Source organism: Hypanus sabinus, chromosome 30 (assembly GCF_030144855.1).
Source record: "Hypanus sabinus isolate sHypSab1 chromosome 30, sHypSab1.hap1, whole genome shotgun sequence".
Lineage (NCBI taxonomy): Eukaryota > Metazoa > Chordata > Chondrichthyes > Myliobatiformes > Dasyatidae > Hypanus > Hypanus sabinus.
In genome coordinates this window covers 692082-764170 of record NC_082735.1, presented here as the reverse complement: position 1 = coordinate 764170, position 72089 = coordinate 692082, and positions in this window count along the sequence as shown.

Sequence of the window (72089 nt, the reverse complement as noted above, 5' to 3'; positions counted from 1 at the left end):
GATGGCCTGGACTGACTGTGTTGTAAATGTCTCTGTGGGACTGGATGGGCTGGACTGACTGAGTTGTAAATGTTTGTGGGAATGGATGGGCTGGATTGACTGAGTTGTAAATGTCTCTGTGGGACTGGATGGGCTGGACTGACTGAGTTGTAAATGTCTCTGTGGGACTGGATGGGCTGGACTGACTGAGTTGTAAATGTCTCTGTGGGACTGGATGGGCTGGACTGACTGAGTTGTAAATGTCTCTGTGGGACTGGATGGGCTGGACTGACTGAGTTGTAAATGTCTCTGTGGGACTGGATGGGCTGGACTGACTGAGTTGTAAATGTCTCTGTGGGACTGGATGGGCTGGATTGACTGAGTTGTAAATGTCTCTGTGGGACTGGATGGGCTGGACTGACTGAGTTGTAAATGTCCGTGCGACTGGCTGGGCCTGGACTGACTGAGTTGTAAATGTCTCTGTGGGACTGGATGGGCTGAACTGACTGAGTTGTAAATGTCTCTGTGGGATGGATGGGCTGGACTGACTGAGTTGTAAATGTCTCTGTGGGACTGGATGGGCTGGACTGACTGAGTTGTAACTATCTCTGTGGGACTGGATGGGCTGGACTGACTGAGTTGTAAATGTCTCTGTGGGACTGGATGGGCTGGACTGACTGAGTTGTAAATGTCTCTGTGGGACTGGATGGGCTGGACTGACTGAGTTGTAAATGTCCGTGAGACTGGATGGGCTGGACTGACTGAGTTGTAAATGTCTCTGTGGGACTGGATAGGCTGGACTGACTGAGTTGTAAATGTTTGTGGGACTGGATGGGCTGGACTGACTGAGTTGTAAATGTCTCTGTGAATGGATGGGCCTGGACTGACTGAGTTGTAAATGTCTCTGTGGTACTGGATGGCCTGGACTGACTGAGTTGTAAATGTCTCTGTGGGACTGGATGGGCTGGATTGACTGTGTTGTAAATGTCCGTGAGACTGGATGGGCTGGACTGACTGAGTTGTAAATGTCTCTGTGGGACTGGGTGGGCTGGACTGACTGAGTTGTAAATGTCTCTGTAGGACTGGATGGGCTGGATTGACTGAGTTGTAAATCTCTCTGTGGGACTGGATGGGCTGGACTGACTGAGTTGTAAATGTCTCTGTGGTTCTGGATGGGCTGGATTGACTGAGTTGTAAATGTCTCTGTGGGACTGGATGGCCTGGACTGACTGTGTTGTAAATGTCTCTGTGGGACTGGATGGGCTGGACTGACTGAGTTGTAAATGTTTGTGGGACTGGATGGGCTGGACTGACTGAGTTGTAAATGTCTCTGTGGGACTGGATGGGCCTGGACTGACTGAGTTGTAAATGTCTCTGTGAGACTGGATGGCCTGGACTGACTGAGTTGTAAATGTCTCTGTGGGACTGGATTGGCTGGATTGACTGTGTTGTAAATGTCTCTGTGGGACTGGATGGGCTGGACTGACTGAGTTGTAAATGTCTCTGTGGGACTGGATGGGCTGGACTGACTGAGTTGTAAATGTCTCCGTGGGGACTGGATGGGCTGGTCTGACTGAGTTGTAAATGTCTCTGTGGGACTGGATGGGCTGGATTGACTGTGTTGTAAATGTCCGTGAGACTGGATGGGCTGGACTGACTGAGTTGTAATTGTCTCTGTGGGACTGGATGGGCTGGACTGACTGAGTTGTAAATGTCTCTGTGGGACTGGATGGGCTGGACTGACTGAGTTGTAAATGTTTGTGGGAATGGATGGGCTGGATTGACTGAGTTGTAAATGTCTCTGTGGGAATGGATGGGCTGGACTGACTGAGTTGTAAATGTCCGTGAGACTGGATGGGCCTGGACTGACTGAGTTGTAAATGTTTGTGGGAATGGATGGGCTGGACTGACTGAGTTGTAAATGTCTCTGTGGGACTGGATGGGCTGGACTGACTGAGTTGTAAATGTCTCTGTGGGACTGGATGGGCTGGATTGACTGTGTTGTAAATGTCCGTGAGACTGGATGGGCTGGACTGACTGAGTTGTAAATGTCTCTGTGGGACTGGGTGGGCTGGACTGACTGAGTTGTAAATGTCTCTGTAGGACTGGATGGGCTGGATTGACTGAGTTGTAAATCTCTCTGTGGGACTGGATGGGCTGGACTGACTGAGTTGTAAATGTCTCTGTGGTTCTGGATGGGCTGGATTGACTGAGTTGTAAATGTCTCTGTGGGACTGGATGGCCTGGACTGACTGTGTTGTAAATGTCTCTGTGGGACTGGATGGGCTGGACTGACTGAGTTGTAAATGTTTGTGGGACTGGATGGGCTGGACTGACTGAGTTGTAAATGTCTCTGTGGGACTGGATGGGCCTGGACTGACTGAGTTGTAAATGTCTCTGTGAGACTGGATGGCCTGGACTGACTGAGTTGTAAATGTCTCTGTGGGACTGGATTGGCTGGATTGACTGTGTTGTAAATGTCTCTGTGGGACTGGATGGGCTGGACTGACTGAGTTGTAAATGTCTCTGTGGGACTGGATGGGCTGGACTGACTGAGTTGTAAATGTCTCCGTGGGGACTGGATGGGCTGGTCTGACTGAGTTGTAAATGTCTCTGTGGGACTGGATGGGCTGGATTGACTGTGTTGTAAATGTCCGTGAGACTGGATGGGCTGGACTGACTGAGTTGTAATTGTCTCTGTGGGACTGGATGGGCTGGACTGACTGAGTTGTAAATGTCTCTGTGGGACTGGATGGGCTGGACTGACTGAGTTGTAAATGTTTGTGGGAATGGATGGGCTGGATTGACTGAGTTGTAAATGTCTCTGTGGGAATGGATGGGCTGGACTGACTGAGTTGTAAATGTCCGTGAGACTGGATGGGCCTGGACTGACTGAGTTGTAAATGTTTGTGGGAATGGATGGGCTGGACTGACTGAGTTGTAAATGTCTCTGTGGGACTGGATGGGCTGGACTGACTGAGTTGTAAATGTCCGTAAGACTGGCTGGGCCTGGACTGACTGAGTTGTAAATGTCTCTGTGGGACTGGATGGGCTGGACTGACTGAGTTGTAAATGTCTCCGTGGGGACTGGATGGGCTGGACTGACTGAGCTGTAAATGTCTCTGTGAATGGATGGGCCTGGACTGACTGAGTTGTAAATGTCTCTGTGAAACTGGATGTGCTGGACTGACTGAGTTGTAAATGTCTCTGTGGGTACTGGATGGGCTGGACTGACTGAGCTGTAAATGTCTCTGTGGGACTGGATGGGCTGGACTGACTGAGTTGTAAATGTCTCTGTGGGATTGGATGGGCTGGACTGACTGAGTTGTAAATGTCTCTGTGAAACTGGATGTGCTGGACTGACTGAGTTGTAAATGTCTCCGTGGGGACTGGATGGGCTGGACTGACTGAGTTGTAAATGTCTCTGTGGGACTGGATGGGCTGGACTGACTGAGTTGTAAATGTCTCTGTGGGACTGGATGGGCTGGACTGACTGAGTTGTAAATGTCTCTGTGGGACTGGATGGGCTGGACTGACTGAGTTGTAAATGTCTCTGTGGGACTGGATGAGCTGGACTGACTGAGTTGTAAATGTCCGTGAGACTGGATGGGCCTGGACTGACTGTGTTGTAAATGTCTTTGTGGGACTGGATGGGCTGGACTGACTGAGTTGTAAATGTTTGTGGGAATGGATGGGCTGGACTGACTGAGTTGTAAATGTCTCTGTGGGACTGGATGGGCCTGGACTGACTGAGTTGTAAATGTCTCTGTGAGACTGGATGGCCTGGACTGACTGAGTTGTAAATGTCTCTGTGGGACTGGATGGGCTGGACTGACTGAGTTGTAAATGTCTCCGTGGGGACTGGATGGGCTGGACTGACTGAGCTGTAAATGTCTCTGTGAATGGATGGGCCTGGACTGACTGAGTTGTAAATGTCTCTGTGAAACTGGATGTGCTGGACTGACTGAGTTGTAAATGTCTCTGTGGGTACTGGATGGGCTGGACTGACTGAGCTGTAAATGTCTCTGTGGGACTGGATGGGCTGGACTGACTGAGTTGTAAATGTCTCTGTGGGATTGGATGGGCTGGACTGACTGAGTTGTAAATGTCTCTGTGAAACTGGATGTGCTGGACTGACTGAGTTGTAAATGTCTCCGTGGGGACTGGATGGGCTGGACTGACTGAGTTGTAAATGTCTCTGTGGGACTGGATGGGCTGGACTGACTGAGTTGTAAATGTCTCTGTGGGACTGGATGGGCTGGACTGACTGAGTTGTAAATGTCTCTGTGGGACTGGATAGGCTGGACTGACTGAGTTGTAAATGTCTCTGTGGGACTGGATGAGCTGGACTGACTGAGTTGTAAATGTCCGTGAGACTGGATGGGCCTGGATTGACTGAGTTGTAAATGTTTGTGGGAATGGATGGGCTGGACTGACTGAGTTGTAAATGTTTGTGGGACTGGATGGGCTGGACTGACTGAGTTGTAAATGTCTCTGTGGGACTGGATGGGCCTGGACTGACTGAGTTGTAAATGTCTCTGTGAGACTGGATGGCCTGGACTGACTGAGTTGTAAATGTCTCTGTGGGACTGGATTGGCTGGATTGACTGTGTTGTAAATGTCTCTGTGGGACTGGATGGGCTGGACTGACTGAGTTGTAAATGTCTCTGTGGGACTGGATGGGCTGGACTGACTGAGTTGTAAATGTCTCCGTGGGGACTGGATGGGCTGGTCTGACTGAGTTGTAAATGTCTCTGTGGGACTGGATGGGCTGGATTGACTGTGTTGTAAATGTCCGTGAGACTGGATGGGCTGGACTGACTGAGTTGTAATTGTCTCTGTGGGACTGGATGGGCTGGACTGACTGAGTTGTAAATGTCTCTGTGGGACTGGATGGGCTGGACTGACAAAGTTGTAAATGTTTGTGGGAATGGATGGGCTGGATTGACTGAGTTGTAAATGTCTCTGTGGGAATGGATGGGCTGGACTGACTGAGTTGTAAATGTCCGTGAGACTGGATGGGCCTGGACTGACTGAGTTGTAAATGTTTGTGGGAATGGATGGGCTGGACTGACTGAGTTGTAAATGTCTCTGTGGGACTGGATGGGCTGGACTGACTGAGTTGTAAATGTCCGTAAGACTGGCTGGGCCTGGACTGACTGAGTTGTAAATGTCTCTGTGGGACTGGATGGGCTGGACTGACTGAGTTGTAAATGTCTCCGTGGGGACTGGATGGGCTGGACTGACTGAGCTGGAAATGTCTCTGTGAATGGATGGGCCTGGACTGACTGAGTTGTAAATGTCTCTGTGAAACTGGATGTGCTGGACTGACTGAGTTGTAAATGTCTCTGTGGGTACTGGATGGGCTGGACTGACTGAGCTGTAAATGTCTCTGTGGGACTGGATGGGCTGGACTGACTGAGTTGTAAATGTCTCTGTGGGATTGGATGGGCTGGACTGACTGAGTTGTAAATGTCTCTGTGAAACTGGATGTGCTGGACTGACTGAGTTGTAAATGTCTCCGTGGGGACTGGATGGGCTGGACTGACTGAGTTGTAAATGTCTCTGTGGGACTGGATGGGCTGGACTGACTGAGTTGTAAATGTCTCTGTGGGACTGGATGGGCTGGACTGACTGAGTTGTAAATGTCTCTGTGGGACTGGATGGGCTGGACTGACTGAGTTGTAAATGTCTCTGTGGGACTGGATGAGCTGGACTGACTGAGTTGTAAATGTCCGTGAGACTGGATGGGCCTGGATTGACTGAGTTGTAAATGTTTGTGGGAATGGATGGGCTGGACTGACTGAGTTGTAAATGTCTCTGTGGGACTGGATGGGCTGGACTGACTGAGTTGTAAATGTCTCTGTGAGACTGGATTGGCTGGACTGACTGAGTTGTAAATGTCTCTGTGGGACTGGATGGGCTGGACAGACTGAGTTGTAAATGTCTCTGTGGGAATGGATGGGCTGGACTGACTGAGTTGTAAATGTCTCTGTGAGATGGATAGGCTGGACTGACTGAGTTGTAAATGTCTCTGTGGGAGTGGATGGGCTGGACTGACTGAGTTGTAAATATCTCTGTGGGACTGGATGGGCTGGATTGACTGAGTTGTAAATGTCTCTGTGGGACTGGATGGGCTGCACTGACTGAGTTGTAAATGTCTCTGTGGGACTGGATGGGCTGGACTGACTGAGTTGTAAATGTCCGTGAGACTGGATGGGCTGGACTGACTGAGTTGTAAATGTCTCTGTGGGACTGGATAGGCTGGACTGACTGAGTTGTAAATGTTTGTGGGACTGGATGGGCCTGGAGTGACTGAGTTGTAAATGTCTCTGTGGGAATGGATGGGCTGGACTGACTAAGTTGTAAATGTCTCTGTTGGACTGGATGGACTGACTGAGTTGTAAATGTCTCTGTGGGACTGGATGGGCTGGACTGACTGAGTTGTAAATGTCTCTGTGAATGGATGGGCCTGGACTGACTGAGTTGTAAATGTCTCTGTGGGACTGGATGGCCTGGACTGACTGAGTTGTAAATGTCTCTGTGGGACTGGATGGGCTGGATTGACTGTGTTGTAAATGTCCGTGAGACTGGATGGGCTGGACTGACTGAGTTGTAAATGTCTCTGTGGGACCGGATGGGCTGGTCTGACTGAGTTGTAAATGTCTCTGTGGGACTGGATGGGCTGGATTGACTGAGTTGTAAATGTCTCTCTGGGACTGGATGGACTGGACTGACTGAGTTGTAAATGTCTCTGTGGTTCTGGATGGGCTGGATTGACTGAGTTGTAAATGTCTCTGTGGGACTGGATGGCCTGGACTGACGGTGTTGTAAATGTCTCTGTGGGACTGGATGGGCTGGACTGACTGAGTTGTAAATGTTTGTGGGAATGGATGGGCTGGACTGACTGAGTTGTAAATGTCTCTGTGGTTCTGGATGGGCTGGATTGACTGAGTTGTAAATGTGTCTGTGGGACTGGATGGCCTGGACTGACTGTGTTGTAAATGTCTTTGTGGGACTGGATGGGCTGGACTGACTGAGTTGTAAATGTTTGTGGGAATGGATGGGCTGGACTGACTGAGTTGTAAATGTCTCTGTGGGACTGGATGGGCCTGGACTGACTGAGTTGTAAATGTCTCTGTGAGACTGGATGGCCTGGACTGACTGAGTTGTAAATGTCTCTGTGGGACTGGATGGGCTGGACTGACTGAGTTGTAAATGTTTGTGGGAATGGATGGGCTGGATTGACTGAGTTGTAAATGTCTCGGTGGGACTGGATGGGCTGGACTGACTGAGTTGTAAATGTCTCTGTGGGACTGGATGGGCTGGACTGACTGAGTTGTAAATGTCCGTGAGACTGGCTGGGCCTGGACTGACTGAGTTGTAAATGTCTCTGTGGGACTGGATGGGCTAGACTGACTGAGTTGTAAATGTCTCCGTGGGGACTGGATGGGCTGGACTGACTGAGTTGTAAATGTCTGTGGGACTGGATGGGCAGGACTGACTGAGTTGTAAATGTCTCTGTGGGACTGGATGGGCTGAACTGACTGAGTTGTAAATGTCTCTGTGAAACTGGATGGGCTGGACTGACTGAGTTGTAAATGTCTCTGTGGGACTGGATGGGCTGGACTGACTGAGTTGTAAATGTCTCCGTGGGGACTGGATGGGCTGGACTGACTGTGTTGTAAATGTCCGTGAGACTGGATGGGCCTGGATTGACTGAGTTGTAAATGTTTGTGGGAATGGATGGGCTGGACTGACTGAGTTGAAAATGTCTCCGTGGGATGGATGGGCTGGACTGACTGAGTTGTAAATGTCTCTGTGGGACTGGATGGGCTGGACTGACAGAGTTGTAAATGTCTCTGTGGGACTGGATGGGCTGGATTGACTGAGTTGTAAATGTCTCTGTGGGACTGGATGGGCCTGGACTGACTGAGTTGTAAATGTCTCTGTGAGACTGGATGGCCTGGACTGACTGAGTTGTAAATGTCTCTGTGGGACTGGATGGGCTGGACTGACTGAGTTGTAAATGTCTCCGTGGGGACTGGATGGGCTGGACTGACAGTTGTAAATGTCCCTGTGGGACTGGATGGGCTGGACTGACTGAGTTGTAAATGTCTCCGTGGGGACTGGATGGGCTGGACTGACTGAGTTGTAAATGTCTCTGTGGGACTGGATGGGCTGGACTGACTGAGTTGTAAATGTCTCTGTGAGACTGGATGGGCTGGACTGACTGAGTTGTAAATGTCTCTGTGGGACTGGATGGGCTGGATTGACTGAGTTGTAAATGTCTCTGTTGGACTGGATAGGCCTGGACTGACTGAGTTGTAAATGTCTCTGTGGGTCTGGATAGGCCTGGACTGACTGAGTTGTAAATGTCTCTGTGGGACTGGATGGGCTGGACTGACTGAGTTGTAAATGTTTGTGGGAATGGATGGGCTGGATTGACTGAGTTGTAAATGTCTCGGTGGGACTGGATGGGCTGAACTGACTGAGTTGTAAATGTCCGTGAGACTGGATGGGCCTGGACTGACTGAGTTGTAAATGTTTGTGGGAATGGATGGGCTGGACTGACTGAGTTGTAAATGTCTCTGTGGGACTGGATGGGCTGGACTGACTGAGTTGTAAATGTCTCTGTGGGACTGGATGGGCTGGACTGACTGAGTTGTAAATGTCTCTGTGGGACTGGATGGGCTGGACTGACTGAGTTGTAAATGTTTGTGGGAATGGATGGGCTGGATTGACTGAGTTGTAAATGTCTCTGTGGGACTGGATGGGCTGGACTGACTGAGTTGTAAATGTCTCTGTGGGACTGGATGGGCTGGACTGACTGAGTTGTAAATGTCCGTGAGACTGGCTGGGCCTAGACTGACTGAGTTGGAAATGTCTCTGTGGGACTGGATGGGCTGGACTGACTGAGTTGTAAATGTTTGTGGGAATGGATGGGCTGGACTGACTGAGTTGTAAATGTCTCTGAGGGACTGGATGGGCTGGACTGACTGAGTTGTAAATGTCTCTGTGGGAATGGATGGGCTGGACTGACTGAGTTGTAAATGTCTCTGTGAATGGATGGGCCTGGACTGACTGAGTTGTAAATGTCTCTGTGGGACTGGATGGGCTGGACTGACTGAGTTGTAAATGTCTCCGTGGGGACTGGATGGGCTGGACTGACTGAGTTGTAAATGTCTCTGTGGGACTGAATGGGCTGGACTGACTGAGTTGTAAATGTCTCTGTGGGACTGGATGGGCTGGACTGACTGAGTTGTAAATGTCTCCGTGAAACTGGATGGGCTGGACTGACTGAGTTGTAAATGTCTCTGTGGGACTGGATGGGCTGGACTGACTGAGTTGTAAATGTCTCCGTGGGGACTGGATGGGCTGGACTGACTGAGTTGTAAATGTCCGTGAGACTGGATGGGCCTGGACTGACTGAGTTGTAAATGTCTCTGTGGGACTGGATGGGCTGGACTGACTGAGTTGTAAATGTCTCTGTGAATGGATGGGCCTGGACTGACTGAGTTGTAAATGTCTCTGTGGGACTGGATGGTCTGGACTGACTGAGTTGTAAATGTCTCCGTGGGGACTGGATGGGCTGGACTGACTGAGTTGTAAATGTCTCTGTGAGACTGGATCGGCTGGACTGACTGAGTTGTAAATGTCTCTCTGGGACCGGATGGGCTGGATAGACTGAGTTGTAAATGACCGTGGGACTGGATGGGCTAGACTGACTGAGTTGTAAATGTCTCTGTGGGACTGGATGGGCTGGACTGACTGAGTTGTAAATGTTTGTGGGACCGGATGGGCTGGATTGACTGAGTTGTAAATAACCGTGAGACTGGATGGGCTGGACTGACTGAGTTGTAAATGTCTCTGTGGGACTGGATGGGCTGGACTGACTGAGTTGTAAATGTCCGTGAGACTGGATGGGCCTGGACTGACTGAGTTGTAAATGTTTGTGGGAATGGATGGGCTGGACTGACTGAGTTGTAAATGTCTCTGTGGGACTGGATGGGCTGGACTGACTGAGTTGTAAATGTCTCTGTGAAACTGTATGGGCTGGACTGACTGAGTTGTAAATGTCTCTGTGAGACTGGATGGGCTGGACTGACTGAGTTGTAAATGTCTCCGTGGGGACTGGATGGGCTGGACTGACTGAGTTGTAAATGTCCGTGAGACTGGATTGGCCTGGATTGACTGACTTGTAAATGTTTGTGGGAATGGATGGGCTGGATTGACTGAGTTGTAAATGTCTCTGTGGGACTGGATGGGCTGGACTGACTGAGTTGTAAATGTCCGTGAGACTGGATGGGCTGGACTGACTGAGTTGTAAATGTCTCTGTGGGACTGGATGGGCTGGACTGACTGAGTTGTAAATGTCCGTGAGACTGGATGGGCCTGGATTGACTGAGTTGTAAATGTTTGTGGGAATGGATGGGCTGGACTGACTGAGTTGTAAATGTCTCTGTGGGACTGGATGGGCTGGACTGACTGAGTTGTAAATGTTTGTGGGCCTGGATGGGCTGGACTGACTGAGTTGTAAATGTCTCTGTGGGACTGGATGGGCCTGGACTGACTGAGTTGTAAATGTCTCTGTGAGACTGGATGGGCTGGACTGACTGAGTTGTAAATGTCTCTGTGGGACTGGATGGGCTGGACTGACTGAGTTGTAAATGTCTCTGTGGGCCTGGATGGGCTGGACTGACTGAGTTGTAAATGTCTCCGTGGGGACTGGATGGGCTGGACTGACTGAGTTGTAAATGTCTCTGTGAGACTGGATGGGCTGGATTGACTGAGTTGTAAATGTCTCTGTGGGACTGGATGGGCTGGACTGACTGAGTTGTAAATGTCTCTGTGGGACTGGATGGGCTGGACTGACTGAGTTGTAAATGTCTCCGTGGGGACTGGATGGGCTGGACTGACTGAGTTGTAAATGTCTCTGTGGGACTGGATGGCCTGGACTGACTGTGTTGTAAATGTCTCTGTGGGACTGGATGGGCTGGACTGACTGAGTTGTAAATGTTTGTGGGAATGGATGGGCTGGACTGACTGAGTTGTAAATGTCTCTGTGGTTCTGGATGGGCTGGATTGACTGAGTTGTAAATGTGTCTGTGGGACTGGATGGCCTGGACTGACTGTGTTGTAAATGTCTTTGTGGGACTGGATGGGCTGGACTGACTGAGTTGTAAATGTTTGTGGGAATGGATGGGCTGGACTGACTGAGTTGTAAATGTCTCTGTGGGACTGGATGGGCCTGGACTGACTGAGTTGTAAATGTCTCTGTGAGACTGGATGGCCTGGACTGACTGAGTTGTAAATGTCTCTGTGGGACTGGATGCGCTGGACTGACTGAGTTGTAAATGTCTCCGTGGGGACTGGATGGGCTGGACTGACTGAGCTGTAAATGTCTCTGTGAATGGATGGGCCTGGACTGACTGAGTTGTAAATGTCTCTGTGAAACTGGATGTGCTGGACTGACTGAGTTGTAAATGTCTCTGTGGGTACTGGATGGGCTGGACTGACTGAGCTGTAAATGTCTCTGTGGGACTGGATGGGCTGGACTGACTGAGTTGTAAATGTCTCTGTGGGATTGGATGGGCTGGACTGACTGAGTTGTAAATGTCTCTGTGAAACTGGATGTGCTGGACTGACTGAGTTGTAAATGTCTCCGTGGGGACTGGATGGGCTGGACTGACTGAGTTGTAAATGTCTCTGTGGGACTGGATGGGCTGGACTGACTGAGTTGTAAATGTCTCTGTGGGACTGGATGGGCTGGACTGACTGAGTTGTAAATGTCTCTGTGGGACTGGATGGGCTGGACTGACTGAGTTGTAAATGTCTCTGTGGGACTGGATGAGCTGGACTGACTGAGTTGTAAATGTCCGTGAGACTGGATGGGCCTGGATTGACTGAGTTGTAAATGTTTGTGGGAATGGATGGGCTGGACTGACTGAGTTGTAAATGTCTCTGTGGGACTGGATGGGCTGGACTGACTGAGTTGTAAATGTCTCTGTGAGACTGGATTGGCTGGACTGACTGAGTTGTAAATGTCTCTGTGGGACTGGATGGGCTGGACAGACTGAGTTGTAAATGTCTCTGTGGGAATGGATGGGCTGGACTGACTGAGTTGTAAATGTCTCTGTGAGATGGATAGGCTGGACTGACTGAGTTGTAAATGTCTCTGTGGGAGTGGATGGGCTGGACTGACTGAGTTGTAAATATCTCTGTGGGACTGGATGGGCTGGATTGACTGAGTTGTAAATGTCTCTGTGGGACTGGATGGGCTGCACTGACTGAGTTGTAAATGTCTCTGTGGGACTGGATGGGCTGGACTGACTGAGTTGTAAATGTCCGTGAGACTGGATGGGCTGGACTGACTGAGTTGTAAATGTCTCTGTGGGACTGGATAGGCTGGACTGACTGAGTTGTAAATGTTTGTGGGACTGGATGGGCCTGGAGTGACTGAGTTGTAAATGTCTCTGTGGGAATGGATGGGCTGGACTGACTAAGTTGTAAATGTCTCTGTTGGACTGGATGGACTGACTGAGTTGTAAATGTCTCTGTGGGACTGGATGGGCTGGACTGACTGAGTTGTAAATGTCTCTGTGAATGGATGGGCCTGGACTGACTGAGTTGTAAATGTCTCTGTGGGACTGGATGGCCTGGACTGACTGAGTTGTAAATGTCTCTGTGGGACTGGATGGGCTGGATTGACTGTGTTGTAAATGTCCGTGAGACTGGATGGGCTGGACTGACTGAGTTGTAAATGTCTCTGTGGGACCGGATGGGCTGGTCTGACTGAGTTGTAAATGTCTCTGTGGGACTGGATGGGCTGGATTGACTGAGTTGTAAATGTCTCTCTGGGACTGGATGGACTGGACTGACTGAGTTGTAAATGTCTCTGTGGTTCTGGATGGGCTGGATTGACTGAGTTGTAAATGTCTCTGTGGGACTGGATGGCCTGGACTGACGGTGTTGTAAATGTCTCTGTGGGACTGGATGGGCTGGACTGACTGAGTTGTAAATGTTTGTGGGAATGGATGGGCTGGACTGACTGAGTTGTAAATGTCTCTGTGGTTCTGGATGGGCTGGATTGACTGAGTTGTAAATGTGTCTGTGGGACTGGATGGCCTGGACTGACTGTGTTGTAAATGTCTTTGTGGGACTGGATGGGCTGGACTGACTGAGTTGTAAATGTTTGTGGGAATGGATGGGCTGGACTGACTGAGTTGTAAATGTCTCTGTGGGACTGGATGGGCCTGGACTGACTGAGTTGTAAATGTCTCTGTGAGACTGGATGGCCTGGACTGACTGAGTTGTAAATGTCTCTGTGGGACTGGATGGGCTGGACTGACTGAGTTGTAAATGTTTGTGGGAATGGATGGGCTGGATTGACTGAGTTGTAAATGTCTCGGTGGGACTGGATGGGCTGGACTGACTGAGTTGTAAATGTCTCTGTGGGACTGGATGGGCTGGACTGACTGAGTTGTAAATGTCCGTGAGACTGGCTGGGCCTGGACTGACTGAGTTGTAAATGTCTCTGTGGGACTGGATGGGCTAGACTGACTGAGTTGTAAATGTCTCCGTGGGGACTGGATGGGCTGGACTGACTGAGTTGTAAATGTCTGTGGGACTGGATGGGCTGGACTGACTGAGTTGTAAATGTCTCTGTGGGACTGGATGGGCTGAACTGACTGAGTTGTAAATGTCTCTGTGAAACTGGATGGGCTGGACTGACTGAGTTGTAAATGTCTCTGTGGGACTGGATGGGCTGGACTGACTGAGTTGTAAATGTCTCCGTGGGGACTGGATGGGCTGGACTGACTGTGTTGTAAATGTCCGTGAGACTGGATGGGCCTGGATTGACTGAGTTGTAAATGTTTGTGGGAATGGATGGGCTGGACTGACTGAGTTGAAAATGTCTCCGTGGGATGGATGGGCTGGACTGACTGAGTTGTAAATGTCTCTGTGGGACTGGATGGGCTGGACTGACAGAGTTGTAAATGTCTCTGTGGGACTGGATGGGCTGGATTGACTGAGTTGTAAATGTCTCTGTGGGACTGGATGGGCCTGGACTGACTGAGTTGTAAATGTCTCTGTGAGACTGGATGGCCTGGACTGACTGAGTTGTAAATGTCTCTGTGGGACTGGATGGGCTGGACTGACTGAGTTGTAAATGTCTCCGTGGGGACTGGATGGGCTGGACTGACTGAGTTGTAAATGTCTCTGTGGGACTGGATGGGCTGGACTGACTGAGTTGTAAATGTCTCTGTGAGACTGGATGGGCTGGACTGACTGAGTTGTAAATGTCTCTGTGGGACTGGATGGGCTGGATTGACTGAGTTGTAAATGTCTCTGTTGGACTGGATAGGCCTGGACTGACTGAGTTGTAAATGTCTCTGTGGGTCTGGATAGGCCTGGACTGACTGAGTTGTAAATGTCTCTGTGGGACTGGATGGGCTGGACTGACTGAGTTGTAAATGTTTGTGGGAATGGATGGGCTGGATTGACTGAGTTGTAAATGTCTCGGTGGGACTGGATGGGCTGAACTGACTGAGTTGTAAATGTCCGTGAGACTGGATGGGCCTGGACTGACTGAGTTGTAAATGTTTGTGGGAATGGATGGGCTGGACTGACTGAGTTGTAAATGTCTCTGTGGGACTGGATGGGCTGGACTGACTGAGTTGTAAATGTCTCTGTGGGACTGGATGGGCTGGACTGACTGAGTTGTAAATGTCTCTGTGGGACTGGATGGGCTGGACTGACTGAGTTGTAAATGTTTGTGGGAATGGATGGGCTGGATTGACTGAGTTGTAAATGTCTCTGTGGGACTGGATGGGCTGGACTGACTGAGTTGTAAATGTCTCTGTGGGACTGGATGGGCTGGACTGACTGAGTTGTAAATGTCCGTGAGACTGGCTGGGCCTAGACTGACTGAGTTGGAAATGTCTCTGTGGGACTGGATGGGCTGGACTGACTGAGTTGTAAATGTTTGTGGGAATGGATGGGCTGGACTGACTGAGTTGTAAATGTCTCTGAGGGACTGGATGGGCTGGACTGACTGAGTTGTAAATGTCTCTGTGGGAATGGATGGGCTGGACTGACTGAGTTGTAAATGTCTCTGTGAATGGATGGGCCTGGACTGACTGAGTTGTAAATGTCTCTGTGGGACTGGATGGGCTGGACTGACTGAGTTGTAAATGTCTCCGTGGGGACTGGATGGGCTGGACTGACTGAGTTGTAAATGTCTCTGTGGGACTGAATGGGCTGGACTGACTGAGTTGTAAATGTCTCTGTGGGACTGGATGGGCTGGACTGACTGAGTTGTAAATGTCTCCGTGAAACTGGATGGGCTGGACTGACTGAGTTGTAAATGTCTCTGTGGGACTGGATGGGCTGGACTGACTGAGTTGTAAATGTCTCCGTGGGGACTGGATGGGCTGGACTGACTGAGTTGTAAATGTCCGTGAGACTGGATGGGCCTGGACTGACTGAGTTGTAAATGTCTCTGTGGGACTGGATGGGCTGGACTGACTGAGTTGTAAATGTCTCTGTGAATGGATGGGCCTGGACTGACTGAGTTGTAAATGTCTCTGTGGGACTGGATGGTCTGGACTGACTGAGTTGTAAATGTCTCCGTGGGGACTGGATGGGCTGGACTGACTGAGTTGTAAATGTCTCTGTGAGACTGGATCGGCTGGACTGACTGAGTTGTAAATGTCTCTCTGGGACCGGATGGGCTGGATAGACTGGGTTGTAAATGACCGTGGGACTGGATGGGCTGGACTGACTGAGTTGTAAATGTCTCTGTGGGACTGGATGGGCTGGACTGACTGAGTTGTAAATGTCTCTGTGGGCCTGGATGGGCTGGACTGACTGAGTTGTAAATGTCTCCGTGGGGACTGGATGGGCTGGACTGACTGAGTTGTAAATGTCTCTGTGAGACTGGATGGGCTGGACTGACTGAGTTGTAAATGTCTCTGTGGGACTGGATGGGCTGGACTGACTGAGTTGTAAATGTCTCTGTGGGACTGGATGGGCTGGACTGACTGAGTTGTAAATGTCTCCGTGGGGACTGGATGGGCTGGACTGACTGAGTTGTAAATGTCTCTGTGGGACTGGATGGCCTGGACTGACTGTGTTGTAAATGTCTCTGTGGGACTGGATGGGCTGGACTGACTGAGTTGTAAATGTTTGTGGGAATGGATGGGCTGGACTGACTGAGTTGTAAATGTCTCTGTGGTTCTGGATGGGCTGGATTGACTGAGTTGTAAATGTGTCTGTGGGACTGGATGGCCTGGACTGACTGTGTTGTAAATGTCTTTGTGGGACTGGATGGGCTGGACTGACTGAGTTGTAAATGTTTGTGGGAATGGATGGGCTGGACTGACTGAGTTGTAAATGTCTCTGTGGGACTGGATGGGCTGGACTGACTGAGTTGTAAATGTCTCCGTGGGGACTGGATGGGCTGGACTGACTGAGTTGTAAATGTCTCTGTGGGACTGGATGGGCTGGACTGACTGAGTTGTAAATGTCTCTGTGGGACTGGATGGGCTGGACTGACTGAGTTGTAAATGTCTCCGTGAAACTGGATGGGCTGGACTGACTGAGTTGTAAATGTCTCTGTGGGACTGGATGGGCTGGACTGACTGAGTTGTAAATGTCTCCGTGGGGACTGGATGGGCTGGACTGACTGAGTTGTAAATGTCCGTGAGACTGGATGGGCCTGGACTGACTGAGTTGTAAATGTCTCTGTGGGACTGGATGGGCTGGACTGACTGAGTTGTAAATGTCTCTGTGAATGGATGGGCCTGGACTGACTGAGTTGTAAATGTCTCTGTGGGACTGGATGGTCTGGACTGACTGAGTTGTAAATGTCTCCGTGGGGACTGGATGGGCTGGACTGACTGAGTTGTAAATGTCTCTGTGAGACTGGATGGGCTGGACTGACTGAGTTGTAAATGTCTCTCTGGGACCGGATGGGCTGGATAGACTGAGTTGTAAATGACCGTGAGACTGGATGGGCTGGACTGACTGAGTTGTAAATGTCTCTGTGGGACTGGATGGGCTGGACTGACTGAGTTGTAAATGTTTGTGGGACCGGATGGGCTGGATTGACTGAGTTGTAAATGACCGTGAGACTGGATGGGCTGGACTGACTGAGTTGTAAATGTCTCTGTGGGACTGGATGGGCTGGACTGACTGAGTTGTAAATGTTTGTGGGAATGGATGGGCTGGATTGACTGAGTTGTAAATGTCTCTGTGGGACTGGATGGGCTGGACTGACTGAGTTGTAAATGTCCGTGAGACTGGATGGGCCTGGACTGACTGAGTTGTAAATGTTTGTGGGAATGGATGGGCTGGACTGACTGAGTTGTAAATGTCTCTGTGGGATTGGATGGGCTGGACTGACTGAGTTGTAAATGTCTCTGTGAAACTGTATGGGCTGGACTGACTGAGTTGTAAATGTCTCTGTGAGACTGGATGGGCTGGACTGACTGAGTTGTAAATGTCTCCGTGGGGACTGGATGGGCTGGACTGACTGAGTTGTAAATGTCCGTGAGACTGGATTGGCCTGGATTGACTGACTTGTAAATGTTTGTGGGAATGGATGGGCTGGATTGACTGAGTTGTAAATGTCTCTGTGGGACTGGATGGGCTGGACTGACTGAGTTGTAAATGTCTCTGTGGGATGGATAGGCTGGACTGACTGAGTTGTAAATGTCCGTGAGACTGGATGGGCTGGACTGACTGAGTTGTAAATGTCTCTGTGGGACTGGATGGCCTGGACTGACTGAGTTGTAAATGTCCGTGAGACTGGATGGGCCTGGATTGACTGAGTTGTAAATGTTTGTGGGAATGGATGGGCTGGACTGACTGAGTTGTAAATGTCTCTGTGGGACTGGATGGGCTGGACTGACTGAGTTGTAAATGTTTGTGGGCCTGGATGGGCTGGACTAACTGAGTTGTAAATGTCTCTGTGGGACTGGATGGGCCTGGACTGACTGAGTTGTAAATGTCTCTGTGAGACTGGATGGGCTGGACTGACTGAGTTGTAAATGTCTCTGTGGGACTGGATGGGCTGGACTGACTGAGTTGTAAATGTCTCTGTGGGACTGGATGGGCTGGACTGACTGAGTTGTAAATGTCTCCGTCGGGACTGGATGGGCTGGACTGACTGAGTTGTAAATGTCTCTGTGAGACTGGATGGGCTGGACTGACTGAGTTGTAAATGTCTCTGTGGGACTGGATGGGCTGGACTGACTGAGTTGTAAATGTCTCTGTGGGACTGGATGGGCTGGACTGACTGAGTTGTAAATGTCTCCGTGGGGACTGGATGGGCTGGACTGACTGAGTTGTAAATGTCTCTGTGGGACTGGATGGGCTGGACTGACTGAGTTGTAAATGTCTCTGTGGGACTGGATGGGCTGGACTGACTGAGTTGTAAATGTCTCTCTGAGACTGTATGGCTTGGACCCGCTGCCAGTCCACATGCAGGCTGCAAGTTTGAATTTATGAACATAAATTCAAAGTACATTTATCAGAAGCAAATGTATAAATTATACAACCTTGAGATTTGTTGCTTACAGGTAGCTACAAAGCAAGAAACCCAAGAGAACCCAGTTGGAAAAGACCAACACCAAATTAATGGAGAAAGAGAAAAAAACAACACAAATTATGCAAACAATAAAAGCAAGCAACCACATTGTGAATCAAGTTTACTAAATTTCTCTGGACTCTGTGCAGGTCCCAGTAGATTGGAAGATGGTAAATGTCCCACCACTGTTCAAAAATTGATCTCGTCAAAAGGCAAGTAACTGTAGACCAGTTAGTTTAACATCTGTAGTTGGGAAAGTGCTTGAAGCTATCATTAAAGAGGAAATAGTGAGGCATCTGGAAAGAAATGGATCCATCAGGCAGATTGAGCATTGATTTAGCAAAGGCAGGTCCTGTTTGACAAACTTACTGAAGTTCTTTTAGGATATAATGAGTGCAGTGGATAGAGGGGAACAGATAGACAATATTTACTTGGATTTTCAAAGGTTCCACATAAAAGACTTAATATAAGATAAGAATGCATAGAGTTGGGAGCGATGTAGAGGATTGGTTAACTAATAGAAAGCAGAGAGTTGGGATACATGGATGTTACTCTGGTTGGCAATCAGTGGTGAGCGGTGTGCTGCAGGGGTTGGTGTTGGGCCTGCAAATGTTCAGGATGTACATTATTGATCTGGAAGAGGAGACCAAGTGTAGTGTCTCTAAGTTTGCTGATAATACTAAATTGTTTGGAAAAACAAGTTGTGCAGAAGATTCGGAGAGTCTGTGGAGAGATATAGATTGGAGAGATTCCTCTCCAAATGACTTGCTCCATCTCCATCTCCAAATGCAGCGACATCTTCATCTCCAAAACAATCTGGAACATGTTAGGCTGCAACTTTGCATCACACCAGCATGACTCATCCCTCGAGGCAACTTTGCCTCCACTCACTTCTTCATTGTTTGCGGTGATAGTTTACAATTTACCTCATGAAAAGTGTTATTAGTAATATTTTTCACCATGATTTGCAAACAGAAGGGGAGAGAGAAGGGGCTTGATACTGCTGACGTCATTTACACATGACAAGGTTCAGTCCACTATCACCAGTAGAGTCAAATCTGACTGCTGTGTGAGCTAGGACTGGTGTTACTCCAGGAGCAGTGTGTGACGATCACTGCTTGAAAGAGCCATGGTTTACACAGTGCCTGCAGCAGGTTCTCTGTGTGTGGAAACGTTGACTGCTTCTTTCAACAGATGCTGCCCGACCTGAGTTCATCCAGCTTTTTTGTACGGCTTCTATGTGGACTGTTCCCAACAGCACTCCACAGTTAGACTGCTATTGGACGAATGCAAACCCAAAGAACGACCTCCTCTGGGTCTGCCGACCTTCCAGTGTGAGGAGCTGTTCTTGACTGGGAGCAGGATCAAGTGCTGATGGATCCGTAAAGTGTGGTGCAGCTATCACAGATACTCTGTGATAAGAGGCCATAGCTGTAGTCCTCCAACCACAGTCCAAGGTCAGTCAGTAGGTCAAATTTAGGACTCCAGCGATCCCTGATGGAGATCAGGGTGACAGGTGCTGACACCAAAGGCGTGCAATCCCCGAGGTCAAGGGCCAGTAATCCCCGATGAAGTTTGTTTTGCTGTTGTTGTTATCTGTTGGCTGTATGCGGTCATGCTGAACATTATGGGAATGCTTTGTGGGTGCCAGAATGTGTGGCAACCCTTACGGGCTGCTCCAGCACACCTTCAGGTGTGTTGTTAAAACAACCAACCCAGTTTACTGTATGTTTTAATATACATGTAACTAATAAATAAATCCAAATTTAAGTCTAAATCAGGTTCTATCTGGCATTTACTGCTAGTGTCCTTCCAATATGATGGAGGTGAAATTATATGTCCTATATTATACTGAAGAGGAGAAGGCTAACCTTTGGGGATTTTAAGGGCTACTCTGTAATGAGGCTGAAATCACAGCTATGGTATCCGTCCAAGAGCAATCATGACACGTGAGTGCTCCCTGGTGTCAGAAAGGATAATGCCAGTCTGACTCTTCAAATCAAAGCTCAATTTTAAAATTACCCCTTGTCAGCCTTCTGGCCTTACTCCCCACTGTGGATTCAAGTTTATTATCATATGGCTGTACATATATTCAACCACAACGAAACAATGTTCCTCTGGACAATGGTACACACACACAAAACATATATCATTCACAGAATATAAAACAAACATTACAATAAATAATTTAATAAAATATAATTCAAAATGGATGAGGTGAAGAGCACAGATAAACCATAAACAGTACAGCAAACAGCTCGCTGTCCTAGTGAAGAGACCTCGATGGTGGCAGATGTAGGGAAGATGCTGTTACCTTGCCTGACAGTCCTAGTCCTGATGCTCCTGATGGCAGTGGGTCAAAGAGACTGTGGAATGGGTGCAAGGATCTTCAACAATGCTTCAGGCCTTTTGTCTACAATACTCATGGTAAATGTCACAAATAGGAGGGAGGGAGACTCTGGTGATAATCTCAGCAGTTTTTATCGACTGTCGGGTCCTACCTTCCGATGTCTTGCAGCTTCCATACTACACAATGATGCAGCCAGACAGGACATTCTCAGTTATCAGAACCTGTGTTGGGGTGGGGGGGGGGGGGGGGGAGAGGCAGGAAGCCTTGCATGACTCGGTCTCCTCAGAAACTGTTGATTCTGCTGTGCCTTCTTGACAAATGAGGAGGTGTTGTGGGTCCAGGTTGAACTGTCCACTTTTTGCACACCAAGAAACTTTGTGCTTTTCACTCTCCACAGTATAGCCATTGATGTGCAATGGAGAATTGTCAACCTGCACCTCCCTGAAGTCCATAATTATCTCTTTTGTCTTATTCAGGTTGTTGTTCTCACACTATATGACAAGCCTCTGTATGCCAACTCATCATTGTTCCTGATGAGGCCAGCTACTGTTGTGTTGTTAGCGAAATTCATGTGGTTTGAGCTGGATCTGGCAGTGAGTCAGCAGTGTGAACAACAGTGGGCTAAGCACACAGCCATGGGAGGCACCAGTATTCAGTGTGATAGAACTGTGCCAACTCAGACAGACTGGGGTCTTTCCATCTACAAGTCTAAAATCCAGTTTCAAAGAGGTGTGTTGAGTCCCAACAACGACTGTCTACCCACCAGCCTCTGTGGGATGATCATCATAACTGCCGAGCTAAAGTTGATGAACAACATCCAGGCAAATGAGGAATCATTTTCTAGGTGGGACAGGATGGAGTAGAGGGCTGAGGCGGTGGCATCATCAGTGGATCAATTTGAACTGCAGGTGAAGGGTCCAATGTAGCTGGGAAGTGAAATTTTATATGACCAATTAACTTCATGATTGTTGAAGTCAGTGGCTCTTTGCAGTAATCATTTTGGCCAGTCACCATCAGTTTCTTAGGCACTGGAATGATGGTAGTTGTCTTGAAACCTGTAAGGAGAGTGGAAATGTTAGCTGAGCTGCACAGTCCCTCAACACCTGACCAGGGGTGTTGTCCAGCCCCGCAGCTTTGCGTGGGTTTACCCTGGTAGGATTCTCCTCTCATTGGCTTTGGCCAGACAGGGTGCCTGTTCCTCAGGCAGAGAGAGGTCTTTTTTCAGTCAAATTCTGCATAGAAGGCATTCAGCCTATCAGGAAGGGTGGTGTCACTGTTGTTGATGTGTAGTGTTGACGTAATCTGTTTTGGTTTGTAAACCACATGTGCCACGTATCCTTGGTGTTACACAGAAGTCTGTGAATTTTCTGAGTATTCATATTTTGCCTTCCTGATGGCACAGGAACTGAGACTCTTGCTGACCTTGATCTGAAGGTCACCCTGTCACTTGATCTGAAGGCAGCATCCCGATTCCAAAACAGTGCATGAACCTTTGTGTCAGTCATAGTTCCGGTTTGCCTCGTCAGTGGAGTGTTTAATCGCAGGAATGTCTTTGATGCATTTTTCTATGTAGCCATGCTGCATATTCAGCAATGATAAGATAATGCGATGAGCATAGGTAGCAGCCTCCCTCAATATCCTCCATTCCATATTGTACGAGTTGTGTGAGTGGGGAAAATTCCTAAAGATATTTATACCAGAGGATGTGAGACATTGCTCCAGGCCAGGAATGGCTGACCTTTCTGAGAGTGTGTGGCCAAATTGGTGATATTCTAAACAAGTTCTCTCATGTACCATGGCAATTTTGAGAAGAGATTAGCATCAATAAACAAATTAGTAATAATAATCGTGAACTTTATTTAAAGAAAAAGGATGAGTGCTGTTGCTTATTTACTGATCTTTGTTTTCTATTAAAAGTATAACTGAGACAGACTTAAATAAGTGAAGCCTTTTATAAAACCTGTTACAATTATTATTAACCTTTCAAACACAGAATTTAAAAAAAACATCATTTCTAAGCAGTATTGTTTTAATAACCATTTACTATATAAATACTGAACAGTATGCCAGGTCACGAGGATTTCAAAATAAATCATATGTTCTCACAACCGTCTAGCTGGCACCAAATTGGCATGAGATGTTTCCTGTGAAAATGTCTCACGGTTTTCAGGTTATAAATATCATTTGCTGCCTCATTTGGCTGTAAAGAGAATCATTATGTATCTTTTTACTATGGGTGGCATTTAAAGAATCGAGAGTGGCACTTCACATATCATGCCAACAAAATTTTGGCATGTGCTATTTTGGGCATGCATGCCGTGGGTTTACTACCCCTGGTCTAGGCAGTCCACCTCCTGCCAAGGTGCCATGTTGTTTTGCACTGAAAATACGAAGGATATCGGAGGCATTGCTGGTTGGCCAAATGTTCTGCCTCACTTGCTGGCCCCAAATGTCACAGCATCAGTTATAAACACCAGTGTAAATGGCATGGAAGTTGGTTGTTGGGGGACAACTGTTGGCTATTGTAATAGCAATGATCACCAATTGATGAGACAGTAATTGGCAGTGGCTGGTTGCGGTGGGAGGTGGTTGGCAGAGGGAAGTGTGGATGGCTGCTAGTGGGAGGTGGATGGGTGTTAGTAGGATGTGTGGTTGGCTGTTAGTGTGAAGAGGAATAGATAGAGTGGACTGCCAGTGTCTCTTCCCCTGGGCACCACTGCTCAATACAAGAGGACCTGGCTTTAAGGGGTGGGAAGTTCAAGGTGGATATTAGAGGAAGGTTTTTTACTCAGGGTGTGGTTGGTGCGTGGAATGCACTGCTAGAGTCAGTGGTGGATGCAGATACACTAATGAAATTTAAGAGACTACCAGATGGGTATATGGAGGAATTTAAGGTGGGGGGGATATATGGGAGGCAGGGTTTAAGGGTCAGCACAACATTGTGGGCCGAAGGACCTGTACTGTGCTGTACTATTCTATGTTCTATGTTGGTAGGAATTGTGGTTGGCTGTTGGTGGGAAGTGCGGTTGGCTGTTAGTGGGAAGTGGTTGGGTCTTAGTGGGAAGTGTCGTTGGCTGTTAGTAGGAGGTGAGGTTGGCTGTAAGTGGTTGGGTCTTAGTGGGAAATAGTTGGCTGTTGGTGAGAAGTGTGGTTGGCTGTTGGTGAGAAGTGTGGTTGGCTGTTGGTGGGAAGAGTGGTTGGCTGTTGGTGGGTATTGTGGTTGGCTGTTGGTGGGAAGTGTGGTTGGCTGTTGGTGGGTATTGTGGTTGGCTGTTGGTGGGTATTGTGGTTGGCTGTTGGTGGGTATTGTGGTTGGCTGTTGGTGGGAAGTGTAGTTGGCTGTTGGTGGGAAGGGGTTGGGTGTTAAATGGAAGTGAGAATAGCTGTTAGCGTGAAGTGCTTGTGTGTTTGTGGGGGATGATTGGCTGTTAGTGTAAAGTGGATTGGTGTTAAAGGGAAGTGTGGTTGGCTGTAGTGGGAAGTGTGGATAGCTTTCAGTGGGAAGCGAGGATAGTTGCTTGTTGGTAGCGGTTGGCTGTTAGTTGGATGTGGTTGCGTATTAGTGGGAAGTGTTTGGCTATTTGTCATTGGGAAGTGGTTGTGTGTTAGTGGGACGTGGTTGTTTGTCACTGGGAAGAGATTGGTTGTCATTGGGAAAGTAGATGGCGTTAGTGGGAAGTGTTTGCGTGTTAGTGGGAAGGTGGATGGCTGTTGGTGGGAATAGTTGCTGTTAGTGGGAAGATGGATGGCTGTTGGTGGGAAGTGTGGATTGTTGCTAGTTGGTAGCAGTTGGCTGTTAGTTAGAAGTGGCTGGGTATTAGTGGGAAATGTTTGGCTGTGTGTGGCAAGTGATTGAGTGTTAGTGGGACGTGGTTGAGTGTTAGTGGGAAGTGTCTGGGTGTTAGTTGGAAGTGGTTGCGTGTTAGTTGGAGGTGATTGGGTATCATTGCAAGCTGGTTGTTTGTCACTGGGAAGTGATTGGTTGTTATTGGGAAGTGATTGGTTGTCATTGGGAAAGTGTTTGTGTATTAGTGGGAAGTGGTTAGTTGTCATTGAGAAGTGGTTGGCTGTCATTGGGAAGTGGTTGGTGTCATTGGGAGGTGGTTGGTTGTCATTGGGAAGTGGTTGGTTGTCATTGGGAAGTGGTTGGTTGTCATTGGGAGGTGGTTGGTTGTTATTGGGAAGTGGTTGGTTGTCATTGGGAGGAGTTTGGTTGTCATTGGGAAGTGGTTGGTTGTTATTGGGAAGTGGTTGGCTGTTATTGGGAGGTGGTTGGGTGTCATTGAGAAGTGGTTGGCGGTCATTGGGAAGTGATTGGTTGTCATTGGGAGGTGGTTGGTTGTCATTGGGAGGTGTTTGGTTGTCATTGGGAGGTGGTTGGTTGTCATTGGGAGGTGTTTGGTTGTCATTGGGAAGTGGTTGGCTGTCATTGGGAAGTGGTTGGGTGTCATTGGGAAGTGTTTGGCTGTCATTGGGAAGTGGTTGGGTGTCATTGGGAAGTGGTTGGTTGTTATTGGGAAGTGGTTGGTTGTCATTGGGAGGTGGTTGGCTGTCATTGGGAAGTGGTTGGGTGTCATTGGGAAGTGGTTGGTTGTCATTGGGAAGTGGTTGGTTGTTATTGGGAAGTGGTTGGTTGTCATTGGGAGGTGTTTGGTTGTCATTGGGAAGTGGTTGGTTGTTATTGGGAGGTGGTTGGGTGTCATTGAGAAGTGGTTGGCAGTCATTGGGAAGAGGTTGGGTGTTAGTGGGATGTGTTTGGGTGGTAGTGGGAAGTGGCTGGGTGTTAGTTGGACATGTTGGTTGTTAGTGGCAAGTGGTTGGTTGTCATTCAGAAGTGGTAGGGTCTTAGTGGGAGGTGGTTGGGTATCAATGCGATCTGATTGTTAGTGCAAAGTGGTTGGTTCTCATTGGGAAATGGTTAGTTGTCAATGGAAAGTGGTTGGGTGTTAGTAGGAGGTGGTTGGTTATCTGTGTGAACTGGTTGTTTGTTAATGGGAAGTGTTTGGTTGTCATTGGGAGGTGGTTGGTTGTCATTGGGAGGTGTTTGGTTGTCATTGGGAAGTGGTTGGTTGTTATTGGGAAGTGGTTGGCTGTTATTGGGAGGTGGTTGGGTGTCATTGAGAAGTGGTTGGCAGTCATTGGGAAGAGGTTGGGTGTTAGTGGGATGTGTTTGGGTGGTAGTGGGAAGTGGCTGGGTGTTAGTTGGACATGTTGGTTGTTAGTGGCAAGTGGTTGGTTGTCATTCAGAAGTGGTAGGGTCTTAGTGGGAGGTGGTTGGGTATCAATGCGATCTGATTGTTAGTGCAAAGTGGTTGGTTCTCATTGGGAAATGGTTAGTTGTCAATGGAAAGTGGTTGGGTGTTAGTAGGAGGTGGTTGGTTATCTGTGTGAACTGGTTGTTTGTTAATGGGAAGTGTTTGGTTGTCATTGGGAAGTGATTGCATGTTAGTGGGAAGTGGTTTGTTGTCATTGGGAAGTGATTGCTTGGCATTGGGAAAATGGTTCAGTGTTAGTGGGAAGTGGTTGGCTGTTAGTAGGAAGTGTGGATGGCTGTTAGTAGGAAGTGCGGACGGCTTTTTGTGCAAAGTGAGGATAGCTGTTAGTGGCAAGTGGTTGAGTGTTAGTGGGAGGTGAGTGGATGTTAGTTGGAAGTAGTTGGTAGTCATTGGGAAGTGGTTTGCTGTTAGTTGCAAGTGGTTGGGTGTTAGTGGCAAGTGTGGTTGGGTGTTAGGGGGATAGCTTTTCGTGAGAAGTGAGGATAGTTGTTAGTGGGACGTGATTGGTTGTCTTTGGGAAAGTGGTTGATTGTTAGTGGAAAGTGGTTGGCTGTTAGCGGGAAATGTGGATAACTGGTAGTGGGAAGTGTGTATGGTTGTGAATGGGAGGTGGTATGCTGTTAGTGAGAAGTGGTTGGTTGTTAGTGGGAGGTGGTTGTTAAATGGAGGTGAGAACAGCGTGAAGTGCTTGGGTGTTAGTGTCAAGTTTGGTTGGGTGTTAGTGGGGGTTCTTTGACTGTTAGTGGGAAGTGGAATGGTGTTAGTGGGTAGTGTGGAAAGCTTTTAGTGGGAAGTGTGGATAGTTGCTTGCTGGTACTGGTTGGCTATTAGTTGGAAGTGGTTGGCTGTCATTGGGAAGTGGTTGGGAGTTATTGGGAAGTGGTTGGCTATTAATGGCAAGTGGTTGTCATTGGGAAGTGGTTGGATGTTAATGGGAAGTGGTTGGGTATCAGTGCGAACTGATTGTTAGTGGAAAGTGGTTGGTTCGCATTGGGAAATGGTTGGTTTTCATTGGAAAGTGGTTGGGTGTTAGTTGGAAGTGGTTGGTTGTCATTGGGAAGTGATTGGTTCTCATTGGTAAGTGGTTGGTTCTCATTGGTAAGTGGTTGGTTCTCATTGGGAAGTGATTGGTTGTCATTGGTAAAGTCGTTGGGTCTTAGTGGGATATGTGGATGTCTGTTTGTGCAAAGTGAGGATAGTTGTTAGTGGGAAGTGTTTGGGTGTTAGTGGCAAGTGGTTGGTTGTTATTGGGAGGTGGTTGGCTGTCATTGGGAAGTGTTTGGGTGTTAGTGGCAAGTGGTTGATTGTCATTGGGAGGTGGTTGGCTGTCAGTGTGAAGTGGTTGGGTGTTAGTGGCAAGTGGTTGGGTGTCATTGGGAAGTGTTTGGGTGTTAGTGACAAGTGGTTGGCTGTCATTGGGAAGTGGTTGGCCATCATTGGGAAGTGGTTGGTTGTCATTGGGAAGTGTTTGGGTGTTAGTGACAAGTGGTTGGCTGTCATTGGGAAGTGGTTGGCTGTCATTGGGAAGTGTTTGGGTGTTAGTGGCAAGTGGTTGGCTGTCATTGGGAAGTGGTTGGCTGTCATTGGGAAGTGGTTGGCTGTCATTGGGAAGTGGGGTAAGTGGTTGGCTGTCATTGGGAAGTGGTTGGGTGTTAGTGGCAAGTGGTTGGCTGTCATTGGGAGGTGTTTGGGTGTTAGTGGCAAGTGGTTGGCTGTCATTGGGAGGTGTTTGGGTGTTAGTGGCAAGTGGTTGGCTGTTAGTGGCAAGTGGTTGACTGTCATTGGGAAGTGGTTGGTTGTCATTGGGAAGTGTTTGGTTGTTATTGGGAAGTGGTTGGGTGTTAGTGGCAAGTAGTTGGCTGTCAGTGTGAAGTGTGGCTGTTAGGGAGAACTGTGGCTGTTGGTGGGAAGAGTTGCTGTTAGTGGGAAGGTAGATGGCGGTTAATGGTAAGTGATAGGTTTTAGTGGGAATTGTGGTTGGCTGTTAGTGGGAATGGGGATTGCTGTGGTCAGTTTGTGTTAAGGGAGTTAGGGGGTGAGGATGTGTTCCTTTGGTATTAAGGAAGGTAGTGGGTGGGTGACGGACGTAGTTGATTGGTGTTAGGGGAGGTAGGGGGTGTGGGGCATGGTCTGTTGGTGTTAAGGGAGGTAGGGGTGGGGTACGTGGTTGGTTGGTGTTAAGGGAGGTAGGGGTGGGGACGCTGTCAGTTGGTGTTAAGGGAGGTAGGGGTGGGGGACGCTGTCAGTTGGTGTTAAGGGAGGTAGGGGTGGGGGACATGGTCAATTTGTTAAGGGAGGTAGGGGGTGGGTCGGGACATGGTTGATTAGTGTTAAGGGAGGTAGGGGTGGGGAACGTGGTCGGTTGGTGTTATGGGAGATGGGGGTGGGGACGTGGTTGGTTGGTGTTAAGGGAGGTAGGGGTGGGGAACGTGGTCGGTTGGTGTTATGGGAGATGGGGGTGGGGACGTGGTTGGTTAGTGTTAAGGGAGGTAGAGGTGGGGGGACGTGGTCGGTTGGTGTTATGGGAGATGGGGGTGGGGACGTGGTTGGTTGGTGTTAAGGGAGGTAGGGGTGGGGGACGTGGTCGGTTGGTGTTAAGGGAGGTAGGGGTGGGGACGCTGTCAGTTGGTGTTAAGGGAGGTAGGGGTGGGGGACATGGTCAATTTGTTAAGGGAGGTAGGTGGTGGGTGGGGACGAGGTTGGTTAGTGTTAAGGGAGGTAGTGGTGGGGAACGTGGTCGGTTGGTGTTAAGGGAGGTAGAGGTGGGGGGACGTGGTCGGTTGGTGTTATGGGAGATGGGGGTGGGGACGTGGTTGGTTGGTGTTAAAGGAGGTAGAGGTGGGGGGACGTGGTCGGTTGGTGCTATGGGAGATGGGGGTGGGGACGTGGTTGGTTGGTGTTAAAGGAGGTAGAGGTGGGGGGACGTGGTCGGTTGGTGTTAAGGGAGGTAGAGGTGGGGGGACGTGGTCGGTTGGTGTTATGGGAGATGGGGGTGGGGACGTGGTTGGTTGGTGTTAAGGGAGGTAGTGGTGGGGAACATGGTCGGTTGGTGTTAAGGGAGGTAGAGGTGGGGGGACGTGGTCGGTTGGTGTTATGGGAGATGGGGATGGGGACGTGGTTGGTTGGTGTTAAAGGAGGTAGAGGTGGGGGGACGTGGTCGGTTGGTGTTAAGGGAGGTAGAGGTGGGGGGACGTGGTCGGTTGGTGTTATGGGAGATGGGGGTGGGGACGTGGTTGGTTGGTGTTAAGGGAGGTAGTGGTGGGGAACGTGGTCGGTTGGTGTTAAGGGAGGTAGAGGTGGGGGGACGTGGTCGGTTGGTGTTATGGGAGGTAGGGGTGGGGACGCTGTCAGTTGGTGTTAAGGGAGGTAGGGGTGGGGGACATGGTCAATTTGTTAAGGGAGGTAGGTGGTGGGTGGGGACGTGGTTGGTTAGTGTTAAGGGAGGTAGGGGTGGGGAACGTGGTCGACTGGTGTTAAGGGAGGTAGGGGTGGGGGACATGGTCAATTTGTTAAGGGAGGTAGGTGGTGGGTGGGGACGTGGTTGGTTAGTGTTAAGGGAGGTAGGTGGTGGGTGGGGACGTGGTTGGTTAGTGTTAAGGGAGGTAGTGGTGGGGAACGTGGTCGGTTGGTGTTAAGGGAGGTAGAGGTGGGGGGACATGGTCGGTTGGTGTTATGGGAGATGGGGGTGGGAACGTGGTTGGTTGGTGTTAAAGGAGGTAGAGGTGGGGGGACGTGGTCGGTTGGTGCTATGGGAGATGGGGGTGGGGACGTGGTTGGTTGGTGTTAAGGGAGGTAGAGGTGGGGGGACGTGGTCGGTTGGTGTTATGGGAGATGGGGGTGGGGACGTGGTTGGTTGGTGTTAAAGGAGGTAGAGGTGGGGGGACGTGGTCGGTTGGTGTTAAGGGAGGTAGAGGTGGGGGGACGTGGTCGGTTGGTGTTATGGGAGATGGGGGTGGGGACGTGGTTGGTTGGTGTTAAGGGAGGTAGTGGTGGGGAACGTGGTCGGTTGGTGTTAAGGGAGGTAGAGGTGGGGGGACGTGGTCGGTTGGTGTTATGGGAGATGGAGGTGGGGACGTGGTTGGTTGGTGTTAAAGGAGGTAAAGGTGGGGGGACGTGGTCGGTTGGTGCTATGGGAGATGGGGGTGGGGACGTGGTTGGTTGGTGTTAAAGGAGGTAGAGGTGGGGGGACGTGGTCGGTTGGTGTTAAGGGAGGTAGAGGTGGGGGGACGTGGTCGGTTGGTGTTATGGGAGATGGGGGTGGGGACGTGGTTGGTTGGTGTTAAGGGAGGTAGTGGTGGGGACGTGGTTGGTTGGTGTTAAGGGAGGTAGGGGTGGGAGACATGGTCAATTTGTTAAGGGAGGTAGGTGGTGGGTGGGGACGTGGTTGGTTAGTGTTAAGGGAGGTAGAGGTGGGGAACGTGGTCGACTGGTGTTAAGGGAGGTAGAGGTGGGGGGACGTGGTCGGTTGGTGTTATGGGAGATGGGGGTGGGGACGTGGTTGGTTGGTGTTAAGGGAGGTAGAGGTGGGGAACGTGGTCGACTGGTGTTAAGGGAGGTAGAGGTGGGGGGACGTAGTCGGTTGGTGTTATGGGAGATGGGGGTGGGGACGTGGTTGGTTGGTGTTAAAGGAGGTAGAGGTGGGGGGACGTGGTCGGTTGGTGCTATGGGAGATGGGGGTGGGGACGTGGTTGGTTGGTGTTAAAGGAGGTAGAGGTGGGGGGACATGGTCGGTTGGTGTTAAGGGAGGTAGAGGTGGGGGGACGTGGTCGGTTGGTGTTATGGGAGATGGGGGTGGGGACGTGGTTGGTTGGTGTTAAGGGAGGTAGTGGTGGGGAACGTGGTCGGTTGGTGTTAAGGGAGGTAGAGGTGGGGGGACGTGGTCGGTTGGTGTTATGGGAGATGAGGGTGGGGACGTGGTTGGTTGGTGTTAAAGGAGGTAGAGGTGGGGGGACGTGGTCGGTTGGTGTTAAGGGAGGTAGAGGTGGGGGGACGTGGTCGGTTGGTGTTATGGGAGATGGGGGTGGGGACGTGGTCGGTTGGTGTTAAGGGAGGTAGTGGTGGGGAACGTGGTCGGTTGGTGTTAAGGGAGGTAGAGGTGGGGGGACGTGGTCGGTTGGTGTTATGGGAGGTAGGGGTGGGGACGCTGTCAGTTGGTGTTAAGGGAGGTAGGGGTGGGGGACGCTGTCAGTTGGTGTTAAGGGAGGTAGGGGTGGGGGACATGGTCAATTTGTTAAGGGAGGTAGGTGGTGGGTGGGGATGTGGTTGGTTGGTGTTAAGGGAGGTAGAGGTGGGGGGACGTGGTCGGTTGGTGTTATGGGAGGTAGGGGTGGGGACACTGTCAGTTGGTGTTAAGGGAGGTAGGGGTGGGGGACATGGTCAATTTGTTAAGGGAGGTAGGTGGTGGGTGGGGACGTGGTTGGTTAGTGTTAAGGGAGGTAGGGGTGGGGAACGTGGTCGACTGGTGTTAAGGGAGGTAGAGGTGGGGGGACGTGGTCGGTTGGTGTTATGGGAGATGGGGGTGGGGACGTGGTCGGTTGATTATAACCATATAACAATCACAGCACGGAAACAGGCCGTCTTGGCCCTCCTAGTCCGTGCCGAACCCTTAATCTCACCTAGTCCCACCTACCCGCACTCAGCCCATAACCCTCCACTCCTTTCCTGTCCATATACCTATCCAATTTTACCTTAAATTACACAACTGAACTGGCCTCTACTAAACTGTTAAGGGAGGTTGTTTGGGATAAGGTCGGTTGGTGTTAAAGGACGTGGTGGGGGGACAGGTTTGTTTGGTGTTAAGGGAGGTTGGCGGTGGGGACATGTTCCGCTGGTGTTAAGGAAGGTAGTAGGGTGTGGGGCGTGGTGGGTTGGTGTAATTCAGTAATCTCTTTGTCTCCATCAGATAATAAATATTTGCTTTCATCTCTCTGTGTGCTTTACCCTCTACACCAACACAATAGGCAATGTTGCCTTGGTCACAACCTATTGATGCCATTGCTACAGGTGATACTTTGATGTTACAGGTGATGGTGCTGGTGTTAAAAGTCAATTTTATTATCGAAATACAAATGTCATCACTAAGATTCATTCATATATAGGCATACTTTGCAAAACTATCAAATAGTAATTCTAACAAAATCAATGAAGGAGCATAGGAGACAACAAGCTATGCAAGTATAAATAAATAGCAATGAGTAATGTGAAGATGAAATAACAAGATGAAGAGTCCTTAAAGTGAGATGGGAACATCTCAATGGATGAGTGTAATTATCCTCTTTTGTTCAAGAGCCTGATAGTTGAGGGGTAGTAAATGTTCCTGACCCTAGTGGAACAAGTCCGGAGGCTCTTGTACCTTCTGTCTGTTATCAACAGTGAGAAAAGAGCACGGCTTGGGTGGTGAGGATCTTTGATGATGGATGTGCTTCCTGTCAATGTGCTTAATGACTGGGAGCGTTTTACGCATGCGGTCCTAGGCCGAATCCACTACCTTTTGTAGGATTTTCTGTTCAAAGGCATTGGTATTCCCTTAGCAGGCCATGATGCAGCCCGTCAATGAACTCGCCACTACACATCTATATAAGTTTTTCAAAGTTTTTGATGTTTCCTTTCTAGTCATTCAACATACTCTTATTGTGGGGAAGTGGGCTGATGGTTGGGGTATCAGCAGATGACCAGGTGTGGGAGAGATACTTGCTGTCATAATGATGTTGCTGGAGAGTTGGGAGGAATGAGAGAGATCTGAATTTCTCGACTCCTATTTCACCACTTTACTGAGCTGCAGGAACTGCTCCTGTCTGCCAGATGGAGCAGGATTCCCTCTCAACGACCCTCTATACCTACTTGTATAACCACAGAATCCACTTTACATCTGTGTCAAAACATACATTTATCTTACTTCACCACCCTCTTTATCTGAGAACAGTTTCATTGCTAGGTCATTCATTGCAGCAGTCTGGATGACAGCAGTTCTGTATGTAAACATTCTCTCTCTTGCAGAATATCAGTATCTGTGCAAGAAATAAAACTTCAAAACTATTCTTGTGAACATGTTTACCAGTATACTCTTATCACTCACCACTGCTGTTAGAAACTGGAAACACAATGGGAGGCAAACTTCCTTGCAGACTATTTTCTCCTTTGATTTCAGCCGCTACTTTCAAATAGACCATGCCCTCTCTGATTTATCACCGGCTTCCCATCACCCTTTGTAAGTTGGAATGTGTTCAGTTTTTGCATAGGACTGGCTGGAAAACTAGAATCATTTCAATGTTTATATATAATTTAAACACTGTATATACTGAGCCTGGGTTAGCTTAATGGCTGCCAAGACCTTTGCTGTTAACCAAGTGCTAAGTCCTCTTAAATGCAGAGATTTCTGCTGAACCAGTTGCTTACTCTGACACTGTGAATCTAAACTGCCAGCTACCCTGTAAAAATCCTGCAGGAATTCTGAACACCAACAATTCCCCACATTTAAAAATAGAACACAGAACATAGAAACAGAGAATAGTACAGCACAGTACAGGCCCTTCAGCCCACAATGTTGTGCCAACCCTTAAACCCTGCCTCCCATGGATGCCCCCCACCTTAAGTTCCTCTATATACCTGTCTAGTAGTCTCTTAAATTTCATTAGTGTATCTGCCTCCACCACAGACTCAGGAAGTGCATTCCAGGCACCAACCACTCTCTGAGTAAAAATCCTTCCTCTAATATCCCCCTTGAACTTCTCACCCCTTACCTTAAAGCCACGTCCACTTGTATTGAGCACTGGTGCCCTGGGGAAGAGGCGCTGGCTGTTCATTCTATCTATTCCTCTTAATATCATGTATACCTCTATCATGTCTCCTCTCATCCTCCTTCTCTCCAAAGAGTAAAGCCCTAGCTCCCTTAATCTCTGATTACTCTCTAAACCAGGCAGCATCCTGGTAAATCTCCTCTGTTCTTTCCAATGCTTCCAAATCCTTCCTATAATGAGGTGATCAGAACTGGACACAGTACTCCAAGTATGGCCTAACTAGAGTTTTATAGAGCTGCATCATTACCTCGTGACTCTTAAACTCTATCTCTCGACTTATGAAAGCTAACACCCCATAAGCTTTCTTAACTACTTGATCTACCTGTGAGGCAACTTTCAGGGATCTGTGGACATGTACCCCCAGATCCCTCTGCTCCTCCACACTACCAAGTATCCTGCCATTTACTTTGTACTCTGCCTTGGAATTTGTCCTTCCAAAGTGTACCACCATACACTTCTCTGTGTTGAACTCCATCTGCCACTTCTCAGCCCACTTCTGCATCCTATCAATGTCTCTCTGCAATCTTTGACAATCCTCTACTCTAACTTGCTCTATCTGCAAACTTGCCGACCCACCTTTCTACCTCCACAACCAGGTCATTAATAAAAATCACGAAAAGTAGGGGTCCCAGAACTGATCCTTGTGGGATACCACTAGTCACAACCCTCCAATCTGAATGTACTCCTTCCACTGCGACCCTCTGCCTTCTGCAGGCAAGCCAATTCTGAATCCACCTGGCCAAACTTCCTTGGATCCCATGCTTCTGACTTTCTGAATAAGCCTACTGTGTGGAACTTTATCAAATGCCTTACTAAAATCCATGTAGATCACATCCACTGCACTACCCTCATCTATATGCCTGGTCACTTCCTCAAAGAACTCTAACAGGCTTGTTAGACACAATTTGTCCTTCACAAAGCCATGCTGACTGTTCCTGATCAAACCATGATTCTATAAATGCCCATAGATCCTATCTCTAAGAAACATTTCCAACACTTTTCCCACCACAGACGTAAGGCTTACTGGTCAATAATTACCCGGACTATCCCTACTACCTTTTTTGAACAGGGGGACAACATTCACTTCCCTCCAATCCTCCGGTACCATTCCCGTGGACAACGAGGACATAAAGATCCAAGCCAGAGGCTCAACAATCTCTTCCCTCGCCTCGTGGAGCAGCCTGGGGAATATTCCGCCAGGCTATGGGGTCTTATCCATCCTAATGTATTTTAACAACTTCAACGCCTCTTCTACCTTAATATCAACATGCTCCGGAACATCAACCTCACTCATATTGTCGTCACCATCATCCAATTCCTCTCATTGGTGAATACCGAAAAGAAGTATTCATTGAGGACCTTGCTCACTTCCACAGCCTCCAGGCACATCTTCCCAACTTTATCTCTAGTCGATCCTATCTTCATTCCTGTCATCCTTTTGTTCTTCACATAATTGAAGAATGCCTTGGGGTTTTCCTTTACACTATGCGCCAAGGCCTTCTCATGCCCCTTTCTTGCTACCCTATATTCCTCAATAGCCCCATCTGATCCTTGCTTCCTAAACCTCATATATGTTGCCTTCCTCCACCTGACTAGATTTTCCACCTCACTTGTCACTCATGGTTCCTTCACCCTACCATTCTTTATCTTCCTCACCAGGACAAATTTATCCCTAACACCCTGCAAGAGATCCTTAAACATCTACCACATGTCCATAGTATGTTTCACTTCAAAGACATCATCCCAATTCACACTCACAAGTTCTAGCCTTATAGCCTCATAATTTGCCTTTCCCCAATTAAAAATTTTCCTGTCTTCTCTGATTCTATCCTTTTCCATGATAATGCTAAAGGCCAGGGAGTGGTGGTCACTGTCCCCCAGATGCTCACCCACTGAGAGGTCTGTAACCTGACCCGGCTCGTTACCTAATACTAGATCTAGTGTGGCATTCCCCCTGGTCGGCCTGTCAACATACCGTGACAGGAATCTGTCCTGGACACCCTTAACAAACTCTGCCCCATCTAAAGCATTGGAACTAATCAGGTGCCAATCAATATTAGGGAAGTTAAAGTCACCCATAATAACAACCCTGGTATTTTTGCACCTTTCCAAAATCTGCCTCCCAATCTGCTCCTCGGTATCTCTGCTGTTACGAGAGGGCCTATAGAATACTCCCAATAGAGTAACTGCTCCCTTCCTGTTCCTGACTTCCACCCATACTGACTCAAAGAAGGATCCTGCTACATTACCCATCCTTTCTGCAGCTGTAATAGTATCCCTGACCAGTAATACCACCCCTCCTCCCCTTTCTCCCCCCCCCATCCCTTTTAAAGCACTGAAAACCAGGAATATTGAGAACCCATTCCTGCCCTTGGTGCCATCCGAGTCTATGTAATGGCCACTACATCATAATTCCATGTATGTATCCAATCTCACAAATAATGTATGTATCCAAGCTTTCAAATAATTCTCTGTTGCTTTATTTCTTCCTCTAAAGTAGCTTACATTATATATTTTCACATTGTATTTTATCTGCTATGCTATTACTGATTGGTGTAGCCTTCCAACAACTCTCTGAAGTCACTCTGCATCTCTCTCACAGCCCACACTGACAGCAAACCTGCTACACTCCCTTCCCTCATCCGAACAACTGATGCAGTTCATGACAGCAGAGTCCACAGAAACAGTTCAGCTGGGCTTCACTCATCAGTCTCCCGAATGAATATCCACCGCTCAGTCAATAGACAGTAGGTGCAGGAGTAGGCCATTTGGCCCTTCTAGCCAGCACCGCCATTCACTGTGATCATGGCTGATCATACACAATCAGTACCCCGTTCCTGCCCTCTCCCTATATCCCTTTACCCCCTATCTATAAGAGCTCTATCTAATTCTCTCTTGAAAGCATCCAGAGACTTGGCCTCCACTGCCTTCTGGGGCACAGCATTCCACATATCCACCACTCTCTGGGTGAAAAAGTTTTTCCACATCTCTGTTCTAAATGGCCTACCCCTTATTCTTAAACTGTGGCCTCTAGTTCTGGACTCACCCATCAGTGGAAACATGCTTCCTGCCTCCAGCATGTCCAATCCCTTAATAATCTTATATATTTCAATCAGATCCCCACTCATCCTTCTAATTTCCAGTGTATACAAGCCCAGTCGCTCAAATCTTTCAACATATGATAGTCCCGCCATTCCGGGAATTAACCTCATGAACCTATGCTGCACTCCCTCAATAGCAAGAATGTCCTTCCTCAAATTTGGAGACCAAAACTGCACACAATACTCCAGGTGTGGTCTCACCAGGGCCCTGTACAGCTGCAGAAGGACCTCTTTACTCCTATACTCAATTCCTCTTGTTATAAAGGCCAGCATGCCATTAGCTTTCTTCACTACCTGCTGTACCTGCATGCTTGCTTTCATTGACTGATGTACAAGAACACCCAGATCTCGTTGTACTTTCCCTTTTCCTAACTTGACTCCATTTAGATAGTAATCTGCCTTCTTGTTCTTGCCACTATAGTGGATAACCTTACAGTTATCCACATTAAACTGCATCTGCCATACATTCGCCCACTCACCTAGCCTGTCCAAGTCACCCTACATTCTCATAACATCCTCCTGACATTTCACACTGCCACCCAGCTTTGTGTCATCGGCAAATGTGCTAATGTTACTTTTAATCCTTTCATCTAAATCATTAATGTATATCGTAAACAGCTGCGGTCCCAGCACCAAACCTTGCGGAAACCCACTGGTCACAGCCTACCATTCCAAAAGGGACCCGTTAATCGCTACTCTTTGTTTCCTGTCAGCCAGCCAATTTTCAATCCATGTCAGTACTCTGCCCCCAATACCATGTGCCCTAATTTTGCCCACTAATCTCCTATGTGGGACTTTATCAAAAGCTTTCTGAAAGTCCAGGTACACTACATCCACTGGCTCTCCCTTGTCCATTTTCATAGTTACATCATCAAAAAACTCCAGAAGATTAGTCAAGCATGATTTTCCCTTTGTAAATCCATGCTGACTTAGACTGATCTTTCTACTGATATCCAAATGTGTCGTAATTTCCTCTTTTATAATTGACTCCAGTATCTTTTCCACCACTGACATCAGGCTAACTGGTCTATAATTCCCTGTTTTCTCTCTCCCTCCTTTCTTGAAAAGTGGGACAACATTAGCCACCCTCCAATCCGCAGGAACTGATCCTGAATCTATAGAACATTGGAAAATGATTACCAATGCATCCACAATTTCTAGAGCCACCTCCTTAAGTACCCTGGGATGCAGACCATCAGGTCCCAGGGACTTATCAGCCTTCAGATCCAACAGTCTATCCAACACTGTTTCTTGCCTAATATAAATTTCCTTCAGTTCATCCTTTACCCTAGTTCCTTTGGCCACTATTACATCTGGGAGATTGTTTATGTCTTCCCTAGTAAAGACAGATCCAAAGTACCTATTCAACTCATCTGCCATTTCCTTGTTCCCCATAGTAAATTCACCCGTTTCTGTCTTCAATGGCCCAATTTTGCTCTTTACTATTCTTTTTCTTTTCACATACCTAAAGAAGCTTTTACTATCCTCCTTTATATTCTTGGCTAGTTTACCTTGGTACCTTATTTTTTCTCCGCGTATTGCCTTTTTTGTTATCTTCTGTTGCTCTTTAAAAGCTTCCCAGTTCTCTGGCTTCCCGCTCATCTTTGCTATGTTACACTTCTCTTTTATTTTTATACTGTCCTTTACTTCCCTTGTCAGCCACGGCCACCCCTTACTCCCCTTAGGATCTTTCTTTCTCTTTGGAATGAACCAATCCTGCACCTTCTGCATTATTCCCAGAAATACCTGCCATTGTTGTTCCACTGTTTTCCCTGCTAGGGTATTGTTCCACCGAACTTTGGCCAGCTCCTCCCTTATGGCTCCATAGTCCCCTTTGTTCAACTGCAATACTGACACTTCCAATTTTCTTCTCCCTCTCAAATTGTAGATTAAAACTTATTGTATTATGGTCACTACTTCCTAATGGCTTGTTTCGAGTTCCCTTATCAAATCCGGTTCATTACACAATACTAGATCCAGAATTTCCTTCTCCCTGGTAGGCTCCAGTACAAGCTGTTCTAAGAATCCATCTCGGAGGCACTCCACAAACTCCCTTTCTTGGGGTCCAGTACCAACCTGATTCTCCCAGTCTACCTGCATGTTGAAATCCCCTGTATCATTACCTTTGCGACATGCCAATTTTAACTCTTCATTCAACTTACACCCTACATCCAGGCTACTGTTTGGGGGCCTGTAGATAACTCCCATTCAGGTCTTTCTACCCTTAGAATTTAGTGTTGTATGACGGTGGGTCAGGGGGCCTATTTAGTGTTGTATTTTCTTATGACACTGTGGCATCTATTGCTTGGATCTTACCCATGTGTCAGCTATAGCCTCAAGATTTGCCAAAATATTCCTTTCATAAATACATGAACTCTGATCAGTCAGTACCATTTTCTATTTCGCTTCATTCCAGCATGTTGCTAACTAAGTACTTGTTTATACTTCCCTTTTTCACTGCTTTGCCAGTCTTAGAACATGAGGGTAGTGTGGCAGATGTGAAAATACCCACAGCATGATGAAGGGCTGGCGCTGTCCTGATTCCAACAGAAATCAGGAGCTCTAAAACAAGACATGAGGTTGCTTTGGTGAAGAATAATCCAAAGAGCTTCTACAGGTATATTAAGAGCAAAAGGATAGTAAGGGATAAAATTGGTCCTCTTGAAGATCAGAGTGGTTGACTATGTATGGAGCCAAAAGAAATGGAGGAGATTTTTTTTTGTGTCTGTATTTAATAAGGAAACTGGCATGGAGTCTATGGAAATCAGGCAAACAGGTAGTGAGGTCATGGAACCTATACAGATTGAAGAGGAGGAGGTGCTTGCTATCTTCAGGCAAATCAGAGTAGATAAACCCCCAGGACCTGACAGGGTATTCCCTCGGACCTTGAAGGAGACTAGTGTTGAAGTTGCAGGGGCCCTGGCAGATATATTTAAAATGTCGGTATCTACGGGTGAGGTGCCGGAGGATTGGAGGATAGCTCATGTTGTTTCATTGTTTAAAAAGGGCTCTAAGAGTAATCTGGGAGATTATAGGCTGGTAAGTTTGATGTCGGTAGTAGGTAAATTATTGGAAGGAGAACTAAGAGATGGGATCTACAAGTATTTGAATAGACAGGGACTTATTAGGGAGAGCCAACATGGCTTTGTGCGTGGTAGGTCATGTTTAACAACTCTATTAGAGTTTTTCGAGGAGTTTACCAGGGAAGTGGATGAAGGGAAGGCAGTGGATGTTGTCTACATGGACTTCAGTAAGGCCTTTGACAAGGTCCCACATGGGAGGTTAGTTAGGAAGATTCACTCGCTAGGTATACATGACAAGGTAGTAAATTGGATTAGACATTGGCTCAATGGAAGAAGCCAGAGAGTGGTAGTGGAGGATTGCTTCTCTGAGTGGAGGCTAGTGGTGTGCCACAGGGATCAGTGCTGGGTCCATTGTCATTTGTCATCTATATCAATGATCTGGATGATAATGTGGTAAATTGGATCAGCAAATTTGCTGATGATACAAAGATTGGAGGTGTAGTGGACAGTGAGGAAGGTTTTCAAAGGTTGTGGAGGGATCTGGACCAGCTGGGAAAATGGGCTGAAAAACGGCAGACGGAGTTTAATACAGACAAGTGTGAGGTATTGCACTTTGGAAGGAAAAAACAAGGTAGAACATACAAGGTAAATGGTAGGACACTGAGGAGTGCAGTAGAACAGAGGGATCTGGGAGTACAGATACAAAATTCCCTAGAAGTGGTGTCACAAGTAGATAGGGTAGGAAAGAGAGCTTTTGGTACATTGGTACATAAGTCAAAGTATTGAGTATAAGAGTTGGAATGTAATGGTGAGGTTGTTTAAGACATTGGTGAGGCTGAATTTGGAGTATTGTGTGCAGTTTTAGTCATCGGATTACAGGAAGGATATTAATAAGGTTGAAAGAGTGCAGAGAAGGTTTACAAGGATGTTGCCGGGACTTGAGAAACTGAGTTACAGAGAAAGGTTGAATAGGTTAGGACTTCATTCCCTGGAGTGTAGGAGAATGAGGGGAGATTTGATAGAGGTATATAAAATTATGATTGGTATAGATAGAGTGAATGTAAGCAGGCTTTTTCCACTGAGGCCAGGGGAGAAAAAAACCAGAGGACTTGGGTTAAGGGTGAAAAGTTTAAAGGGAACGTTAGGGGGGGCTTCTGCACACAGAGTGGTGGAATGATCTGCCAGACGAAGTGGTAAATGCGGGCTCACTTTTAACATTTAAGAAAAACTTGGACAGGTACATGGATGAGAGGTGTGTGGAGGGATATGGTCCAGGTGCAGGTCAGTGGGACTAGGCAGAAAAATGGCCAAAGGTCCTTTTTCTGTGCTTTAATGTTCTATGATGGTTTAATATTCTTTAATGGTTCTAAAAGAATGTAGAAAACATTGGTTAGTTTCGATCAATCTGTCTTCTGAATGTCAAGGGGAAAATCTTCACTGTACCCGCACAGAGGCTGGCCAGTGACATATATAACAATTACAGCACAGAAACAGGCCATCTTGGCCCTTCTAGTCCATGCCGAATGCTTACTCTCACCTAGTCCTAGTCCCACCTTCCTGCACTCAGCCCATAACCCTCCATTCCTTTCCTGTCCATATACCTATCCAATTTTTTTTTAAATGACAAAATCAAACCTGCCTCTACCACTTCTACTGGAAGCTCATTCCACACACCTACCACTCTCTGAGTAAAGAAATTCCCCCTCGTGTTACCCCTGAACTTTTGACCCTTAACTCTCAACTCATGTCCTCTTGTTTGAATCTTCCCTACTCTCAATGGAAAAAGCCTATACATGTCAACTCTATCTATCCCCCTCATAATTTTAAATACCTCTATCAAGTCCCTCCTCAACCTTCTACGCTGCAAAGAATAAAGACCTAACTTGTTCAACCTCTCTCTGTAACTTAGGTGCTGAAAGACCTGGAGAGAAACAAGTGCATTGATACATCTGTACAGAAAGCAGGAATTCCAGGGTTTCCCAGGTGTTTGGAACACACAAACATGATATGGCACCAGATCCAAGCAGCTCAGAAAGTCGAAAGAAATCTCTATGTGATCTTCCTGGACAATGCCAATGCATTCAGCTCAATTCCCCATGCACTCCTCTGGGAAGCATTGGACTTTTTCCAGATTCCAGAGCCCATCACAATGCTGGTGAAGTTGTACTTTCAAGACCTGCATTTGTGCTTCAGACAGTAGATTTTACCACAGCATGGCAGAAACTGGAAGTAGGCATTATAGCAGGTTGCACTAGATCACCCCTGGCCTTCACTATGGACATGGAGGTCATTATCAGGGCTTCAAGATGGGTGGTAGGTGGTGAAAGGACAAGTGCTGGACTTTGTCTTCCCCCTATTAGGGTGTACGTGAATAATATAACAATACTGACCACTACTGCACCAAGCGGCTACTTGGAATGCTGCAGGAAAACATGAAGTGGCCGAGAATGAACATCAAACCCATCATCTCCATAGTCAAGGGAATGCTGAAAGACATATATAAGTTCTTCAATTCCAACAGTGTCTGAACAACCTGTCGAAGCCTCTGTAGATGGTACAAAGCCAACCACAGGGACAAAGAGTAGATGCAGCAACTGAAGCAACACATCACCAACAGCCTAGAGAACATTGACAAGACCATGCTGCCTGGAAAACTGAAGCTCTTGTGCTTACAGTTTGGACTCCTATCCCAGATATTGTGGCCACTCACTGTCTATGAGGTCCCACTAACAACTGTGAAAAAGTGTGAGTGAACCACATGTCATTCATAAATAAGTGGCTTGGTGTCTCACAGTGTATCAGTAACATCAGTCTCTGTGGTAAAGGAGTCCTTGATCTACCTTTCACTGGACTGACAGAGGAATTCATGTGTTCTAAGGTGTGTCTACAGATGACACTCAAAGACTCTCATGACAATACCATCGGTAACGCTGCATGGACCTTATCAACCTGGCGGAAATGGACCCCAGTTGAGGTGGTGCAGTAAGCAACAGCAGCCCTTAGGGATAGAAACATTGTGGGGCAAGTCCATCAGGGCAGGGGTGGCTTTGGTCTGCCAGCATGTGGACCCACCTGGCACAAGCTCCAGAGCAAAGGAAGATGAGGAAGTATGGCAACAAGAAGAGTCAGACAGAAGTGCAAAGGCTGTCTCCCTGGCAAAGCAGGGGCAATGGATGTGGCAACAAGAAGAGTCAGACAGAAGTGCAAAGGCTGTCTCCCTGGCAAAGCAGGGGCAATGGATGTGGCAACAAGAAGAGTCAGACAGAAGTGCAAAGGCTGTCTCCCTGGCAAAGCAGGGGCAATGGATGTGGCAACAAGAAGAGTCAGACAGAAGTGCAAAGGCTGTCTCCCTGGCAAAGCAGGGGCAATGGAAGCACTGCAAGGAGGAAAGTCAGCTGGAAGGACAGATGGGAGATGGAAGCAAACGGACTTAGCTTTCTCATCACAGCTTCCTTCACAAAAAAACCCCTACTATGGTTCAGTGAGGACCCAACTTGTGCCCTGTGGCCAAATCCAGCAACTCTCAAGCATATCCTGGCAAGCTGCAAAACCAGATACAAATGGTGTCACAACCAGGTCTTGGAAGAGTCTGGCAGTGGCAATAGTGACCAACTCCTTGCCCCCTAGAATGACTAACACTCTGACACCAGCAGCATTCATCTGAGAGGAGGGAAAAGACCAACCAATCTCTCCTTTAAGCTTGAAACAGGACAGATGACTGGAATGGCCCGTGACCGGAAAATGCTGGTGGATGTCAATAAACTATCCATCTTTCTACCAGAAATTACTACCACCAACCTTAGGCTAGACTTAGTTCTCTGGTCCAATTCACCACAGATCATCTACAATGTGAAACTCACGGTCCTGTGGGAGGATTCAGTAGCTGAAGCAGATGAGTGCAAGAGGCTATGCTATACAGATCTAGAAGCTGGAGCTCAGCAACGGGTCTGGAAAACCAAAGATTGTCCTCTGGAAGTGCGTTGTAGGGGATTTATAGCCACATGCACCATCAAGTTGCTGAAAGACCTAGGGATTCATGTCCAGACCCTACGCCACATCAGAAGTGGGTGGAAACAAGCAGTCAACTGTTTTTGGGTCCAGCAAAAAGGCCTCTCCTGGGCTCCAAGATAGCATCAACGGGGGGGGGGGTTTGACTGTTGGGCACCAGAAGTCATTGTCAAGCCTGACAGAGATGTAGGGGGCTAATTGATGAAACAACAAGGAAGGTGGATGCCCACCTGAAAACTCCTGCATGTCAACCACCGCCACTCCCAGCATCAAGGCAGTCTTGACCAAGTGCTCACAACCCATTGGCACCAGGGATATTAACATCTTATCCTGTCTTTTTGATTTTTTCCAGAGCAGCCTACCATATGAACCCTTATCAAAGCCTCACATTAATCTTTTCCTTTATACATAACTCCAGAGTCTTTTACAATTTACAGCAAAAACACAAGCTGCTGGAGGAATTTAGCCATTTTGAGTAGCACAATCATTTTTACCCGCCCCATTATCCACAACACAGCTGCTCCCCTGTGTGCAGGGCCCACTGTTGTGCAGTCTGCTCACACACTTGACTGCATGGCCAAACACTCGAGCAGTCACATTGTCAAGTTCACTGACAGTCTCACCAATAATGACGAGATGGGCTGCAGGGAGGAGGTGGAAATGTTCAAGGTCTGGTGCCAGGCAAATAACCTCTTGCTCATTGTCAATGAGACAGAGGATGGGAATGGGCCTGTCTAGATTCTCCATCAGAACCACTTTCTGCCTCTGGGACAAGAGGTGCAGGAAGACCCAGAGTACCACCTGGAGCCTGCACCTAGTGAGAGAACTCTGCCACAACTGCAGGGCCCACAACAGAAGAGGTTAGACTGGTCCCCACCCCTGAGTGGGATACTGATTTGGAGGACATGAGGGTGTGGTATATGCCGCCTTTTGCTAACTCCCCACTGATTGAGGAAGAGACGATCAACCTTTCTCACGCTGAGTCAGTTGAAATCGGGTGGGGGCGGGGCAGGATGCTATCTGTGAACAGCCTGGCTTGCAGCAGGACCCTGTAAGGGATGAAGCGGGGCTCAGCCAAGGTACGGAGGGTCCAGGTTGTAGGTGGCCATGAGTGATAGGCCGGGGAGGCCTTGCCAGGGAGACCAGAAGTAACCCCAGTAGTGACAGAACATGAAGAGGTAGATGAGGGGGTACGGTGGTCTCAAAGAATTAGAAGACCACCGGATAGGCTGACCTATGTAGCATCAGAGGAACAGAGTGTGGCCCCTACTGCTTTGGGAGCTATGTCACAGCCTTTTACACCTGGGTTGGACTTTGTGTTTTGCAGGAAGAGTTGCAAATTAGCTCAAGGTCATGAGGACATGACTAAATTTGGTGGGGGGAGAGTGTTTCTGGGAAAGGTTTGTATAATAGTTTCTCTGTTGCAGCGGTGTTTGGGCCATGGCTAGAGGTAATGGGGTTCTGGAATGTGTGCCATCCAATGTTTCTCTTTCTTGTGTGCCTGCGAGCGAGGGATTCGTGGGCTTTTTTCCGGTGGGAGATGGAGAGAGAACATGCCAGAATACAGAAGTCATAGACTGCAGGATAGAGCAAACTTGGGCTACATCTACACTAGACCGGAAAATTTTGAAAACGCCGGTTTTGCGTAAAAACGATAGGCGTCCAACACTATGCGTTTTTGAAAATATCTCTATCCACACTGAAACGGTGATTTCGGCAAATCTCCTCCTCCTGTGCAGGACACATCTACCGAAAACAAGCGACATGTTTGGTGTTGAATCTTGCAGTGAAAGTGCGCGTTTGTGTAGTTACAGACTAGAAAAACTTAAAATGACGGACAGCTGTTGGCTCTCGTGCAGGAGAACTTAAAACTAAAAAAAAGTACTGGAGCACATGGCTGCAACCGACAGGGAATTCACGGACAGATTGACCCGGCTGACGACGAACATTGAAAAACCGACTAACTCTGTTGCATTAATAAAGCACCTTGTTAAATGTATAAAACATGTCTGCATTAGTGTTATCTTGTATTTCCATACAATGCTACATTAGGCTGTTACACATCTATTGTCAGAGAAGTACTTGCATAAATAGGTAAACCACCTTCATACAAGCAAGGACAGAAAACAGGGCAAAGTGAGTATACTTATGTATTCAGTAAGTTATGGGTCAAAGTATTTGGTGAGTACATTTCTAACTTTTCTGGCCAGTCTCGTTGCCATCTGTTCTGAAATTGTTAGGTTGTGTTCAAGAAAACAATGAAATAGCGCGCTGCCGTCTGACAGATTTTCAGATTTCTCCGGTTACCCCGTCCACACTGATCTGCCCGAGCAGCGTTTTCAAAAATACCCACCCTGGAAAGCGTTTCTGAAAAGCTCTGGTTTTGGGGGACGAAAATGCCGTTTTAGTGTAGACAGAGGGTAAAAACGAAGAGAAAAAGCTTTGGTTACGGATTTATCTGGCGTAGTGCGGATGTAGCCTTGGAACGTGGTTGGGAGTCGACAATGCCTGGGGAAAATTGATGGAGAATGAACAGATGGAAAAACAATGAGCTCCAACGTGCGCATTAGACTGTTTCATAAAAATGGGCTCTTTTTCTTTTTGTTTTCTTTACTAACCCTCTAGTCAAATAAAGAATTATAAAGTGAAATTGCTTAATTGCATATGGTGTTCTGCTTGTTATTTCTCGGTATTGATTTGTAACGGGAACACATCATTCAGCATCCACCCAAATGAGATCTCACCAGTTTGGCGGGGGCAGCAACTGTCTTCCCCTAGACTAATGCAGCCCACCAAACCTGGGGGTTACACCTGGTAAATCTTTCCTCACTCCTCCTTGTTCTGTCCCTGGTCTAGTTTCCCCAGTAGTTCACACACTGTACACTCCCCCTCCTTCTGTAGTTCTTGGGAGTTCACCATTTACACACCCCAACAGTAACACAATCATAGCTTGGTTAATCGAAACAATCCCTTCAGTTAATGTGCTCTACTGGGTAATAGCACATAAAAACAAGGATTTTAGACTCAGGCGTTCCAAGCAGTTTTACTTATTTTCACTCACACCGTTACGTTGGTTTGTAGACTGCAGAATGGCCCCAAAAGACCCACGGATTACCCAAAGTCACCTAGATCACATTTATTCTTCATTCTGATATTTGGTCTGAGCAATAACTGAAACTCTTGACCACATCAGCATGCTTTTATTTATTGAGTTGCTGCCACATGATTGGCTGATTAGATATTTGCATTAACAAGCAGGCATACCTAATAAAGTAGTCACTGGGAGTATACACAGATTGATAATAAATTTACTTTGATTTTGACTTCAACTAATAGGTAGATAAGAAGGAGAAATGGAAGGGAAGGATGAAGTTAAAAGGTTGAGTAATGGAAAGGAAACAAACTTGAATGTCAGAAAGGGAAAACAGATTTGAGAGAAGTGACAGTGAGCAGGAAGATAAAGAGATGGCAAAGAGACAACTGTTGGATGGTGCCCTGACCATTTGGATCAGCTGAGCAGTGCTCAGAGTTTTTGAGAGAAGGCCAGATTTACCATGAACAGCATGCATGCCCGCTGTGTATTTTACTGTAACTGTGCACAGCCAGGAACTGACAGCTTTAAACATAACACATGAAGACACAACTGCTGAAATTTATAAATAGCCTAATTTCTGTTCATGTTGAGATAAAACAAGAAGACAACATAGTTTACTTATTTCCGATGCAGGGAATGATTTAATTTGTTTATTTTTGTACCTCACCAGCAGAGTTAGCAGAGCTGCAGTTTATTTTAACCCTTATTTGTCCAGGAGATTCAATATGTGCTTTTATGCAGAAAACCTTTGAATGTTGCTTCCTTTACAACCTATTTTAAACCTTAATTATTCCCTCATTGCAAACTGCAATGCATCCCACTCAACTGAAATGAGAGCTGCTGGGAATGGTTTAAAATTAATATGGCAGGGGGATGGGAACCAGGATGATGGAGCTGAGGATGAGCCAGCAGGTTTACAAGTAGATGATGGATGTAACATGAATGTAAGGGAGGACAAGTTAATGATTGGGCACAAATGTAGACAAAACAAAGAATTAAAAAACACCACAGAGGCAAAATTCAAAAGGGCAATGAATGCAGGACTGAAGGTGTTGTATTAAAATGTGCACAGCATTCGGAATAAGGTGGACGAACTCTTGGCGCAGTTACAGATTTGTTGGGATCATGTTGTGGTCATCACTGAGTCATGGCTGAAAGAAGGTCAGAGCTGGGAGCTTAACATCAAAGGATACACTTTGTATCGAAAGGACAGGCACGAAGGCATAGGCAGTGGTGTGGCTCTGTTGGTAAGAGGTGGAATTACATCTTTCGAAAGAGGTAACACAGGGTCAGAGAATGTTGAATCTTTGTGGGTGGAGTTAATAAACTGCAAGGGTAAAAAATACCATTATGGGATTACATACAAGACTCAAAATAATAGCCAAGATGAGGGGTTAATATTGCAAAGGGAGCCGGAAAAGGCATCTAATAAGAGTAATGACACAATTGTAATGGGAGACTTCAATATGCAAGGGGATTGGGAAAATCAGGCTGGTGTCAGATCGCAAGAGAGGTAATTTGTTGAATACCTGTGAGGTGGTTTTTAGAGCAGATTGTGCTTGAGTCTGCTTGGGAAAAGGCGATCTTATGATTGGGTGTTGTTAAGCTCCCAGATCTTAACAGGGAGCTTAACATAAAGGAACCCTTAGGATCATAATATGATTGAATTCATATTTGTGAGGGAGAAGCATAAGTCATATGTATCAAATCACAATAGAATAAAGGAAATTACAGGGCATGAGAGAGGAGCTGGCCCAGGTGGAATGGAGGAGGATACTGGTGGGGATTGCATCAGACCAGAGGCAACTGAAGTTTCTGGGAATAGTTCACAAGGCGCAGGATAGATATGTCCCACAGAAGAAGTTGTTCTTAAATGGTAGGGCTAGGCTGACAAAGGAGGTTAAGAACTGCATAAAATCCAGTCTGTTGAGGGGACTCCAGACTGTTTTCCCTGTGAACTCAATCAAATGTTAACTCCATACTGAAGCATGTCATGGATGGTTGGCTGTGCAGACAGTAGGGTCTAGAATCTTGACATAAAAACATAGAAAACCTACTGCTCTATACAGGCCCTTCAGCCCACAAAGTTGTGCTGAACACGTCCCTACCTCAGAAATGACTAGGCTTACCAAAGGACTCAGTAAACTACCTGTACCAATCTAAAAGTCTCTTAAAAGGCCCTATCACATCTGCCTCCACCACCATGGCTGGCAGGCCATTCCATGCACTCACCACTCTCTGAGTAAAAAACTTACCCCTGACATCTCCTCTGTACCTACTCCCCAGCACCTTAGACCCGTGTCGTCTTGTGGCAAGAATTTTAGTCCTGGGAAAAAGCCTCTGACTATCCACACAATCAATGCCTCTCGTCATCTTTTACGCCTCGATCAGGTCACCTCTCATCCTCCATCACTCCAAGGAGAGAAGGTCGAATTCACTCAACCTATTCTCATAAGGCATGCTCCCCAATCCAGGCAACATCATCGTAAATCTCCTCTGCAACCTTTCTATGGCTTCCAAATCCTTCCTGTAGTGAGGCGACCAGAACTGAGCACAGTACTCCAAGTGGGTTCTGACCAGGGTCCTATATAGCTGCAACATTACCTCTCAGCTACTAAATTCAATTCTGTGATTGATGAAGGCCGATACACCATACACCTTCTTACCCACAGGGTCAAACTGCGCAGCTGCTTTAAGTGTCCTATGGACTCAGACCCAATGATCCCTCTGATCTTCTACACTGTCAAGAGTCTTACCATTAATCCCATATACTGCCGTCATATTTGACCTACCAAAATGAACCACTTCACACATCTGGGTTGAACTCCGACTGCCACTTCTCAGCCCAGATTTGCAACCTATCAATGTCCCACCATAACCTCTGACAGCCCTCCACACTATCCACAACACCTCTAACCTGTGTGTCATCAGCAAACTTACTAACCCATCCCCCCACTTCCTTATCCAGGTTATTCATAAAAACGAAGAGTAAGTGTCCCAGAACAGATCACTGAGGCACTCCACTGGTGACTGAACTCCATGCAGAATATGTCTTGTCTACAACCAGTCTTTGCCTTTCATGGGCAAGCAAATTCTGGACTCACATAACAATGTCCCCTTGGATCCCATGCTTCCTTACTTTCTCAATAACCTTTGCTTTGCGTACCTTATCAAATGCCTTGCTGAAATCCATATACACCATCTACTGCTCTTACTTCATCAATGTGCTTAGTCACATCCTCAAAAAATTCAATCCCGTAAGGCATGACCTGCCCTTGACAAAGCCATGCTGACTATCTCTAATCATATTATACCTCTCCAAATGTTCATAAATCCCGCCTCTCAGGATCTTCTCCATCAACTTACCAACCACTGAGGTAAGACTAACTGGTCTATAATCTCCTGGGCTATCTCTACTCCCTTTCTTGAATAAAGGAACAACATCCACAAACCTCCAATCCTCTGGAACCTCTCCCATCCCCACTGATGATGCAAGGATCATCACCAGAGGCTCAGCAATCTCCTCCCTCGCCTCCCACAGTCGCCTGGGGTACATCTCATCTGGTCCTGGTGACTTATCCAACTTGATGCTTTCCAAAATCTCCAGCACATCCTCTTTCTTAATATCTATATGCTCAAGCTTTTCAGTCTGCTGCAAGTGATCACTACAATCACCAAGATCCTTTTCCATAGTGAATACTGAAGTAAAGTGTTCATTAAGTACCTCTGCTATTTCCTTCAGTTCCATACACTGTCACACTTCCCCACTGTCACATTTGATAGGTCCTATTCTTTAACGTCTTATCCTCTTGCTCTTCACATACTGTAGAATGCTTTTCTTTTCTTCTTGACTAGATTTATTACAGCCTTTGTACACCATGGTTCCTGTACCCTACCATAACTTCCGTCTTATTGGAACATACCTACGCAGAACTCCACACAAATATCCCCTGAACATTTGCCACATTTCTTCCATAATTTTCCTTGAAAACATTTGTTTCTAATTTAAGCTTCCAATTTTCTGCCTGATAGCCTCATTATTCCCCTTACTCCAATTAAACACTTTTCTAACTTGTCTGTTCCTATCTCTCTTCAATGCTATTGTAAAGGAGATAGAATTATGATCACTGTCTCCAAAATGCTCTCCCACTGAGAGATCTGACACCTGACTGGATTCATTTCCCAATACCAAATCAAGTACAGCCTCTCCTCTTGTAGGCTTTTCTACATATTGTGTCAAGAACCTTTCCTGCACACACCTAACAAACTCTACCCCATCTAAACCCTTTGCTCTCAAGAGATGCCAGTAGATATTTGGGAAATTAAAATCTCCCATCATGACAACTCTGTTATTATTACAGCTTTCCAGGATCTGTTTCCCTATCTGCTCCTTGATATCCCTGTTACCATTGGGTGGCCTATAAAAAAACACCCAGTAAAGTTATTGATCCATTCCTGTTCCTAACCTCCACTCAAAGAGACTCCTTAGACAATCCCTCCATGGTGTTCACCTTTTCTGCAGCCATCACACTGTCTTTGATCAGCAGTGCCATGCCCCCACCTCTTTTGCCTCCGTCCCTGAAGCATCTGAAACCCAGCTCTTGAATTAACCATTCCTGTCCCTGGGCCATCTAAGTCTCTGTAATGGCCACCATATCATAGCTCCAAATACTGATCCAAGCTCTAAACTCATCTACTTTGTTCAGAACACACCTTGCGTTAAAATAGACACATCTCAGATCTTCGGTCTGAGCGCGTCCCTTCTCTATCACCTGCCTATCCTCTCTCTCGCACTGTCTACAAGCTTTCTCTATTTGTGAACCAACTTCCTCTTCCCCAGTTTCTCCAGTTCGGTTTCCAACCCCCAGCAATTCTAGTTTAAACTCTCCCCAGTAGCCTTAACAAATCTCCCCGCCAGGATATTGGTCCCCTTGCGATTCAGGTGCAACCAGTCCTTTTTGTACAGGTCACACCTGCCCCAAAAAAGGTCCCAATGATCCAGAAATCTGAATCCCTGCCCCCTGCTCAAATCCCTCAGCCACAAATTTATCTTCTATTCCTATTTATTTATCTATCTATCAATCTATTTATCTATCTATCAATTTATTTATTTATTCATTCACTCATTCTATTCCTATTCTCACTGTCGCGTGGCCCAGACGGTAATCCCGAGATTACTAACTTTGCAGTACTGCTTCTCAACTTCCTTCCTAACTCCCTGTAGTCTTTTTTCAGGACCTCTTCCCTTTTCCTACCTATGTCATTGGTACCAATATGTACCACAACCTCTGGCTGTTCTCCCTCCTACTGCAGGATATCTTGATCTGAAACATCCCGGACCCTGGCACCTGGGAGGCAAACTACCATCCGAGTTTCTTTCCTGCATCCACAGAATTGCTTGTCTGACTCCCTAACTATAGAGTTCCCTGTCACTACTGCCTTCCTCTTCCTTTCCCTACCCTTCTGAGCCAGAGGCACGGCCACTGTTGCTTCCCCCAGCTTGATCTTGTAAGTAGATGCTTCTTAAAAATATTATTTCTGGCAGAAAGAGATAAACTGTATATAAAAGGACACCATTTTGCTCACAGAACCTATCTGATTGATGTTGCAGGTATTGACCTTCAAGACCATCGATATTAACAATTTATTGGTTCAGTTTACAATAAACACATGAATTATACAGAACTAAACACCAGTGCGCACACGCACCCGGTTTCTTTGGAACGCCACGAACAGGCAAAGGATAGAAAAGGATTCTGTGCTGGCCGGGTGATGTAACCTCCACATTTCCAAGTTGGGACCATCTACTTCTCCTAAGGTTTGTCTCCACAGAGTTGTCGCTGCCTGTACTCCCTAAATTCTCTCATCCTATCATCTTCCTTATCGGAGCAATCTATTATATTTCGGATTCATTAGCTTAGGCTCATCAGAAGCAAGAGCGTCTTTGGATTCGGCCCAAGGGTATAAGCAGTATTACTTTGTGGTTTGGCTCCAGACTTGTATTTCACATGTCTTCCTTTGTTCTTTCTCAAATCAGGCCAGTTCCAACCAGTTTAGCCAGGTGGGCCAAACTCTGAGCTCAAGCTACTTCAGATCACACAGGCTGTTCTTTCTACAAACCTGCCATTTCAACATAATTTCAACTTATTATCTGGAAATTATCTCAGGTTTAGCAGATTATTAACAGAAAACTCATTGTATCCACTTTCAATTGCTCTAATTAAGCCATCCTTGAGCAAGGTCTGGTTGACTAAACAGTTGACAAAAAGGATTCTTTGTCAACAGTTACTCCATTCCCTTAGCCACATTGCAGACACAGAGACATTTGCTTTGTCTTTGTTTATTACCCTTGACTCACTCCTGTTTGCTGATTTGTATGTAGGGTTCTCAGTACCAGAAACAGTGGTGTTAACTGTTCAGGCTAACAAAATAGCTTCTCTGTATTTTATAATGAAATGGCTTCTCTGTAATGCTGTAATGGGATCCTGTGTCTCGTATGTTTGGGTTATGGGTATTGATAAGGGGAGAGCTAACCAATGGAGAAATGTTATGCTATCTTTTCTGTGTAAGCAGAGCGGGAGTTCACGGTCTTTTTCGGGAGGAGGGTGAGGAGGACGGACGTGTGTGGAGCGGGCAGCGTTTCCATAGAACCATAGAATATTACAGCACAGAAACAGGCCTTTCGGCCCTTTCTGGCTGTGCCGAACCATTTTTCTGCCTAGTCCCACCGACCTGCACCTAGGCCATATCCCTCCAAACCCCTCTCATCCATATACCTGTGCAAGTTTTTCTTAAATGTCAAAAGTGAGCCGGCATTCACCACTTCATCTGGCAGCTCATTCCACACACCCACCACTCTCTGCGTGAAGAAACCCCCCTAATGTTCCCTTTAAACTTTCCCCCTTCACCCTTAACCCATGACCTCTGTTTTTTTCTCCCCTGGCCTCAGTGTAAAAAGCCTGCTTGCATTCACTCTATCTATACCCATCATAATTTTATATACCTCTATCAAATCACCCCTCACTCTCCTACACTCCAGGGAATAAAGTCCTAACCTATTCAACCTTTCTCTGTAACTCAGTTTCTCAAGTCCCGGTAACATCATTGTAAACCTTCTCTGCACTCTTTCAACCTTATTAATATCCTTCCTGTAATTAGGTGACCAAAACTGCACACAATACTCCAAATTCAGTCTCACCAATGTCTTATACAACCTCACCATTACATTCCAACTCTTATACTCAATACTTTGACTTATAAAGGTCAATGTACCAAAAGCTTTCTTTACAACCCTATCTACAAAGTACTTGTGATGACTTTTAGGGAATTATGTACCTGTACTCCCAGATCCCTCTGTTCTACTGCACTCCTCAGTGTCCTACCATTTACCTTGTATGTCCTACTTTGGTTTGACCTTCCAAAGTGCAATACCTCACACTTGTCCACATTAAACTCCATCTGCCATTTTTCTGCCCATTCCTCCAACTGGTCCAAATCCCTCTGAAAGCTTTGAAAACCTTCCTCACTGTCCACTACACCTCCAATCTTTGTATCATCAGCAAATTTGCTGATCCAATTTGCCACATTATCATTGATATAGATGACAAATAACAATGGGCCCAGCACTGATCCCTGTGGCACACCACTGGTCACAGGCCTCCACTCAGAGAAGCAATCCTCCACTACCACTCTCTGGCTTCTTCCATTGAGCCAATGGCTAATCCAATTTACTACCACACCATGTATACCTAGTGACTGAATCTTCCTAAATAACCTCCCATGTCTAACTAACTAACTAACCTTGTCAAAGGCCTTACTGAAGTCCATGTATACAATATCCACTGCCTTCCCTTCTTCTACTTTCCTGGTAACTTCCTCGAAAAACTCTAATAGATTAGTTAAACATGATTAGTTAACCACGCACAAAGCCATGCTGACTTTTTCTAATAAGTCCCTGTCTATCCAAGTACTTGTAGATCCTATTTCTTAGTATTCCTTCCAATAATTTACCTACTATCGATGTCAAACTTACCGGCCTACAATTTCCTGGCTTACTTTTTGAGCCTTTTTTGAACAACGGAACTACATGAGCTATCCGGAGCAACGGATACTGGACGTCGGCAGTTCGGACGGTGGCCGAAGGCTCGGAAGATTGTTGTGAAAAGGAACCAGAGGCGTGAGCTCCAACGTATTAAAATACGTGCACAAACTGACAAACTGATTATTACTTTGGCGCCTTTAGGTTATCAGTTTCTACTAACCTATCACTAAGAAATCTCTATAAAGTTGCAATTATTTACTCACTTTTGGGTATTGTCTGGTATTTGTCTGGTGAGCGTGAACTGGGGGGGGGGCATTACACCGTATTTACACAGAAATATTGCTCTACTGGCGGTAGCAGTTTACGACAGCGGTTTACCCTAGGTGAATTGGGGGTCAACTGGGGGCACGGAGGCTAAATGTAGATTTTTATTCTTTCTGGCCAACATTAAATGAAAACAGCACAGAGTAACTGTGCCACAAACAACAGTCTTACTAGATTTAAGAAGTGTCACAGTGTGCGGGTGTAATGCTGAACCAATTATGTTAAAACTTCTGAAGGTTGAACATTGCAAAGACTGTCACTGAACAATTACCTTTGACGGTGTTTACACAGAGCAAAAGAAAGTGAAGCAGGATTTAAGTTACTTAATAGATCATGGCTGGCATCCTATCTCAGCACTGTGTTCCTGTATCTCTTATTTCATGTGAGATCCAAAAAAGGTATTGATCTCTGTCTTGTGCGTACACAGCGACGTAATCTTCACAATACTTGTGGGTAGAAAAATCTACCTTCTGAGTAAAGAAAATTATTTTACTCTCAGTCCTAACTGACTGAACTCTTATTTTGAGTTTATTTATTTACTTTTACAACAGATACAGTACGGAAGCAGGCTCTTCTGGCTCACTGAGCAAGTGCCACCAATTACACCCATGCGTAATTAACATACTATCTCTTACATCCTTGGAATCTGGGAAGGAATTGAATGCCACTTGGTCATGGGGAGAATTTATGAACCGTTTATAGACTACAGGGGTCTAACCCTGGTCTCTGCTGCTGTAATAGTGTTACACTGTCCACTACATTACCATACCATCCACTTATCCGGGAGATAAAAAATTACCTTGCATTGGCTCTACCAAGAATCATAAGAAGACTGTACATTTCAGTGAGATCATGCCTCAGTCTTCAGAATCCTTGAGACTCCAGGCTTGCTGAGAACAAATCCCACATCTCGGGAATATTGTACTTGTACACAAGAAATGATTGAAAATTGATTGAATGGTCCAATGAAACATAATTGAACACAAAGAATGCCAAGTCTTTGACCCAATTAAATCAAGGGAAGCCAAGGGAATTAAGATACAAGCAACCAAGGTCTAAATTAATGAGAAAATTAGCACAGCTTAAGAAATAGAAGCACAATCCCATTATTCAGTGCCTCATGTCTGCTCTGCCATTCAGTAACAGCAAAGTCTTGTAGCACAGCACAGTCAAGAGCTGATTGACCTGTTTCTTTGTCCCTTAAGTACAGTGGAATGTTCAGGAACTGGTTTGGTTCATGTGAAATCTGTACTGTATGAATGAAGGAGAGTTTCATTCAGTTGGAAACTGCATTTGACAAGAATGTGAAAAGTTGGATTGAGAAGAAACTTGCAGAGCAGCAGTGAATGGAAATGGGGTTCCCATATGGATTTGATATTGTGGGAATGATTTAAGGTGTTCAACTGAATTCCAAGTTAAAGGTAATATAATATATAGCAATCAAAATGAATTAGTCAACTATTGTGACCTATGGGCTAACCTAATCAGATAAAATGAGACTTTCAGTACAACACTTTCAGGTTTCGAGGTATGATGTTTTGGCCATCAGTGAATCATGGCTGAAGGATGGTTGTAGTTGGGAGCTGAATATCCAAGGTTACACATTGTATCGGAGGGATACGAAGGTCGCAGAGGGGGTGGTGTGGCTCTACTGGTAAACAATGTCCTCAAATCGGTAGAAAGATGTGACATAGGATTGGAAAATGTTGAATCATTGTGGGTTGAGTTAAGAAACTGCAAGGTAAAAGGACCCTGATGGCAGTTATATACAGGCCTCCCAACAGTGCCTGGGAGGTGGACCACAGGTTACAACAGGAAATAGAAAAGACGAATCAAAAAGACAATGTTATGGTAGTCATGGGAGATTTTAATGTGCAGGTTTATTGAGAAAATCAGGTCGGTAATGATCTCAAGAGAGTGAGTTTGTTGAATGCCTAAGAGGTGGCTTTTTTGGCATTGAGCCTACTAGGGGATCAGCTATACTGGATTGGGTGTTATGCAATGAACTGGAGATGATTAGGAAGCTTAAGGTAAAAGAACCTTTGGGACCAGTGACCACAATGAGTTCAACTTGAAATTTGATGGGGAGAAAGTAAAGTCTGACATAGCAGTACATTAGTGGAGTAAGAGAAATTACAGTGGTATGAGAGAGGAGTTGGCCAAAATAAACTGGAAGGAGAACCTGGCAGGGATGTCAGCAGAGCAACAATGTCATATGTTTCCCGGGAAAATGAAAAAGTACAGGACATGTGTATTCCAAAACTGAAGAAATACTCAAATGGCAAAATAGTACAACTATGGCTGACAAGGGAAGTTAAAGCTAATGTAAAAACAAAAGCAAAAATTAGTGCAAAGACAGGGGATTGGGAAGTTTTTAAAAAGCTACAGACAGTAACTAAAAAAAAATCATTAGAAAGGAAAAGATAAAATATGAAGGCAAGCTAGCAAATAATATCAAAGTGAATAGTAAAAGCTTTTTCAAGATTGTAAAAAATAAAAGAGAAATGAAAGTGGATTTAGGACCACTAGAAAATGAGGCAGGAGAAACAATAATGGGGGACAAGGAGATGGCAGATGAGCTAAATGAGTATTTTGTATCACTCTTCACTGTGGAGGACACTAGCAGTGTGCTAGATATTGTGGTGTGTGAAGGAAGAGAAGTGGGTGCAGTTACTGTTACAAGGAAAAAGATGCTCAAACAGCTGAAAGACCTAAAAGTACATAAGTCACCTGGACCAGATGAACTGCACCCTGGGGTTCTGAAAGTGGTAGCATTAGAGATTGTGGTGGCATTAGAAATGACCTTCAAAAATCATTGGACTCTGGCATGGTGCCAGAAAGCCTCAAAATTGCAAATGTCACTCCACTTTTTAAGAAAGGAGAAAGGTGGCAGAAAGGAAAATATAGACCAGTTAACCTGACCTCAGTGGCTGGGAAGATGTTAAAGTCAATTGTTAAGGACAAGGTAATGGATTACTTGGTGACACAAGACAAGATAGTAAAGGTCAACATTGTTTCCTTAAGGGAAAATCCTGCCTGTCAAAACCTGTTGGAATTCTTTGTGAGTAGGATAGATAAAGGGGATGTATCATGGTCCCTTCTGGCAATCCCCCACCTTGCTATTTACCTCAGGAATTGGGCTTCAATCCCCTCGTTCAGTTTCCAACCATTCCCAGGTTCCACTAACTACAAACACCTGCTTTCCATCAGAAAATACAGGATAAAGACCCTGTGATTACAACAAGGAGCTGCCAGTTTGTTGGTTGACTCTGGTGTGAGTAACCTTGTTTCATGAACCTAGCAGACATGGATCCTGTACAACAGGCCCTTGTCAGTCAGGGCTACATACTGGGCGCCCATGACCAACTACTTAGGGAGGTCATGGAAAACCTTTGGATGCTATCCATGAATGCACGGAAGGTCAGTATGGAAAGAAATCTCCGGATCCTGACAAGATATTCCCTAGGACCTTGAGCTAAGTCAGTGTAGAAATAGCAGGGGCTCTGACAGAAATATTTCAAATGTCATTAGAAATGGGGATGGTACTGGAGGATTGGTGTACTGCTCATGTTGTTCCATTGTTTAAAAAAATTTCTAAGAGTAAATCTAGCAATTATAGGCCTGTAAGTTTGATGTCAGTGGTGGGTAAATTAATGGAAAGTATTCTTAGAGATAGTATATATAATTATCTGGATAGACAGGGTCTGATTAGGAACAGACAACATGGATTTGTGTGTGGAAGGTCATGTTTGATAAATCTTATTGAATTTTTTGAAGAGGCTATGAGGAAAGTTGATGAGAGTAAAGCAGTGGATGTTGTCTATATGGACTTCAGTAAGGCCTTTGACAAGGTTCTGCATGGAAGGTTAGTTAGGAAGGTTCAATTGTTAGGTATTAATATTGAAGTAGTAAAATGGATTCAACAGTGGCTGGATGGAAGATGCCAGAGAGTAGTGGTGGATAACTGTTTGTCAGGTTGGAGGCCAGTGACTAGTGGTGTGCCTCAGGGATTTGTATTGGGTCCAATGTTGTTTGTCATCTACATTAATGATCTGGATGATGGGGTGGTAAATTGGATTAGTAAGTATGCAGATGAGACTGAGGTAGGTGGTATTGTGGATAATGAAGTAGGTTTTCAAAGCTTGCAGAGAGATTTAGGTCAGTTAGATGAGTGGGCTGAAAGATGGCAGATGGAGTTTAATGCTGATAAGTGTGAGGTCCTACATTTTGGTAGAAATAATCAAAATAGGACATACATGGTAAATGGTAGGGCATTGAAGAATGCAGTAGAACAGAGTGAACTAGGAATAATGGTGCATAGTTCCCTGAAGGTGGAATCTCATGTGGATAGGGTGGTGAAGAAAGCTTTTGGTATGCTAGCCTTTATAAATCAGAACATTGAGTATAGGAGTTGGGATGTAATGTTAAAATTGTACAAGGCATTGGTAAGGCCATATTTGGAGTATTGTGTACAGTTCTGGTCACCGAATTATAGGAAAGATGTCAACAAAATGGAGAGTACGGAGAAGATTTACTAGAATGTTACCTGTGTTTCAGCACCTAAATTACAGAGAAAAGTTGAACAAATTAGGTCTTTATTCTTTGGAGTGTAGAAGGTTGAGGGGGGACTTGATAGAGGTATTTAAAATTATGAGGGGGATAGATAAAATTGATGTGGATAGGCTTTTTCCATTCAGAGTAGGGGAGATTCAAACAAGAGGACATGATTTGAGAGTTAGGGGGCAAAAGTTTAGGGGTAACACGAGGGGGAATTTCTTTACCAGAGAGTGGCTGCTGTGTGGGATGAGCTTCCAGTAGAAGTGGTAGAGGCAGGTTCGGTATTGTCATTTAAAGTAAAATTGGATAGGTATATGGACAGGAAAGGAGTGGAGAGTTATGGGCTGAGTGCAGGTCGGTGGGACTAGGTGAAAGTAAGTGTTTGGCACGGACTAGAAGGGCCGAGATGGCCTGTTTCCGTGCTGTAATTGTTGTAAGGTTATCTTCCCCGGTAGGTGCTGGTTTCTTCTTTGTAGAAAAAAAGGATTGGATGCTTCATCCTTGTATTGATTAGAGGCCTAAAGAGTATAACAGTTAAGAATAAGCACCCTTTACCCCTCATTAGTTCAGCTTTGGAACCACTGCATGGAGCCACCATTTTCTCAAAGCTGGACCTTCCTATCGCCTACCATCTAGTCAGGGTGAGGGAGGGGGATGTGGAAGACGGCCTTTAATATACCTCTGGGCCACTTCGAATATTTGGTCATGCTGTTTGGCCTCACCAGTGCTCCCGCTGTTTTTCAAGCCCTCATTAATGATGTACTGCGGGACTTTTTAATTGGTCCGTATTCGTTTACCTCGATGATATCCTGATATTTTCTAGCACCACCACCCCCCCCCCCCCCTGCCAAAGAACACATTCACCATGTCCGTCAAGTCATCCAGAGACTATGGGAAAAACAATTATTTGTGAAGGCGGGGAAATGCAAGTTCCACGTTCCTGGGTTATATCTTCGAGAACGGGCGGGTGAGAGCAGAGCCCGAGAAATCTGTGCAGCGGAAGAATGGCCTAGACTCACGACCAACGAACAACTTCAACGATTCCTGGGTTTTGCAAACTTCTACCGCCGATTTAGCAGAGATAACAGTCGAGTGGCGGCCCCTTACCCAGCTTACCTCGCCTACTACCTCCTCCTTTTGGGATTCCCCACCGCTCCCATCCTGGTCCATCCGGACGCAGCCCGTTAATTCATCGTGGAGGTGGACGCCTCTGACTCCGGGGTAGGAGCGGTCCTATCCCAACAGGCAAGATCAGACGAAAAGCTTCACCCCTGCACCTTCTACTCTCGCTGACTGTCCTCCGCCGAGAGGAATTACAACGTGGGGAATCGGGAACTCCTGGAGGTCAAACTAGCATTGTAAGAATGGAGGCACTGTTTGGAGGGGGAAGAACAACCATTTGTAGTGTGGACTGATCATAAAAACCTGGGGTATATTCAGACCGCCAAACGTTTGAACTCCCGCCAGGCTCATTGGGTATTAGTTTTCCGGACGGTTCAAGTTTTCCCTCACATACCATCCAGGGTCCAAGAACGGGAAGCCGGACACGCTCTCCTGCCAATACGACTCCAAGGAGGACACTCCAGCCCAGGGACTGTCCACCCACCATCCTGCGTGGCTGCCACCCTCACTTGGGAGATCGAGTCCAAAGTAAAAGAAGCCCAATAGGATGACCCTGATCCCGGCAATGGACCTGGTGATCGCCTGTATGTGCCCGTTTCAGTCAGGTCTCAGGTTTTCCATTGGGGGCACACGTCTCGGTTCGCCTACCACCCCGGGAGTGATCGGACCCTGGCTCTCCTGAAAAAACACCTTTGGTGGCCGTCCATGGAGGCGGATACCCGTTCCTATGTCTCAGCATGTTCTATCTGTGCCCAGGGAAAAGCCTCTCAGCGGCCACCTGCGGGTTTACTTCATCCTCTACCTGTCCCTGGTCGTCCCTGATCGCACATCGCCCTAGACTTCGTCACCGGTCTACTCCCTTCACATGGGAACACCGTGGTAGACTGGTTCTCTAAGGCAGTGCACTTCGTAGCCGTCCCTAAACTCCCTTCCTCTCAAGAAACCGCAGACCTTCTCGTCCACCACGTCTTCCACCTCCACGTCTTCCACCTCCACAGAATCCTCGCAGACATCGTTTCCGATCAAGGTTCCCAGTTCGTCTCACAGGTATGGAAGGCATTCTGACAAGCCTTAGGTGCATCGATCAGCCTGTCATCCAGCTCCCACCCCAGATGAACAGGCAGACAGAACGGGTCATTGGACATACACCGGTCTTCCACGCTCAAGTATCAACTGGGTCAGATGGTGTGGCTTTCATCCCGCTCAAGAACTAGCATAGGAAACTCACCCCTCACATCCTGGGACCATTCAAGGTCGAAAGTGTATCAATCACGCAGCGGTCCGCCTAAAACTGCGAAGATTTATGCGCATCCACCAGACTTCTCATGTTTTCCAGTTAAAGCCAATTTCCGTCAGCCCCTTGATTTCCAACCCCCCCCCCAGCTGAGACTCCCCCACCTGGACAACCATGCGGCATACACCATCCGAAGACTACTGGATGTGGGCAGGGGTTTCCAATACCTGGTAAATTGGTAAGGGTACTGTCTGGAAGAGCATTCCTGGGTTCCCCTCCACTCTCCCACTCCTTCATCCTAGACCCTTCCCTCATCCAGGATTTTCATCAGGACCATCCAGACAGGCCTGTAGGATCACCTGAAGGCTCCTGTTGAGGGAGGGGTACTGTCATGGTCCCTTCTGGCAAACCCCCACCTTACTATTTACCTCGGGTATTGGGCCTCAATCCCCTTGTTTAGTTTCCAATCATTCCCAGGTTCCACTAACACCACACACCTGCTTTCCATCAGAAAATGCAGGATAAAGACCCTGTGATCAGAATAAGGAGTTTGTTGGTCGACTCCGGTGTGAGTAACCTTGTTTCATGGTTCTTAGGACTGCCAGTTCTAAGTCTAGCATTGCTCTTGGATACCGATTCCACGCTCGCCATGTCAATAACGTCTCCTGACTCTGCCTCTGCATCCGTGCTCTGCACTTGGGTTCGTCCACTGCCATGCTCATGCAACAGGATGTAGTGGATGTTGTATATTTGGACTTTTGTGCTGGGACTAGCTGGGACTTTGACAGGGTGCCACACGTCAGGCTGCTTACCAAGTTAAGAGCACATGGTGTTACAGGAAAGTTACTAATATGGTTAGAGTATTGGTTGATTGGTAGGAAGTAGCAAGTGGGAATAAAAGAACCCTTTTCTATTTGGCTGCCAGTGACTTGTGGTGATACACAGGGGTTGGTGTTGAGACCGCTTCTTTTTATGCTGTATATGAATGATTAAGATGGTGAAATAGATGGCTTTGTTGCCAAGTTTGCTGATGATATGAAGATTGGTGGAGGGGCAGGTGGTGTTGAGGAACAGGTAGGATGCAGAAGGACTTAGACAGATTAGGAGAATGGGCAAGAAAGAGGCAAATGAAATAGTGTTGGAAGATGCATGGTCATGCACTTTGGTAATAGAAATAAATGTGAGGACTATTCTCTAAATGGGGAGAAAATCCAAAAATCTGAGATGCAAAAAGGACTTGGGAGTCCTTGTGCAGAACACTTGCAGGTTGAGTTGGTGGTGAGTAAGGCAAATGCAATGTTAGCATTCATTTCAAAACGTCTAGAATACAAGAGCAGGGATGTGATGCTGAGGCTTTATAAGGCACTGGTGAGGCCTCACCTTTGAGATTTGTGAACAGTTTTGGGCTCTTCATCTTAGAATAGATGTGCTGGCATTGGAGAAGGTCTAGAGGAGGTTCACAAGGATGATTCTAGGAATGAAAGGATTATCATATGAGGAAAGTTTGATGGCTCTGGGTCTGTATTCACTGGAATTTATAAGGATGAGGGGCATCACATTGAAACCTTTTGAATGTTGAAAGGCCTAGCCAGAGCAGCTGTGGAAAGGATGGTGGGACAGTCTAGGACAAGAGGGCACAGCCTCAGGATAGAGGGGAGCCCTTTATAAACAGAGATGCAGAGTAATTTCTTCAGCCAGAGGGTGATGAATTTGTGGAATTTGTTGCCATGTGCAGCTGTGGAGGCCAGGTAGCTGGGTGTATTTAAGGCAGAGATTGATAGGTTCTTGATTGAACATGGAATCAAAGGTTACAGGGAGAAGGCTGGGAAATGGGGTTGAGGAGGAGAACAAAAAGTGATCAGTCACGATTGAATGGCGGAGCAGACTCAATTGGCCAGATGGTCTAATTCTGCTCCTCTGTTTTGTATTCTATCAGTGAAAGTCTGAGGCTTAAGGTCCTTCTAATGAAAGGCATTGTCAACTCGGCTCTCACTGAAACATCAATGAAATATTTTTAATCAAGCTGCTGTTGCTTTATGCTGATCAGATACACCTTTCCATTATTCTAGTCACACACCCGCTCTCATGTTGCAGTAAAGGCTTTTTCAAACTCATAGTTACTTAACCTGCCACAGAACAGTCACCCAAATCTCCTTTATTATTATTAATCAAGCATGTAGGCATAAGGTTAAACAAAGGAAGGTCGAAGGAGGAGGCTCCCAGTCACCTCAGGTCAGGATCTGTCAGGATCAGTTGCTAGCTCCCGTCTTTCAGAACTGCTTAGTGAAGCCATGATAATTTTGTCTCACTGCAATTTCCATTCACCTCTTCACCAGATTGTTTCAAGTGTAAATCTCTCCCTTTTCTGGTGGAGCTGAGGATCTGACCTCAACGCTGCATTCTTGGCTGACTGCTTATTTTATCCCTAGCCCCTACCACAGCTTTTGTTTAAAGGCTGTTTCCAATAACCTTTGAAGAAGAGTTCATTGTTCTCTGAGACTAAAGTACCTTGAATAGGCAATGCTCAGGGCATCATCCATCTTTAAGAACGCTCACCATTTTAGAAACGGCTTCTTCTCCTTTCTGAATGGACAATGAACCCATTAACATTACCTCACTTTTTGCTGTCTTTTTGCAATACTTTTAATTTTTTTTGTATATCTCTTATTGCAACATAGTAATTTTTATGTATTTCACTGTATATCTACCACAAAACAATCAAATTTCATGACATACATCAGTGATAATAAACCTAATTCTGATTCTGGTCTGAGATTTCACTACTTAGTTTCAATATAATTATGGAGAAAGATAGGTCTGGACCCAGGGTTGAGATTTTTTATTGGAGAAAGGCGAACTTTGAGGAGGTGCAAAAGGATTTAGAAGGAGTGGATTGAACAATTTGTTTTATGGGAAGGATGTAATAGAGAAATGGAGGTCATTTAAAGGTGAAATGTTGAGGGTACAGAATCTTTATGTTCCTGTTAGGTTGAAAGGAAAGGTTAAAAGTTTGAGAGAGCCGTGGTTTTCAAGGGATATTAGAAACTTGATTCAGAAAAAGAGGGAGATCTGCAGTAGATATAGGCAGCATGGGGTAAGTGAGGTACTCGAGGAATATAAAGAATGTAAAAAGAATCTTAAGAAAGAAATTAGAAAAGCTAAAAGAAGATATGAGGTTGCTTTGGAAAGTAAGGTGAAAATAAATCGAAAGGGTTTCTACAGTTATGTTAAAACCAAAAGGATACTGAGGGATAAAATTGGTCCCTTAGAGAATCAGAATGGACAGCCATGTGTGGAGCCAAAATAGATGGGGTAGATTTTGAACAATTTCTTTTCTTTGGTATTCACTAAGGAGAAGGATATTGAATTGTGTAAGGTAAGGGAAACAAGTAGGGTAGTTATGGAAACTATGATGACTAAAGAAGAGGAAGTACTAAGAGCTTTTAAAGAATTTAAAAGTGAATAAGTCTCCAGGTCCTAACAGGATATTCCCTAGGATCTTGAGGGAAGTCGGTGTAGAAATAGCAGGGGCTCTGACAGAAATATTTCAAATGTCATTAGAAACGGAGATGGTGCCGGAGGATTGGCGTATTGCTCAGGTGGTTCCAGGAATAATCAAAATAGGACATACATGGTAAATGATAGGGCATTGAGGAATGCAGTAGAACAGAGTGATCTAGGAATAATGGTGCATAGTTCCCTGAAGGTGGAATCTCATGTGGATAGGGTGGTGAAGAAAGCTTTTGGTATGCTGGCCTTTATAAATCAGAGCATTGAGTATAGGAGTTGGGATGTAATGTTAAAATTGTACAAGGCATTGGTAAGGCTGATTTTGGAGTATTGTGTACAGTTCTGGTCGCTGAATTACAGGAAAGATATTAACACAATAGAGAGAGTACAGAGAAGATTTACTAGAATGTTACCTGGGTTTCAGCACGTATGTTACAGGGAAAGGTTGAACAAGTTAGGTCTTTATTCCTTGGAGCGTAGAAGGTTGAGGGGGGACTTGATAGAGTTATTTAAGATAATGAGGGGGATAGATCAAGTTGACGTGGATAGGCTTTTTCCATTGGGAGTAGGGGAGATTCAAACAAGAGGACATGAGTTGAAAGTTAAGGGGCAAAAGTTTACAGGTAACACAAGGGGGAATTTCTTTACTCAGAGTGGTAGCTGTGTGGAATGAGCTCCCAGTAGAAGTGGTAGAGGCAGGTTCAGTATTGTCATTTAAAGTAAAATTGGATAGGTATATGGACAGGAAAGGAATGGAGGGTTATGGGCTGAGTGCGGGCCAGTGGGACGAGGTGAGTGTAGCGTCGGTATGGACTAGAAGGGCTGAGATGGCCTGTTTCTGTGCTGTAATGGTTATATAACAAGTAACCATATATAACAATATGGTTATATATTGTTTAAAAAGGGTTCTAAGAGGAAACCTAGCAATTATGAAGCTTTAAGTTTGACATCAGTGGTGGGTAAATTAATGAAAGATATTCTTAGAGATGGTATATCTGGATAGGCAGGGTCTGATTAGGAACAGTCAACCTGGATTTCGCGTGGAAGGTCATACAAATCTTATTGTATTTTTTAAGAGGTTACTAGGAAAGTTGACGAGGGTAAAGCAGCGGATGTTGTCTATATGGACTTCAGTAAGGCCTTTGACGAGATTCCACACAGAAGGTTAGTTAGGAAGGTTCAATTGTTAGGTATTAATATTGAAGTAGTAAAATGGGTGCAATAGTGGCTGGATGGGTGATGCCAGTGAGTAGTGGTGGATAACTGTTTGTCAGGTTGGAGGCCGGTGACTGACGTGCCTCAGGGATCTGTATTGGGTCCAATGTTGTCTGTCTTATACATTAATGATCTGGATGATGGGGTAGTAAATTGGATTAGTAAGTATACAGATGATACTAGGCTAGGTGGTGTTGTGGATAATGAAGTAGGTTTTGTATTGAATTGAACTGAATGATCTTTATTGTCATTATATATTAATGGGAATGATCTTTATAGGTACAATGAAACTCTGTTTAGCTTCCTCCCAGGCAACTAAATAAAGCGGTAGATTAAAAACAAGACAGTAATAAAAGAAGTATTAAATAGATAAGTAGCAGAAAATAATTTGCAGCAGCACCAGAATATTATAGTAATGCACAAAGTGCCGTTAGTGCAAGTATTTGAGTCCTCGTGTGTGCATGTGTGTGCTCACAGTTTCAGTCGTTGTACTGAGGGAGTGGTGTGATGGAGGCCACAGCTCTGGGGTAGAAGCTGTTCCTCAGTCTATTTGTTCTGGCTTTTAGTGCCCTGAACCTTTTGCTGGATGGCAGCGGGTCAAACAGTGAGTTGCTGGGGTGTGTGGTGTCTCTGGTTATGCTGATTGCTTTCCTCCTCAGTCAAGTCAAGTCACTTTTTATTGTCATTTCGATCATAACTGCTGGTACAGTACACAGTAAAAATGAGACAACGTTTTTCAGGACCATGGTGTTACAAGACACAGTACAAAAACTGGACTGAACTACATATAAAAAAAACAACACAGAGAAAGCTAAACTAGACTAAAGACCTATACAGGACTGTGTAAAGTGCACAAAAACAGTGCAGGCATTACAATAAATAATTAACAGGACAATAGGACAAGGTGTCAGTCCTGGCTCAGGGTATTGAGGAGTCTGATAGCTTGGGGGAAGAAACTGTTACGTAGTCTGGTCGTGCGAGCCCGAATGCTTCGGAGCCTTTTCCTAGATGGCAGGAGGGAGAAGAGCTTGTATGAGGGGTGCGTGGGGTCCTTCATAATGCTGTTTGCTTTGCGGATGCTGCGTGTAGTGTAAATGTCTGTGATGGCAGGAAGAGAGACCTCGATGATCTTCTCAGCTGACCTCACTATCCGCTGCGGGTCTTGCGATCCGAGATGGTGCAATTTCCGAACCAGGCAGTGATGCAGCTGCTCATGATGCTCTCAATACAACCCCTGTAGAATGTGATGAGGTGGGGAGTCGGAGATGGGCTTTCCTCAGCCTTCTACAAAATAGAAAGCAGAGATGCTGCTGGGCTTTCTTTGTTGAGGGACCAGGTGAGGTTCTCCGCCAGGTGAACACCAAGAAATTTGGTGCTCTTCACAACCTCTACCAAAGAGCCTGGAGAGGTTCAGTGGGGAGTGGTCGCTCGGTGCCCTCCTGAAGTCAACAACCATCTCTTTTGTTTTGTTCACATTTAGAGACAGGTTGTTGGCTCTGTACCAGTCCGTTAGCTGCTGCACCTCCTCTCTGTAAGCTGACTGGTCGTTCTTGCTGATGAGACCACGGTCGTGTCATCGGTGAACTTGATGATGTGGTTCGAGCTGTGTGTTGCAGCACAGTCGTGGGTCAGCAGAGTGAACAGCAGTGGACTGAGCACGCAACCCTGGGGAGACCCCGTGCTCAGTGTGATGGTGTTGGAGATGCTGCTCCCGATCCGGACTGACTGAGGTCTCCCAGTCAGGAAGTCTAGTATCCAGTTGCAGAGGGAGGTGTTCAGGCCCAGTAGGCTCAGCTTCCCAATCAGTTTCTGAGGGATGATTGTGTTGAATGCTGAACTGAAGTCTATGAACAGCATAGTATGTGTCTTTTTTGTCCAGGTGGGTTAGGGCCAGGGGGAGAGTGATGGCAATGGTGTCATCTGTTGAGCAGTTGGGATGCAGTTGCAAACTGCGGGGGGTCCAGTGAGGGGGTCAGCAGGGTCTTGATATGACTCATGACGAGCCTCTCGAAACACTTCATGATGATGGATGTAAGTGCAATGGGACGGTAGTCATTTAGGCAGGACACTGAAGACTTCTTCGGCGTGGGGACGATGGTGGCGGCCTTGGAGCACGTTGGAACGGAGGCGCTGATCAGGGAGATGTTGAAGATGTCAGTGAGAACATCTGCTAGCTGGTCTGCACATCCTCTGAGCACTCTACCAGGGATGTTGTCTGGTCCAGTAGCCTTCCGTGGGTTGACCCTGCACAGGGTTCTTCTCACATCAGCCACAGTGAGGCACAGCACCTGGTCATTTGTAGGAGAGGTGGACTTCCTTGCTGCTACGTCATTTTCCACCTCAAACTGAGCATAGAAGTTATTCAGCGCATTTGGGAGAGAGGCATCACCTGCACAGTCAGGTGATGTTGTCCTGTAATTGGTGATGTCCTGGATGCCCTTCCACTTGCGTCGCGTGTCACCGCTGTCCTGGAAGTAACTGTGGATTCGTTGGGCGTGTACATGCTTTGCCCCTCTGATGGCCTGAGACAGTTTGGCCCTTGCTGTTAGGGCTGCCTTATCACCTGCTCTGAAGGAGGAGTCATGGGTCCTCAGCAGCGCACGCACCTCCATGGTCATCCATGGCTTCTAGTTAGCGCATTTAGTGATGGTCTTGGACAGAGTAACATCATCAATGCACTTGCTGATGTAGCTGGTCACTGATGGATGCTGTGTACTCCTCTAAGTTGGTAGGATAGCCATCGGTTGCAGCCTCCCTGAACATGTGCCAGTCAGTGTGCTCAAAGCCGTCTTGAAGAGCAGAGATGGTTCCTGCTGGCCAGGTTTTCACCTGCTTCTGAACTGGTCTGGAGCACCTGAGTCTACTGGAATAGATGGTGTCCAGTCCTGGGAGCTCCATCCTGACAACTTGCTGGGCCGCCTTCACCTGCAATGCAGGTCTTGTCACTCAGTAGCTGTGCAGCTGGCATTTCCCCTTGGGGATGAATAAAGTATCTATCTATCTATCTAGGATGGTTTCAATTGTGCTTCTGTAGAAGTTAAGCAACAGCTTTTGTGGGAGTTTGGCCTGTTACAGCTTTCTGAGGAAGAAGAGTCTTTGTGCCTTTTTTATAAACAGCGCAGTGTTGGTGGTCCATGTCCTATCTCAAAGCTTGCAGAGAGATTCAGGCCAGTTAGAAGAGTGGGCTGAAAGGTGGCAGATGGAGTTTAATGCTGATAAGTGTGAGGTGCTACATTTTGGGATGAATAATCAAAATAGGACATACATGGTAAATGGTAGGGCATTGAAGAATGCAGTAGAACAGAGTGATCTAGGCATAATGGTGCATAGTTCTCTGAAGGTGGCATCTCATGTGGATAGAGGGTGAAGAAAGCTATTGGTATGCTGGCCTTTATAAATCAGAGCATTGAGTATAAAAGTTGGGATGTAATGTTAAAATTGTACAAGGCATTGGTGAGGCCAAATTTGGAGTATTGTGTACAGTTCTGGTCACCAAATTTTTGGAAAGATATCAACAAAATATAGAGTACAGAGAAGATTTACTAGAATGTTACCTGTGTTTCAGCACCGAAGTTACAGGGAACAGTTGAACAAGTTAGGTCTTTATTCTTTGGAGCGTAGAAGGTTGAGGGAGGACTTGATAGAGGTATTTAAAATTATGAGGGGGATAGATAGAGTTGACATGGATAGGCTTTTTCCATTGAGAGTAGGGAAGATTCAAACAAGAGGACATGAGTTGAGAGTTAGGGGGCAAAAGTTTAGGGGTAACATGAGGGTGAAATTCCTTACTCAGTGAGCAGTAGCTGTGTGGGCTGAGCTTCCAGTAGAAGTGGTAGAGGCAGGTTTGATATTGTCATTTAAAGTAAAATTACATAGGTATATGGACAGGAAAGGAATGGAGGGTTATGAGCTGAGTGCAGGTCAGTGGGACTAGGTGAGAGTGAGCGTTTGGCACCGTCTAGAAGGGCCAAGATGGCCTGTTTCCATGCTGAATTGTTATATGGTTATACTCGCAGATTCTCCCATACGATGAAAAATCTTCTCCCTATTCATCCTGCCAAGATTCCTTGGAAGCTGCCATTGTTCTAAACCCAAGCAAACACAAGCCTGGTCTCTCCAACCTTTCCACTTCAGGTATTATTTATTTTAGTTAAAGATACAGCAAGGAACAGGGTCCTCCCAGCCCAACAAGACGCAGCATCCATCAACCCATCTATTTCACCCTAGCCTTATCACAGGACCACTTGCAATGACCAATTAACCTAATAACTCATATCTCTTTGAAATGCACACACACTCGGGAAAGACATACAAACTATTAACAAAGGACATCAGGAAATTGAACACCAAACTGTTATGTTACCATGGCACCCAGTTTCAGTACATTTCCCTGAATTACTTCCAATGTATTAATGTTCTTGAATCAGGAGACCAATACAGTCACTTTACCCCACATGTAGTCCCCCCAATGCCCTTTACAACCAAAGGATAACGTCCCCGAACTTTTCAATTTCTCTAGCAATAAGCAATCTCCATTATTATATGTCAGGTCAGGTTTCCTAACTACTTGAAGTATGTGCTTAACAGCTTTCTTTGTGTCTTGCATCAGACACTCAGACCCTTCTTCATTTCTGAATACCTGTTCTCTCTCAGCTTTTATTTTTCCTACCAAAATGGAGAATTTCACATTCCCCAAATGAAACCCCATTTGCTAAATTTCTGCCTACTCACGAACTTATAAACAGCCCCCCTGCGGCTCCCCTTGTAGTCTCTTCACAAACATCTTAGCAGCGTACCAATTGATTAGTAGAGAGAGAACTTTGTACAGGTCGAGAAGAAAAGTTTAAAGTTTTGCAGGGCACTG